Source organism: Rhinopithecus roxellana, chromosome 19 (genome assembly GCF_007565055.1).
Source record: "Rhinopithecus roxellana isolate Shanxi Qingling chromosome 19, ASM756505v1, whole genome shotgun sequence".
Lineage (NCBI taxonomy): Eukaryota > Metazoa > Chordata > Mammalia > Primates > Cercopithecidae > Rhinopithecus > Rhinopithecus roxellana.
Genome location: NC_044567.1, coordinates 28,369,476 through 28,441,564, shown reverse-complemented (window position 1 = coordinate 28,441,564; position 72,089 = coordinate 28,369,476).

Here is a 72,089-nt window from a genome sequence, read left to right as displayed (position 1 = left end):
GAGTTATTTGAAAGCAGTGTGAAAATATGTATGTGTATGTGTTGGTGGCAGCAAGGTGGAGGTGGAAATGGATCCTTCCATTAAGAAGAATATGATATGAACTACCTTGACAGCTGGTAAAGGAAGTGGATATAGAACAATGGTCCAAAGAATTATCCTGAAACCTTATCCAAGGTCACTAATTTCACCAGGGACTATCATAAAACACACTCATGTTGCAATCCTTTCCTCAAGCTCTTTGACAGAGCAAAGTATGTGTGGGGTCATACGATGACTCTTGATAATTAGTCAAAGAGACAGAGCCATGTTTCAACACAACTCAGCAGGCTCTAAATTCAGCACAGAGCAAATGGCTTTTTCCAACTGACCCATATAGAAAGAAAGTCTAATGGAAAAAGGCTGAGGAAACAGAGTGATAATGTGGTAGAAAAAGACAAGTGTTGAAGTCAAAATGATCTGGGCTCTAATACCAATTCAACCGCTTATTAGTTACATGGCCTTGGGACAGTTAGCAAATTTGATGTCTCAATTTCATCATCAGTAAAATGACAGCGGGAATATTTACCTTTCAGAGTTGTTACAAGTACTCACAACAGTCAATATAAATCACAATATCTAGCACACAGTCAGTACTCAATGAAAATGGACATTATATTAACAGTTACAGTCAGCGCTCTACTAAAAAATGCAAAAAAACTAGCCGGGCGAGGTGGTGGGCGCCTGTAGTCCCAGCTACTCGGGAGGCTGACGCAGGAGAATGGCGTAAACCCAGGAGGCGGAGCTTGCAGTGAGCTGAGATCCGGCCACTGCACTCCAGCCTGGGCGACAGAGCGAAACTCCGTCTCAAAAAAAAAAAAAAAGAAAAGAAAAAAAAAAGAAAAGTGCTAATCTCCCAACAGCAGTTCTGTAAAAGAGATTACACAGAGTTTTCCAAAGTCCTCAAAAGGATAAGGATATCTAATATTATTATCCTTTTCTTTGTCTTAAAATGCACAGAGTGGAAAGCAGCCTTCACTGTTATGGAGGAAAATCTCTTTCATAGTCTTGATCACCCGTGGTCTGTGTGATCTCCATCACAACAGCAATAACAAAAGTGCCTCTTATCTGTTTAGTGCTTCACAAAAAAAAACTGTCTCATTTTCTCTGACCCCCTAATTTTCCTGGCTCTCCAAAGCATGGTACTGAATGGCTCATATTGCTGCGGCTGGTGATTCAGCTCATCCCTGGGTCTTCATGCCTGTCTTGCTATGGGATATGTAATGCATTTTTCTGGGGAAACAAAGATAGAAACTGGCAGTCCTAATGAGTTTACTACTCTAGGGCTGCTATTCCTCAGCTTAAGACTATATGAGACCTGGCCTGGGAAGCAAACCACTATCTTGTTTTTATAGGGGTGGAGTGGCTCCTAATTTCGAATGAAATGACTTGCAGGAAGATGACTTTGGAACACACTCTGCAGGTCAGAGTCTCTGTCATTGGTGGGCCAATTGCTTCAACTCTGACAAAGCCTGCACATGTCTATAGAAATCCCTAATCTGTTCTATCATGTTTGGAGAGGTTGTCAGTGGGCTCAGAGGCAAGGGAGTTGGGTCTGCAGCCACTTCCTTATTTCTAGAATTGGGAAACCAAGTTTGGGCCTCCCCACTGACTCTCCTGCTTGCAATAAATGCTATATGCCTAGTCTTTATGGCTGTCTATGTTTCTGTTAATGGAAGTAGATCACTCAGTAGGATCCAGGGGAGTTATTTTCACAGTGTCTGCAGAAGTATTCATATGACCACAGCTGTGGATGTATCTGAACAAGAAGAAAGGAGTAATCTAGCAGGAGGCAAGGACATGACCTCTGCCAAAAGTCTCTCTCTCTAAGTTATTAATTTTTTTTATTGCAGTTGTACTCCCAGAGTTCTTAATCTCATGTTTTAAAACCTCTGAGTTCTTCCATTTCTCTAATCAATATAAAATGAGTAAGGAATTATATACTTTGAGTATCTTGGTGGCAAGATCTAGCAGGATCTCATTTTATACTTACAACAACTTTCTGGGAATGATAGTACTATTACAGCCACTCTACAGATAAGAGCATGTAAAACTAGAGAGATTTGGGAACTCACCCAAGGTTACCTAGCTGGCAAGTGACAGATTCAGAAGCTGAATTGAGATTTATCAGACTCCAAAGCTTATATCTCTAATCAATAAGCTGCAATTACTCAATACTTCTCATTTTTAAAGTACATGATTTTGAAAGTGTAGGATTATTATTTAAGCCTTCTACCTGTCCTGGAAGGTAGGCAAGACAGACACTGTTATCTTAATTTTACAGCAGAGGGCAGGAGGTTTAGGTGGGTCAATGACACAGCCTAGGCCACCAGGTAGCAACTGGCAGTGAATAGAATATGGACTCTCAGTTAAACAGACCTGGATCTGGGGCTGCCTCTGATGTTGTATTCAGCCAGAGATGTCACCTATATTCTCAGCGTTCTCATCTGCAAAGTGGAGCTAATAACACCTCCCTTATAGAAAGGTTTGTGTGTCTGTGTGTGTGAGAAACAGATAGTTTAGGGGCAAATGAACATAGTGGTTAAAAGTGAGCACTGTGGAGTCATACTGTCTATTTTAAATGATTCTGTGAATTTGAGAAAGTCATTTAATCTAAGTTTTTATAAAAAAGGGTATAATAATAGTACTTAATCTGTGGCATCCTTGGGAGGTATAAATGAAATAACTTATGCAAAAAATTAGTAAGGAGCAAGTGCCCCAAAAATATTAGCTGTTATTATTATTATTACTTGTAAAGCCACTTACAACATGTCTCATAGGTGATAGGCAATCAACAAATGCTAACACTCTCCACCATTTCCTGCTTCCCTGATTTAGAATGTGCACGTCAGGAGAATATCCTCCTTGGCTCAGGAGAGACCTCCCTGCCCTTCTGACTTTCACCTGTTTGAACATGGGAGTTTGGGAACCAAGTAAATGAAGGTGAGAGATGCCATTTTCAAATTTAATAAACCCACAGCCACTCACAGTGCATCTCTTCTTCCCACTGGCAGGTTATAGGCAGTCTTTTCTCAATTACTTGTGGCTAATTTTAATCCAAGGCCAATTTTGTTTTATTTTTTTTTCTTTTCACTTTGCTCTGCACATTCACTTGTGGCCTTCTCCTGAGTCCTGAATGGGATCTGTTCAGAGAATGTAAGCCCATATTAATATCCTGAGCAAAACATAATTAGAAAGCTAAATCTGCGGCCACAAGACTAGTGTAATGCTTTCCAATGCTATATAGTGAGTGTGGGGAATGCTGGGCTTTAGGCTTTTTGAAAGATATTTTCATTTGCTTTGAATTATTCATATCACCTTTATCAGTTTAGAAAATCAAGAAGATGGGACATCTGTCTTGACTCCAGTGCAGAGGTTGGCAATGTAGGGCTGGCAGCCCAGCCCAGCCCAGCCCAGCCCATGGCCTGTTTTTGTATGTCAAGTGTTATTAAAATAAACCCATGCTCATTTATTTAGATATTATGTATGGTTGCTCTTGAGCTACAATGGCAGAGCTGAGTAGTTGTGACAGAGACCAGATGGCCCATGGAGCTGAAAATATTTACTCTCTTCCCTGTTACAGAAAAAGTTCGATAATCCCTGTTCTGGTTAGCCTTTAGAGCAGACCAAGAGGGGTTCTTTTCTCACTTAACCCTGGTAGCTACCACCTACTCCTAAGACCAGCAGGTGGCCAGGGCTTCACAGAAATGGATGCTTGACTTGTGGAATAACCTAGCAGATGAAGATAACACCTATGATATCAGGGCTCCACAGGGCCTTCCTGTATCACCCTGTGCTCGTTGCTTCCATGGGATAGGAGCCCAGGGAAGACCTACTGAATCCTGAAGGGTCTGGAGGTTGCCTTAGAGCCGATCTGATTCTTGTGACAGGAAAGCTGCTATGTGGTTGGGATAATCTCCCTGCTGAATGTAGCTTGAGTTTCATAACTCACAGCCTGTGTGGCCTGAGTTTTACAAATGTACTTGGGGGTTCACTTTACATCAACTGTAAACAACAAAGATGGAGGTTGTTTGACAATTATTAGTGTGCCTAAGAATTCCCTGGAGTACCTGGGAATAATGCAGATTCCTAAATATACCAAAAGACTACCAGTTGAATAAGTAGGGTACGGCCCAGGAAACTCTGTTTTGTTTTTATGGTTTTTTTTTTTTTTTTTTTCATTTAAAAAGTATGCTGGTTTCTGTTGTTGCTGTTGTTGTTGTTGTTGTTGTTGTTGTTGTTGTTGTTTGCTGAGGATGGTGATCCTGCAAGCTGCCAGCTGCCTCTTTCCCTTCTGGTAGGCTTACATGACAAGCATCCTTCCTGTGTGATGTGGACGTGTAATGCTGGCCCCATTGAAATCACTGGGTGGGGAGGGTCACACAAAGCCACATGTATGCAAGCAAGTTACAAACTCTAAAGTTCTATGCACACACAAGGGGTTGCGATGATGGTATGTCAATCGCAAGGGGCTGCATTCCAGATTCACATCATCTTTGGTGGTGTGATCATGTCCTTCAAATCAAGTCTTGACAAAATAGGCTACCTGTTCAGCTTTCCTTCATGCTCCAGCAATTCAAAGCATTGTCTCTGCGGGAGATACCTGGTAAAATAACTGACCTCTGGGCGTTTCCACTTTGGAGTTCTCCTTGCACCCCTACACTCAATGTGCCCCAAACCCATCATGAAATTGGCTCCTTTCCCTCCTTATTTTCTTGTTTCTCTTATGATTGGATGTTAGTTTGTGATAAGAATGTATCTCCCTTCCCTTCTCTGTATTTTTCTTTTTTTCCCCCTCCGTCATATTTTGTTCTTGCTACAGGGAAGAAAAGCAGAAATTTGGGTCTTTAGCTGTGGGAAAGGGAAGACTATTTTATATAGGGTGTCCAAGGAAGGGTCTCCTAAATGGGGAACTTTGAAGGATAAATCTGGAGAGCAGGAGAATGAGTCATGAATATACGAAGAACAAGGTGCTCCAAGCCAAGGAGAAGGGAGGTGCCCAGACCCTGAGGTGGAGCCTGCGTCTCGTATTTTTGGGAAGAGAAAGGAGGTCAATGTGGCTGAGTAAAATGAGGATGGAGAAATGTGGTGGGTGATGGGGTCTCAGAGACCAAATCCCATATAGCTTCAAAGCCATGGTCAGGACTGTGGCTTTTATTTAGAGTGATTCAGAAACTGAAACTTACATTTTGAAAAGGTCATTCTGGCTTTGTGTTTAGAATCAGAACCACCTTTGTAAAGATCTCCCCCTTGCTGTGTAGAGACAAAGGCAGAAGTCAACAGTCCAATTACGAGACTCGTTCACAGCCCGGCAAGAGAGGACTTGCTTGGACCTGGGGCAAATGTGCAGGAGGTGAGGATGGTGGGATTATGGCAAAGTACTGGATATATTTTGAAGGGAGAGTCAACTTTGAATGATGGGTTAATCGGGTTAGATGTATGAAAGAAAGAGAACAAGATTCAGAACATGACAATTTCAAGATGGTGTCATCTTAGGAGGGAATAAGCTTGAAGGTGGGCTTTGTTTAAGCCGTGTGGATGTGTGTTAACATTCACATGGAGATAGTGAGGAGGCAATTCAACAAATTAGTTTGGAGTTCAGAGGAAAGATCCACACTAAAGTCAAGAGCATACTCCACAGTGTTCAGATCATATTTGGCAGCCTAAGATTGGATGAATGTGCTAAGGGAGTGGACGTGGACAGAGAAGAGTGAACTGGACAACTCCTGTGTAAGAAGTTGGACAGAAATAAGAAATTAGCATAGGAAACTGGGTAGGGGATGGCTTGTTAGAGGAGAGTCCTATAAGCAAAGAAAATGATTCAAGAAAAATAATTTAACAATGTAAAATGCTATTGATAGGTCAAATGAAGGTTAAGAAGGGGACATTGGCTGTCATGTTTGACCTTCACAATAATTGTTTCAGTGTAAGTGTGGAAACAAAAGCAGGATTGGAAAGAGCTCAAGAGAGGATGAGAGGAGAGGATTGAGAGGCACCAAGGACAGACAACTCAAGAGTAGTTTGCTGGAAAGGGTACAGAAAAATGGGACAGTAGCTAGAGAGAAACACGGTATCAAAAAGATTTTCTCTGGGAAAACATTACTATATGTTGATGAAAATTATCTGGTTGGGAGGAAAATAATTGCAATGCTAGAGATGGAGTAGAAATCGCTGAAGCAAATACCTTGAAGAGGTGGGAGGGGTGAGTTCTAGAGCACACTGAAAGGAACAGAGGGAAGCCATTCCTTCAGAACCAAGAAATTGAACCTTCTGGATGTGGGCAGGAGCTGCCCATTTCTCTGTAGTCCCACAATTTTTTATTTTTATTTTTTTTCCAGACAGAATCTTGCTCTATCGCCCAGGCTGCAGTGCAATGGCCCAATTTCAGCTCACTGCAACCTCTGCCTCTCAGGTTCAAGTGATTCTCCTGCCTCAGCCTCCCAAGTAGCTGGAATTACAGGCACCTGCCACCATGCCCGGCTAATTTTGTATTTTTAGTAGAGACGGGTTTTCACCGTGTTGATTGGGCTGGTCTCAAACTCCTAACCTCAACTGATATCCACCCACCTCAGCCTTCCAAAGTGCTGGGATTACAGGCATGAGCCACCACGCCCAGTCCCCTTGAACATTTGAGAGCTGACAAAGTAGACCCCTGCAAGGAAGGCCAAGATACATTCCCCCACAGAACCACTCGATGCATGTGTAAGTCGACCATTTATGATCTGTAAATGCATGCATCTCTCTGAGAAAATTTAGAGCTATGCCTGTTCAGGTTGGTTCTTCCTCTGTTTGCTTGTCTATGGCCACTGGCCCATCTTGGCTGTCCCACAGTCTCCACAGCCAGACACCAAGACACTTCCAGATGGGCTGAATCCTGCGAAGAGGACAGGACCAGGAAATCAGCAAAGGACATTTTAAAACTATCACTGGAATTCTTTGATCAGAGTTATGTAAGTTTGCAGCTTAGTTGACAATATGTGAATTGAAGAAAATACCTTTATTTCTTGCCTTTTCCTGACTCTGTAGAAAGGCTCTAGCAAGGTGTTCAGAACCACTTTTTCTATCAGAATGGGAAGTTCTTGCGTGTATAGCAGTGAAAGAGGGATCCTAACGTAGATGTTAGATATGCTCCCATGTGAGCGTTGGAGATGTAAACAGAAGAACCCAAGTTCACAAAAAGGAAGGAACCGTGAATGAGGCAAGGAAAGGTGCTATCCAGAGGGTCTGAGGGATGCTATTAAATGGTGTTGTACCTGGGGACCCAAGGATATCCCTCCCTCCAAACCTACACATTATCTATCTATATCTATAAGTTGTTAAATAATCATTAGGAAGGGTTTGGTCCAAGCCTCAATGTAATAATCTGATAAGCTGGTTTGGGAAGCATGGACTAGGAATGGGAGTTCTTATTTCCCTAAGAATCAAATAATCTCAGCCTAAAGTAGACTATGAGGCCTGCTCTGTACAATCCCCCTTCTCCCAATTCCCCACAATACTGCCCCAATACAACCACATACTCTAGAGCTAACTTTAAATATCAGTGCCAGAGAATCCCAGAAGGTTTGGTTCAAAAACCATTTATTCAGGCCTTACTATATACTAAGCACTCTTCTAAATGCTTAAAGCACTAGAGAGTTGGGTAAGATCCTTGTTTTCAAGGAGTTTACAGATTGGGATAGGGTGGGGACATATAGTAGACATATAAACAGATAAAGTGAGTGTCACATGGCAAGAGAGAGACTTATAGTCTCAAGGGGTTCAGGGAGCACAAAGAAGAGGTCCTAAGGCCAGGGTGTTGGGAGACTGAGGGACAGACATGTGGGGTACTTAGGAGGTTTCTAGAGTGAGATATGAATCTCCCAGACTGAGCAGACAAAGGAGAGTGTTGCTGGCAGGTAATCATGGGGATGTCATAGTCAGTTTGGTGTTCTTGGAGCAGAAGCAGCAGCTAGGAAGAACCAGGATTAGGGCTGAAGAAATCACCCTGGGCCATATTCCAGGGCAGTCCATGGGAAGAGCTTTATCTCTTAGTATTTGTTTTCTATCTCTGCTGTAACAAATTTACTACGAGCATAGGATTTAAACCACACAAATTTATTATCTTATTGATCTGTAAGTCATATGCTCAGCACAGGTCTCATGGGGCTAAACTCAAGCTCTAGGTAAGGATTTGTTTCCTTGCTCACTGGGGCTGTTGGCAGGATCCACTGCCTTGCAGTTCTAGGACAGAGGTCCCCGTTTTCTTGCTGGCTGTAAACTGACATCCCCTGCTTCTAGAGGCTGCCACGTTTCTTGACTTGTGGTTCCCTTTGTCCATCTTCAAAACAACTAATCACAGGTTGAATGCCCGTGAAGTCACGTTTCCGTGAGCCATCTTCTGCTACTCTCTTCTACTCTTGTGATTAGACTGGGCTCACATAGATAATCCAGGATAATCTACCTATTTTAAGGTCGGCTGATGAGAAATCTCAATTCCATCTACAAACTTAATTTTCCTTTTCCATGTAACCTAATATGTTCTCATGTTCTGGGGATTAGGACATCTATAAAGAGCCATTACACTGCCAAGCACACTACACATAGTAGAGAACAATGGAAATATTTTAAGCAGGGTTATAGGGAGGATACATATAGGTATTGGTCAGGGAAGATTCCTCTGCTGGCAATGTAGACCATCTTGTTGGGAGAGATTACATTTTGAATGCCTGTTATAATCATCAGATGAGATATAAGATAGGTCTATATTAATGCAGTGACAGCTGAATGCAATAGTGTGTTTAGGAAGACCCACTGACTGGATAGATGTAGGGAAGGGAGGGCTATAGGAGAAAGAAGTTAGAGCATGATAGCTCTAGGGAGGCTGGGAGCTGGCGATGAGAAGAGTTGTTCCATGCAGACAGAATTTGGGAGTGTTACCAACAGCAGCCTGAAGCAGGTCTGTCATGCCTATTACAGAGTTGATAGGAACAAGGCAGGGCCTGGGTTGAAGAACATAAGATACTTCTCAGTTTATCAAAATAGAGACTTGGATTTAAGGGAATAAAATAAAAGGTGGCAAAAGATTAAGCATAAGAATGAGGTAAGTCCCCAATAAAAGCACAAGGTTAGCCCTGGACGGGAAGCAAGATTGTCTTGACCCTTAGGAAGCTGACTACTAAGTCCTATCTCCTTAAAGAGCCTTCAGCAGCAGCAGCAGCAGTTTGACCTAGAAGGCTTGGATGGGGCTGAGTTTGTGGTCAAAGTCAAGTAGCTGCAGCTGTAGGAACTGGAGGGCCATGGGAGCAAAGTGCCAGTCTGTTAAACCTCCTGCTCTCAGTGAGGGTCACCCAGGGAAGATTTTGATGATTGCTTAGACCCCTTGCCTCCTGGCCTTCTGTGTGCTCCTGAAATCAAATCACCACTGTTTGGATTTGGGGAAGTTGTCTGACCTCCCTAATGGGTTGTAAGGAGATGCTTCATATGACTTCCGAAGACTTGATATTTGATGTTTAGTATTCAGTGAATTGGTCAGTTGTGCACCAGTGAATCCCGTCACTGGGTTGTCCAACCTTTCAAGGTATGCTAATGTGCCAGCATAGTTCAATTCGTTTATTCATACATTCATTTACTTAGCAGACATTTCTTGAGTACCTCCTATGTATGAGGTATTACACTTTTATCATTAAAGGGCCAGTCCTAATACAGTTCTTTTTGTTGTTCAGATTAACCATATTATTAATTCCATGCAGGATCTGGAAAATTTATAAGCTCCTTTCTTATCAGGCTATCTAATGAATCTGATTTTTGTTCATATAAGCTTTAAGAGGTTATTTTTAAAGTATTGGACTTGGAGCCAAGAAACTCTGAATTTGATTATGAATCGGTAACTTCTTGCCAACTGAGAGCCTCAGTAAAAAATTATTTTAGCCTCAGCCATAGGTAAATCTAGGATGGGAAAACCCCCTTGTCAAATGGTTGTGAGGCACAAATGAAATGTTATTATTGCTATTATTTTCAAATCAAAGCAGCACACGGAATCCGATTTGAAGCTAAACCACACTAGGCTGATAGCCCAAGGCACTTTCCATTGCTCCTTACTTTTTGGCTTCTTTGGCTTCAGCCAGTCTGCTATCATGTATAATATGTTCCCATCAGGACACCGATACCAAATGGTCAATTCCAAGGAGAAGTGTGTGTGTAGGAGTGAGTATGAGCATTCCTCATCTTGCACAATGCCAGAAGGAGGTGTCATGGAAAGAGCATTAGCAAAAGAGTCCAGAGCTTGAGACCTAGGGCTGACTTCACCTTGGGGAACTGAGCGTCAATTTTCTAATCTGCACAATGAAAGACAATGCCTAATTCATGAGGTTGCCATGAAAAGGAAGTAAAATGATGTATGTCAAAATAATGAAATATACAATGTTTAGTAGCTATTGGACAAGGTAGGATTTGCTGGAGCTGCCAGTCCCTACCACTTCTCAGCTTCAAGTTTCAACACGGTATCACAGCATAGGGATTCATGAGAGTAGGTGCAATACACTACCTTCAACACACTGCAGCCATGTCTGTTTGCTCACTGGAGAAAGGGTGGAGTTTGTCTCCCAAAAATATGTCCCCCAAGGATGTCTATAATATATTAACTTTGATATGTTCTTTACTTCTCTGAAAGTGGATGGTCCACTGATTTAAAACGCTGTGATATGCCTGTAATCCCAGCATTTTGGGAGGCTGAGGCAGGAGGATCACTTGAGGCCAGGAGTTCAACACTAGCCCAAGCAGCATAGTGAGACTCGTCTCTACAAATTTTTAAAAATTATTTACTCTGAAGAGTCCTTCCTTTGTTCCCTGTGTCCCTTTTCTGTGAGTGTCAACACTTTATTTTGGTGTAAACACAGGGATCTGGAAAATATATTGTATTTGATATTTTCTTGGTTCCTGAGCTGATCTGTTTAAATTCAAATACTTAAAGGGTAGAGGGGGAAAGGAGAAATAGGGAGAGATTTGTTTAAGTTTATAAAAGTAAGCTATATAGGAGGAATAAGCTCTAGAGTTCTATACAACTATAGGATAAATATAGATAATAATAGCATATTACATAGTTTCAAATAGCTAGAAGAATGAATGTTGTTGAATGTTCTCAAAAAACAAGTGATAAACATTTGAGATGGTAGATATGCTAATTCCCCTGATCTAATCACTATATATGTACGCAACATCACTGTGTACCCTATAAATATGTACAATGTTTGTCAATTAAAATTAAAAAAATTAAGCACTGATAAATGTATAGGTAATAAGACAGGATTTTGGTGGAGGTGGCCATGTTAAACCTTGCGAAACTTGCAATATTCCCTGGGATAAAAAAGAAATTATTTGCCCTAAGAAGTCAAAGGGATGTTTTTGGATTGAGACTAACAATTATTCAAAAAAGTGAGGTTAACTTGACAGATTCCCATCTGCTGAACAGGGAGCCTACCCTTTTCTCACCTCCAGAAAAGTGATTTTTCATCAGAGGAGACACCTGTCACACCTTTGGGCTGCCAAGCCATAAATCTTCTTTCTACCAACTTACTAATAGTTTTTCTTGCCACCTTTCCTGATAATCCAGAGTAATTGTTATGAAATATGGGCTTGTTCTGTCTTTCCCAGCTGCGGCCTCTCTGTCCTCTGCAGGTCCTGGGCAGAGGCAGAGGCTCTGTGTTTGTCACTGGCTGTTCGTTAGAAGCACAGCAGATGCTGTTACTGAAAACGTGACATCCCGACGAAACCGGAGGCGCCACAGAGCAGCCCTGAAATATGAGAGCCAATGGCCCCTCCTGCCCAAAACCTATCAGCAAGTGACCTCTGGTTTATTTAGAGCATTCTGTTTCTTGGGGAGACAGAAAGAAAATGACCCCTATTTAATCACAGGGATGAAAACATTCTTTCATGCATGCTTTTACTTATTCCACAGAAATGTATCGAGCATCTGAAACTGTTCGGCAGAGTACTGGGTTAAGCTTGATGAAAATGAGCAATTTGACATATACTTGCACATCTTATAGAAGTTGTAATTAACTGAAAGGATATTTTCTCTGGGAAGAGTATCAGGAGACGTTGGACTGGGGGAATTCAGAAAGTGTGGCATTAAGTCTCCCCTGTTCCTTAAGAAGAATATGCTCAGATCAGTGGCTAGGGGATTTTGCCTGCCCGATACGAGCTCCTGCCAGATCTTGGAAAACCCTGAGAAAGACTTGCCAAGCTTCTTAGACTCCCTACATGGATCCTGAAATCTCAACATGGTTACCTTAATGGTTGCAAAAACTGCCTTTTGAGTCTCATGTCCATGATACATATCTGGGATGAGGATCTAAGTTCTTGGTATGCACCTACATGCCATCTTGCTACATTGCCCACAAGTTCTGTAATAGTGACTGGACACCATAGGTGCACAATTACCATGTAACTCTGCAATGATAGATGTCAGTGGACATGTGCAGTTAATTATCTACAAGGCCTAAGCGGTACCAATTATGGCAAATGAATGCAAAGCCTCGAAAAGCACCTACAATTGCCACACACTGTGCTAATCACTGAAGATATAAAGTTGAAGACAATCCATGCCCCAGAAACTCAAATAAAAAAAGGTTTGTAAACTGTAATTGACCTTAAAAAGAGCAATATCCTTGGCAGATCTAGCCTGGTCTTAGTTCATGGATCCCCTGGCTAAACATGTACCTCAGTCTTGGCCGCTGGCTGCCCAGTTACTGAACATTGGCAAGTTAGGGTCTGATAGGATTACTTTCACAGTTGCTTGAACAATGATATCTGCATTCTAGCTAAAACCTAATAATTAAATTCCCAGTTTTATAGTTTAATATAGGGAGTGCATTGAGTCAAGTGACATAACACTAAATAAGTTTTGAGTTTCAGATGCCTGTTTCTAAGAAAATGCCAATATTAGAATTAATCAACTAAAATTCATCACACTCCTCCCCTGTGCCAGCCATTGGGCCAATAGCTTTATATGAATTATCTCTTTTAATTCACAAACCTTTGAAGTAAATACTGTCATTTCCTCCCATTTTATAGATCAAAAACATGAGTTCCAAGGCAGAACTCAAGCCCAGGATGTGTGTGCCTTGGGCCTCCCACCCTAATTCGCAGGATAAAACATTTCCTCATGCAAGATTTATCTGGCTGTGTTATATCTTTACTTGATGAATGCTGACACATTCTGGCAGGTTGTGGTACACGTACATAATTTATTCAGCAGAATAGTGAGGGCCAGGGTGGGAGACACAGATGGCAGGACACAAAGACAACATTAGCAAAGAAATATAAAAATAATGATCAGATATCACTTTGGGTCAATTTCTTCACCATCTTTCTTATACAATGCTATTGAATAGAATTTGAAATGCAAATCTCATTTCTTATCCTTGGGATGAACAAAGATAAGAGTTTTTAAATTTACAGAAAATAGTAGGAGAAATAAGATATAAAGTCAGAACTCTACTCAAAAATCTCAGTTGGTTAAACATGAGCCCATTCTTGCAGCTTTCTTACCTTTACAGATGATATTTTTCTTTGTCTGGATCACCCATTTTACCCCTTCCTGCCTTTCTCCTCCAGGACAACTCCTTCTCATTCTTCAAGATTCAGCCTAAGGGTCACATCCTCCAAAAAGCCATCCCTAAGTCCTAGACTTAATCAAATGGCCCTCCTTTGTTTTCCCTCATCCTCATAGGATTATAATTATTTATGTGCTTTGCTGCATTGCACATTGGGCTATGAACTCCTTTAATATACAAACTGTTTTACTCCTGTTTATATACTTAACATGTAACAGAGTGGCAAATATCTAATAGGTGCTGAATGAATGAATACATTCTGACACTGACCAGGTAGGTTTGGTCTGCTTATAACCAGAGTAGTCTACAGGCTTAAACTCAGTCACCAGTCAGTTCGCTGTAGCACAACACACATTCACCCTCACAACTGGGAATGGAACTCATCATCTAACAGAAACTTAAACCTAGAAGGGGCAACAAAGATAAGCTAGTTCAGTCAGTCTTTGCTTTATATAGATAAAGAAGCAGAAGCGGCCGGGCGCGGTGGCTCAAGCCTGAAATCCCAGCACTTTGGGAGGCCGAGACGGGCGGATCACGAGGTCAGGAGATCGAGACCATCCTGGTGAACACGGTGAAACCCCATCTCTACTAAAAAAATACAAAAAAACTAGCCGGGCGAGGTGGCGGGCGTCTGTAGTCCCAGCTACTCGGGAGGCTGAGGCAGGAGAATGGCGTAAACCCGGGAGGCGGAGCTTGCAGTGAGCTGAGATCCGGCCACTGCACTCCAGCCTGGGCGACGGAGCGAGACTCCGTCTCAAAAAAAAAAAAAAAGAAGCAGAAGCCAAGTGGATTGAAGAGCTTTCCCCAAGGCCTTCCAGATGGTCAGGGATAGAACTGGGAATGAAACCTAGGATTTTTGTCTGCTAAGCCAGAGGTCTTTGCACTTCACCAGAGTTCTCTCCCAGTGGAGGGTCCTTCCTAGACTGCCCTGTAAGGACAGCATGTCCTTCCCGATGGACACTAAAGATATTCAAAAGGTAATCAGTGGGCCGGGCGCGGTGGCTCGAGCCTGTAATCCCAGCACTTTGGGAGGCTGAGACGGGCGGATCACGAGGTCAGGAGATCAAGACCATCCTGGCTAACACGGTGAAACCCCGTCTCTACTAAAAAATACAAAAAACTAGCCGGGCGAGGTGGCGGGCGCCTGTAGTCCCAGCTACTCGGGAGGCTGAGGCAGGAGAATGGCATGAACCCGGGAGGCGGAGCTTGCAGTGAGCTGAGATCTGGCCAGTGCACTCCAGCTTGGGTGACAGAGTGAGACTCCGTCTCAAAAAAAAAAAAAAAAAAAAAAAAAAAAAAAAAAAAAAAAAGAAAAGGTAATCAGTGAAAAGCAAACTTATTTTCTCACGTATTATTGAAAACAACTCACAAAGTCTCTGATCCCTCATAGTGCTCAACCACTGGTCCCGAAACATGCTTCAAAAACTCAGTTATTCCAGGGTATTGTTTATTTTTTGTCAAATAATTTTGTGCACAAAAGACATTTACAAAGCCTTGCAGACAGCATGTTGTCTTTGAATGGACAGCCAAGGACATCTGCCATAAGGAAAATTCTCATTTCAGTCAGAATGCTGACTTCCAATAAATCTATTCAAAGGAATAAAGTGGCTGTTCTGCCTTTTGGTAAAATACACTCACAGCTCACGCAGTATTTTGTTGATAGAAATGTTAGCAAGCAGTGACAGAGAGCCAGGCAGCCTGAAGCCAGTGAAATGTAGCATAAGACCCACCAGTCACTAAAAATTTAAAACATTGTTTAGGTGGGCACTAGTAAGTCTAGTATGGTCTTCCCAACACTTTGGTAGAGACAGTACTGGTGCATTGGAAAGAACAAGGGCTGTGAAGCGGAAAGATCTGTTTAAGTCCAGCTCCATCATGTATTAACTCTGTAGCCTCTGGCAAGAGGTTTCATCCTCTTAGTCCCATCCATCCATTCAAGAAATATTTAATGAGTGTCTATTTGGTGCAAGCTCTTTTCTAGGCAATGGATGGACAGCAGTTAAAAAAAAAAGAGAGAGAGAGAGAGAGAAAACTACTCTCATCAAGCTTACATATTTATAAAGGGAGACTTTTGAAGAAAAACAACACACACACAAGTAGAAAATGCATGTTATTCAGTGACTAGTGTTATGTAGAAAAATACAGTTGGAGAAGAGACAGTGCTAAGAAAAAAACAATTTATTTTATTTTATTTTATTTTATTTTATTTTATTTTATTTTATTTTATTTATTTTGAGATGAAGTTTTGCTCTTGTCGCCCAGGCTGGAGTGCAATGGCATGATCTCGGCTCACTGCAACCTCTGCCTCCCGGGTTCATGCAATTCTCCTGCCTCGGCCTTCCGAGTAGCTGAGATTACAGTGCTTGCCACCACACCCAGCTAATTTTTGTATTTTTAGTAGAGATGGGTTTTCACCATGTTGACCAGGCTGGTCTCGAATCCCTGACCTCAGGTGATCCACCCGCCTCGGCCTCCCAAAGTGCTGGGATTACAGGCGTGAGCCACCGCACCTGGCTGAAGAAAGCAATTTTAAATAGGATGATTAGGGAAGGTATCACTGAGAAAGTAACATTGGAAAGAAGGTTGAAGGGGTAAAGAAATGAATCAGGTGGGTATATGGGAGTAGAGTGCTCCAGGCAGATAGAAAGCAAGCTTACAAGCCCTGGAGGGGCAGAGGTCAGAGTGGAGCATGGTGTGTTCAAAGACCAGCAAGAAGTCTGTGTGTCTAGGGCACTTGAAGTGATGGAAGAGTAATAGGGAATGAGCCTCAAGAGATTTAAGAGGGGAAGCAGAGAGCTGGACCTTTTAGGGGCCTAGAAACGATTATGAAGACATTGGCATTTGTTTCCTGAGTGAAATGGGAAGCTCCTGGAGAGTTTTGAGCAGAGGAGCGGAATGATCTGGCCCCAGGTTTTGTTTTGTTTTTTGGTTTTTTTTTTGGTTTGTTTTCATTTTTTGTTTTTTGTTTTTGAGACGAGTCTCACTCTGCTGCCCAGGCTGGAGTGTGGTGGCGCGATCTCGGCTTCTGCTCACTGCAAGCTCCGCCTCCCAGGTTGAAAGCAGTTCTCCTGCCTCAGCCTCCCATGTAGCTGGGACTACAGGCGCATGCTGCTACGCCCGGCTAATTTTTTTTGTGTTTTACTAGAGACAGGTTTTCACCTTGTTACCCAGGCTGGTCGCGAACTCCCGAGCTCAGGCAATCCGCCCACCTCGGCCTCCCAAGGTGCTGGGAGTACAGGCGTGAACCACCCCGCCAGGTTTTAAAAGATCCCACTGTGTTGAGAATAGTCTGCAGGAGGGAAGTGATGGAAGCACGTAGAACTGGCAAGAGGCTATTGAAATGATCCATGCAAGAGATCATGGTGGCTTGAACCAGGTAGGTAGCCATGTATAAAGTGAGAGGTGGCAAATTCTAAATATATTTAGAGACAGTGCCACCAGGATTTGTTGATAGACTGCATGTTGGGTGTGAGGGAAAGATAAGTTGAGGGAAAGGTAAGCTTTTGACCTGAGTGATTGGAAAGATGGATTTGTCATTAACTGAGATGAAGAAACCTGAGGGAGGAACAAGTTTGTTGAGAAAAACAGGTGTCTGGTTTTTGATATCTCAATTTTGAGGTACCCAGTAAACATCTAAGAGTAAACACTAATTAGGCCATTGGGACCACCTTGTTGAAGAGAGGGCTAGACTGTAGATTTAAATCTGCCTGTAAATGATTTTTAAAGCCATGAGAGATGAGGTTGCTCAGAGAAGAGCAGTCATGCAAGGACTAAGACCTCAGGTGCTCAGTGTTAAGAGGTGGATAATCAAAATAGCTGCCGTTCATGCAGTGTTTACTAGGTGCCAGGCTCTGTTCTAAGTGCTTCCATACATTAATTCATTTACTATCTTCACGGCAACCCCATAAGGTAAGAACTCTTTATTATTCTTATTTGATAGATGAGACAACCAGGAGAAAGAGATTAAGTAACTTTCCTAAGATCATACACCTACTGACTTGCGCAGCCAGGATTTCAATGTAGGCTTTCTGCCTTTAGAGTTTGGGCTTTTGACTGCTTTCTGACACTCTTCTGTAACTAGAAGAGAGATGCTAGCAACAGAGGAGACTGAGAAAGGACAGCTGGTGAGGGAGAAGGAAAAACAGAGCAATGTGGGGTCCTGAGAGTCAGCTGAAGAAAGCATTTCAAGGAGGAGCAGAGGGATCACCTGTGTCAAATGATGCTGTTAGGTCAGAAAAGATGAGGAGTGACAGTAGAATTCTGGAGGTCATCAATGACTTTCACAAACGCAGCTCAGTTGATGGGTGGCAGTAAAAGTCAGAGTAAGTTCAAGAGAGAAAGGAAATGTAAACAATGATCTTGACTATTCTTGAGAGAATTTTTGGTGTAGAGGGGAATATCTGAATGGGCAGAAGCTGGAGGTGAATGTGGCATCAGCTGAAGTTTTTATTTATTTTTTTTAAGAGGAGAACAAATAGCATAAACCTGTTGAGAATTATCCAGTAGAGAAGGAAATATTGATAGGGAAATAAAGATTTAAGAATATTGCTGCAGTGATGTCCTTGAGTAGTCAAGAGGTGTCCTTAGATGAGGAAAGCAACAATTCATCGACAGTAAGTGGAGGAGGCGGAGTCTGCAGGCACAGATGCTAGCAGTTGGGCAAGTGTTGTCATGGAACTTTGTGAACATTCTCTTCTAATTACTTCAGTTCCTATGCCTCGATTTCCTCATCCAAAAAATGGGAATTATAATATCTCCTATGGTGGTTGTGAGCATTGAATAAGACAACATATGTAAAATGCTGGTGTGATGCCTGATACAACTTATGAGCTCAAATTATAGGAATTCTTTCATCTTCCTCCTTATTGGTTATTATTATTAATTACCAGCATTTATTGAGCACTTACAATGTAGCAGACACTGGTACAAGTATTTGGTATACATTCCTCACAAAATGGCATTTCCATGTTCATGGGGTTTTATTAAGGCTCTCTAAGCTCTTAGAAGGAACCAGTGTGTAACTTGGTTAACTGATTACCTTTTCAGTTTTCCCTTGGTATCTTAAGTTCATTTACAAATTCACAAATTGATTTTTAAAGCCATGAGCGATGATATATCCCTTCATATCATCCCCATGAGAGAAGACTTGACCAGCAACTTATCTGGTTGAGGTTGCTAACATTTGCTCATTCACCCTGATCCATTGAGATAGTAGTGTCCGGGACATAGAAGCATACTTTCCATCTGACTTGCTTTGTGGGATTAGATAGGGCATAGTAGACTGGGCTAAGCTATTTGCCAACCCTGGAACCCTGGGTCTACTTTATGTTGGCTTCACTAGTAGAAAGCCCTTGAAACAGGGCAATAGGCGTTTTTCAAGGGTTGGGGTACAGGACAAGCTTTCTTCTTCTGTTTTGGGGGTAGTGGGAGGCAAGAGAGAAGTCAGTAAAGACCAGACCCTGAACATCCGTGTTCTCAATTGGGAAAAGAGAAGTTAGGATGAGAATGCCCTAGAGATCTACTCACACATTAACACTCTGTATTTTTTTTTTCATCACTTGAACACACTCTCTTTTAAGTTTTGAAGTGAACACAGATTTCTCTAACTGAGGGTCCCCTTGTCAAAACCGGTCAGTCCTGAGAAACCCCCAGCCTTTCTAAACAAAGAGCTTCTGTGAAAGTAGTTCCCCATTCTCTACTTATGAGGCTGTTTCTAAGGGAAAGCAGCAGAAGTCAGTGTCTTCTTCATACTGAGCATACTTGACCAATCCGTGGTTCTGTTTCCCACAACTGAGAATTGGACATCCCAGAATTCTTACATGCTTGAGACCTGGAATTTAGGGCTCCCCCAAATATGTATAAGTGTCATAACCTGTTTCCTCTGAGGAAGCAGTTAAGGTTCAAATAGACCATTGGAATGATCCTGGTATTTTATAATACAACTACAAAGACTTTCATTAAGAGACGAGGAGTCCCCAAAGTGAACTGCTGCAGAGTGGTGTATCTTGATATTTCTTATGGGGTGCCTACTATGTGATATGCACTGAAAGCAATTATTTATATATACTATCTCACTTACTTCTTGCAACCATCCTATGGGGTATTATTATCTCTAATGTGCAGATGAAGAAAGAGATTCAGAGAGGGCAAGGACTTTGCCCAAATTCACATAGCTAAGAAGTGATAGAATTCACATTTAAACCTAAGTCTACTTAAATTTCTGTAAGCCCTGGTCTATTTGAAAGCCTTTAACTAAATGATATTACCTCCTTATTGATTTCCACAATGTTGAACATGTCTGAGGGTTGCAGAATCCTTCTATGACACTATGCCTATATGGCTTTACCTGGAGCCATTCTGGATGCTGTAAGTTCATAAATAATGTCTCTTCAACTTGGTTAGGCTCACAGTGCCAATGTAGACAGATGATCTATGGCTTTGTATGGTATCGTTGTTAGCTAATGTGTTACTTCATAGTCTTGGGTTGCCATCCCCTGGAGTGTTTTGATGCGATCAGTTGTCAGTTTCAGGTCTGTTGTTTCTCTCACCAGAAGCCCAGCCAGTGGAAGCTAACAGCCCCAAAGCCCTGCCTGTGTTAGGGGAGCTATCGAACACGGATAATGACATAAACGAGTCGGTGTTCATCTGGGGAATCTCAGACAAAGCAGCCCAGAGGAAAACCATCTCTGTCGATGAAGGTTTGTTTCATTTGCAACAGGAAAAGCAGCAGCAACAGCAGCAGCAGCAGCGACTGGAGCCCGTGCACAGGCTGGGAAGAGGTAAAAGGAGGCTGAGGCTGCCGCATGTGAGTAGCATTTTATGATTTCTTTGCAGCTGGGAAAGGAATGCTGGGGAGGGGGCTCAGCTGTGAGGTGGGCATATGTGTGTGGGTTGAGACTGGGAGCAATTAACAAGTGCATTTGAAATCTGTCCTCCTCTTCCAAAGGAGGGACAGGAGTGTGCCCACACGCACTTGCATTTTCTCTGTAGATCATAAAAAAAATAAATCAGCAGGTGGGAAATATTTTCTCCTTTTTTTCTTCTTCAGTCTTTAAAGTGGGCTGCATGGCAGAAAGACATCACTGTCCAGAAGAGCTTTCCCGGGTGAAAGAACTCCCTAGAGGGTTTCTTTCCTAAGTTTATTTTGCAGATGTGTGGATCTCTATTTCTTTGCCATCAAGCTCCTTAATCTGGAGGGGCATTTACATCCGTCTAGCTGCAAAAAGATGAGGGTGACTTTTGTATCTCTTTTTCTCAGCTGGAGTTGCCTATAGTAAACAGCACCAAATCCAATATGGTTTAACCTCTCAATTGTCAATGTTGAACGTGTTCAAAGAACACAGTCTGGGCACGGAAAAGCATGAGTTGCATTTTACCCATCTTCTCAGCCTAGGGAAAATAATGAGGTATTTCAGCATTGACACCTGTTTTAAACTATGGGAAAGTTTTTCCTTTTCCCTTTTTTTTTTTTTTAATTAAGCCCTGACATTTGCTATCTGTGAACGCTGGGTAGATTGAAGCTGAAAGGAGACAGGTAAGAATGATTTTGCTGTAAAACACTTTTGCGGTGAGCATCAGGTTGTCTTAGCATGGGAAAGTGCTGTATACCTTTGGGTAATGGTCGTTACGGATGCTAAATATTGTGCTGAGCAAAAGTGTATCTGGTCGTAAAGTTGCCTATATTCTAGTTGTCTGAGGACACAAGATCCCCCTCCCTGCCCTGCTTCTTTCTTTGGAGGCTTTGATGTTTCCCAGCATGTCGTGCTGAAGGTCTAGATATTTGGGAATCTGCAGTAAATGCACACTAGTTCATCTCCAAGAGAGGCGGAAAGGGGGAAGAAGGAAGGAGCACGGAGGGGCACTCTGCTTATCCTTAGAGCTGGCTTTGAGCAGCAGCTCTGTGTAATGAGGGTTGAAGAGTCGGAGGCACTCTGCGCTGGAACTTGGCCAGGAGTGGCGTGGTCAGCCGGATGCTTGGATGCACAACTGAATACCATTATGCAGGACGGTCAGGGCCCCAGCTTCCAAGTTGCTAGGGGACATGCAATGAAATATGAACCAGGGGATGGGAACCGGGGAGAGAAAGGAAACATCTGTCTTCTACAAGAAATTCTTTCACTGAGGCAGTTCTCGCCATGCTTTCTCCTACCATGACACATGGGGGTAAACGGAGAAAGCTGTTCCAATCAGGTGATGAGTAGCAAGAGGGCTCAAGTGGTCCTCCAAGTGGACAGGGCTCAATGCTAGAGGCCAACACCATATCTGGACCCTTCCATGACACAGTGGTGTGCCTTGGCAGACAGGTTGAGAAGACCTCATTTAAGCAACCCAGGAAAAGCCAACAAAATGGGGCAATGTGAATAATCTGATGCCTGCGACTCTTCATTTTTTCCTGTTACTATTAAATGCATCGCAGAAATGTTACAGTGTTTTTCAAGGATCTTCTCCTAATCTCACCCCTTTGGCACCTCTGATTTTTCCCTGCCATCTCCCAATCTTTGTCCATCTCCCAATCTTTGTCCATGTATACGTTTTTGACATAGTCATAACCATGGTTTAGATATAGGTATTTGTTTTGCTTTATTCCCTAGTATTATTTCATAATACTTTCCCTTATTTCAGTACAGCTTTCATACAGATTATCAACTGTGGTTAGATTGAATGAATTAATCCCTATATGGATATGCTGTAATCTGTTTAGCCATTGTTGGGTATAATTAAATTGCTTATAGTTTTTTTCATAATTGGAATGCCACTTATGAATATTTCTGTGCCCAAAGAGTTTTTACTTCCTGAGGGGATGAATTCTCAACATTGACATTACTGAGATAAGAAAATATGAATTTTTTATGGCTTTTCATGCCTGTTACCAGACTCTTCTCTGAAACATGTTTCTCTATTTTCCAAAATCATCAATAATATGGTCCAGATAAACACCAATTATCTAAAGCCTGGTGCACATTAGAGTCTTTATTTTTTTTCTCTCCCTAAATTAGGAGCTGTAAAACGGTACTGGCCCTCATTTTTAAAGCTTGCTTTGACTCCTAGTGAGCCAAGCATTCTTGTTCTCCCCAGGACAGGCCTGCAGCTTCCCAGGTGCCTTCACTCTGTCCATGACAGGCATGAGGAACTCAAGCTCAGCAGCCTCCCATTTCCATCCTGTAAAGGATGAAGAAAGGAAAAGTAGAAGATCTCCACCCTGTACCAGGGCACCTGAAAATCGTGAGCCAGGGTTTACAGGAGGGGAAGCCAGCCTAGAATATTTCCGAGCCCTAGAGCTCAATCCTGGCAGATGCCTTGGGGCCTCTGTCTTCCTTCCCTCCCCTAACAGAGCCAGCATAGAGCTAAGCCCATTTCTTGGGCAGGATTTGAAGCTCATATCTGGCAGAGTGGGTTTGGCGTTTGGGGGAAGGTGAAGACTAGCAAAGGTAATCAGGGGGAAAAAAAAGGAACATGTCTTGTGGTTTCCACTGCCCTGTAATGATCTCACAAGTGCATGCGCTTTAGTGATGGAAGCCAGACAGGGCATAAGGGTTTCCGAATGCCAACCCCTATCAAATCAGATTTCTACAATACTTCTTTTTCAGTTTCTACCTGCTGTGAGGACAATTTTTTCGGGTTATCTTTTCTTTTATTTTCTCCTGCTTTGTGTCTTATCCATTTGGAGATTAATCTGTGCTTTCCTGACCTCCTAGGTAACTCACTTATAAATTGCTTCAGTGATAATCTCTTTTATTCATTCAATAATGATTTGTGCAAAGGCCAAGGGTGCCCAGTGGCAACCACACAGCAGCTCAGCATGCATTTGCCCACTCTGACCTGCACAAGTGGGAAATAGCAGTGTCTTGGGAGCAAGACTTTTCTACCATATAGAAGCAGGTTTGATCAATGTGATTTTTTTAGAAGCTTTACTGATTTTTTCAGTCTGCAAGGGCTTATTAGAAGAAGGACTGCTTTATAAAACTGGGGAACTACTGGAAGCTGGACTCTGATCTGAGTGTGATTTCAAGTGGAAGTGGTGGTGCAGTAGTTCAGGAAGGAAAGGACATCTAGAATGGACAGGATAAATGGTGTGTCCATGGCCTGTGAGAAAGAATAAAGCTTTTGTCCACTAAGGAGAGGGTAAGAGGCTTTTAAACAATAGTATTTAAGAAAGACATTAGGAGGACTTTCTAAATGATAACACTTCTCAATCTTTCGTGTATTATTGGTTTAAGGTCTAGCTTTTCTGCAAAATTATACTTCAGGAGGGCAAATGTGGTTTCAGCTTCATTCCCTGCATGCATTCCCATCTCTCACCTAATAATGACAGCTTCCACTTACCTAGAGCTTGCTGTGTGTGTTGGCCATGCTTTAAGTGTTCTATCTACATTGTTTCATGTCATCCTCACAACAACCCTCACAACAACAACCTCACAACAACCCTAGTGGTGTGCACTATTATTATTTCCCTTTTAAAAATGAGAAACAAGGAAGTTATACCAGAGAGTAGATGGGGTCTCACATATGCCAGCCAGCAGATAAGAAGGCATGACAGAAGAGAAAAGGGTCTCATGCCACTTGAAAGTTGTAGGACCACAGTTTGAGCCCAGTCTAGCTCCAGAGTCTGCATTCTTAATCACTGGACCATCAACTCATTTAACATGGGATGAGGGAATGATCAAAAGTCTAAAGGAGGCCGGGTGCGGTAGCTCACGCCTGTAATCCCACCACTTTGGGAGGCCAAGGCGGGCGGATCACAAGGTCAGGAGATCGAGACCATCCTGGTTAACATGGTGAAACCCCGTCTCTACTGAAAATACAGTAGTCCCAGCTACTTAGGAGGCTGAGGCAGGAGAATGGCGAGAACCTGGGAGGTGGAGCTTGCAGTGAGCCGATATCACACCACTGCACTGGGCGACAGAGCGAGACTCCATCTCAAAAAAAAAAAAAAAAAAGAAGTTCTAAAAGAGCATTGAAACGCTACTGTGTAGCTAAAATGTACTAGTAATAATGATAATAACAGTAAAGATGACAACATCACAATAGTGACTAATGCTGTTTACTATGTACTGGATACTTTTTATAGGGGCTTTGAGCATAAATGTTTTTACTACTAATATTTGTGGGTACATAGTAGGTGTATATATATCTGTGGGGTACATGAGATATTTTGATATAGGCATAAAATTTGTAATAATCACATCAGGATAAATGGGGCATCCATCACCTCATGCCTTTATCCTTTGTGTTACAAACAACCCAATAATGCTCTTTTAGTTATTTTTAAGTGTACAATTAAATCATTATTGACTATAGTCATACTGTTGTGCTATCAAATACTTGGCCTTATTTAACCTTTCAAACTACTTTTTGTACTCATAACCAGCCCCACTTGCCACTCTCTCATACCACCTCACTACCCTTCCCAGCCTCTGGTAACTAGCCTTCCACTGTCTATCTCCATGAGTTCAACTGTTTTAATTTTTAGCACCCCCAAGTGTAAGTGAGAACATACAAAGTTTGTCTTTCTGTGCCTGGCTCATTTCACTTAACATAACCACAACTTCAGTTCTCTCCATGACATTGCAAATGACAGGATCTCATTCCCTTTCAGGGCTAAATAGTCCTCCATTGTGTGTATGTTCGACATTTTCTCTACCATTCATCTGTTGATGGACACTTAAGTTGCTTCTAAGTCTTGGCTATTGTGAACAGAGCTGCAAAACACATGGGAGTGCAGCTATCTCAGATGTACTGATTTCTTTTCTTTGGGGTATATACCCAGCAGTGGTATTGCTGGATTTTATGGTAGCTCTATTTTGAGTTTTTTGAGGAAACTCCAAACTGTTCTTCACAGTGATCATACTCATTTATGTTCCCATCAACAGTGCATGTAGGTTCCCTTTTCTCCACATCTTCACCAGCATTTGATGTTGGTTTTTAATCAATTTCCTTAATTAATGAGGAAAAAAATATTATTTTAAAATTTTTATTTCAATCGCTTTTGGAGTACAAGTGGTTGAGTTCTATAGTGGTGAATTCTGAGATTTTAGTGCACCTGCCATCCAAGTAATGTCCCTTGTACCTAAAGGGTAGTTTTTTTCTCCCTAGTCGCCCTTCTCCCTCCCCCTTCTGAGTCTCTAAAGTCCGTTATATCACTCTGTATTAAAAAGTAAAAAAAAAAAAAGATGTTGGCGTGGATGTGGGGAAAAGGGAATGCTTACCCGCTGCTGTGGGAATGTGAATTAGTACAGCCACTATGGAAAACAGTATGGAGATTCCTTAAAGAGCTGAAAGTAGATCTACCATTGATCCAGCAACCCCACCACTGGGTATGTACCTGAAGGAAAAGAATTCATGATAAGAAAACGACACTTAAACATGTGCATGAATTTTTATTTAATCCTCACAACATCCATGAAAAATAGCCACCATCCATATCTCTTATTTCACCAAGAAACTAACTCAGGTTTTGAGATGTTTTGCAACTTGTCCCAGGTCATAGAGCTAGTGAGTCTGATCCTGATGCCTATTACAGGCATGTCTCAGAGACATTGCAGGTTTGGTTTCAGACCACCAAAATAAAGTGGATATTGCAATAAAACAAAATTTACATGAATTTTTTTGTTTTCCAGTGCATATGAAAGTTATATTTAAACTATTCTGTAGTCTATTAAATGTACAATAGCATTATATCTAAAAAATCAATGCATATACCTGAATTTTAAAATACTTAATTGCAGACTAGGCATGGTGGCTCACACCTGTAATCCTAGCACTTTGGGAGTCTGAGGCGGGTGGATCACTTGAGTCTAGGAGTTCAAGACCAGTCTGGGCAAAAAAAAAATACAAAAATTAGTCAGACTAATACAAGAATTAGTCCCAGTTACTCAGTAGGCTGAGGTGGGAGGATCACTTGAGCCTGGGAGGTCAAGACTGTAGTGAGGTATGATCACATCACTGCACTCCAGCTTGGGTAACAGAGAAAGACCCTGTCTCAAAAACAATAAAAATAAGTAAAAACAAATAAAAGACTTAAATTGCTAGAGCATACAAATGCTCATCTGAGCTTTCAGTGAGTCATAACATTTTTGTTCAACGTTGATGGCTGCTGACTGATCAGGGTGGTGGTTGCTGAAGGTTGAGGTGACTGTGGCAATTTCTTTTTTTTTCCTCTCTCTTATTTTCTTTGATTCAGGGAGCACATGTGGTTGTTTGTTACATGGATATATTGCATACTGGTGGGGACTGGGCTTCTAGTGTACCCATTACCCAAATAGTAAACATTGTATCTAATAGGTAGTTTTTCAACCCTTGCCCACCTCCAATTCTCCTCCCTTTTGGAGTCCCTAGTGGTGTTCATTATCTCCATCTTTATGTCCATGTGTACCCATTGTTTAGCTCCCACTTATAAGTGTGAACGTATGGTATTTGGTTTTCTGTTTCTGAGTTAGTTAACTTAAGATAATGGCCTCCAGTTTCATTCATGTTATTGGCAAAGGACATGATTTCATTCTGTTTTATGGTTATGTATTATTCCATTATGTCTGTGTGTATGTGTGTCTGTGTGTGTATGCCTAATGTGGTATATGTGTGTGTGTGGTATATACATATATATGTGTGTGTGGTGTATATATATGTATACATATACACACACGCATACGTATATATATACACACATATATATACACATATGTACACATATATATACATATATACACACACACACATATACACACACACACACACACCATGTTTTCTTTATCCAGTCCATCACTGATGGACATGTACTCAGGTTTCATGACTTTGCTGTTGTGAATAATGCTGCAGTGAACATATGAATACAAGTGTCTTTTTATATAATGATTTCTCTTTCTTTGGGTAGATACTCAATAGTAAGATTGCTGGGTTGAATGGTAGTTCTATTTTTAGTTATTTGAGAAATCTCCATACTGTTTTCCACAGAGGTTGAAATAATTCACATTCCCACCAACAATGTATAAGCATTCCCTTTTCTCCATGTCTATATCAACATCTGTAGTTTTTTGACTTTTTAATAATAACCTTTCTGACTAGCATAAGATATCTCACTGCAGTTTTAATTTGTGTTTCTCTGACAATTATTGATGTTGAGAATTTTTTCATGTTCTTTCTTTTTTTTTTTTTTTTTTGCTGCTTATATTTTCTCTTTTGCAAAACATCTATTCATGTTCTTTGCCCAGTTTTTAATGTTTTTCTCTTTTCTCGTTGAGTTGTTTGAATTCCTTGTAGATTCTGGATATTAGTCCTTCGTCAGAAGCATAATTTGCAAATATTTTCTTCCGTTCTGTTGGTTGGTTGTTTACTCTGTTGATTCTTTTCTTTTGCTGTGTAGAATCTTTTTATTTTATTTAAGTACCGTACTGCTAAAAGTAATCTACAGATTAACACAATCTTTATCAAATTACTAATGTCATTTTTTACAGAATTAGAAAAAACAATTTTAAAGTTCATATGGAACCAAAAAAAGACCCTGAATAGCCAAAACAATTCTAAGTGCGAAATAAGAAAAGCAAAAGGCAAAGGGATCACATTGTCTGACTTCAAATTATACTGCAAGGCTGCAGTGACTAAAACAATATGATTCTCACATAAAATGGACTCATAGATCAATGGGGCAGAATAGGGAACCCAAATATAAAGCCAAGTACCTACAACCAACTGATCTTTGACAAAGTTGACAAAAATAAGCAATGGAGATAGGACAGTCTATTCAATAAATGGTGCTGGGAAAACTGGCTAGACATATGCAGAAGAATGAAACTGGACTCTTATCCCTTACCATATATAAATAATTAACTCAAGATGAATTAAGACTTAAATGTAAGACCTGAAACTATAAAAATCCTAGAAGAAAACCTAGGAAAAACTTCTGGGCATTCGCCTAGGCAAAGAATTTATAATGAAGACTCCAAAAGCAAAGGCAACAAAAACGAAAAAAGATAAATGGGCAATTTAAAAAAATAAGATAATGAAGATTGCTGCATTGATTGACTCTTTCTTTCACAAAATATTTCTCTGTAGCATATTTTGTTTAATAGCATTTTTCCCACAGCAGAACTTCTGTCACAACTTGAATCAATTATCTCAAACCCTGGTACTGCTTTATCAACCCAAGTTTATGTAATATTCAAAATCCTTTGTTGTCATTTCAACAATGTTCACAGCATCTTCACTAGGAGTAAATTCCATCTAAAGTAAACACTTTCTTTGCTCATGTTTAAGAAACAACTCCTCATCCACTCAAGATTTATCATGAGATTGCAGCAATTCAGTCACACCTTTAGGTTCCACTTCTAACTCTAGTTCTCTTGTTCTTTCCACTACATCTGCAGTTACTTCCTCCACTGAAGACTTGGGTCCCTCAAACTCAACTATGAGGGATGCAATCAGCTTCTTCAAAACTCCTGTTAATTATACCTTTACCTTTCCCCATGAATCACAAATGTTCTTAATGGCATCTAGAATGGGGAATCCTTTCCAGAAGGCTTTTGATTTACTTTGTCAGGCTCCATCATAGGAATTATTATATACAGCACCTATAGACTTAAGTGTATTTCTTAAATAGCAAGACTTGAAGACTGGGCACAGTGGCTCATGCCTGTAATCCCAGCACTTTGAGAGGCAGAGGTGGGCAGATCACTTGAGGTCAGAAGTTCGAGACCAGCCTGGCCAACATGGTCAAAACCAGTCTCTACTAAAAATACAAAAATTAGACAGGCTTCATGCCTCACACCTGCAGTCCCAGCTACTTGGGAGGCTGAGGCAGAAGAACCACTTGAACCCAGGAGGTGGAGGTTGCAGTGAGCCGAGATTGTGCCACTGCACTCAGCCTGAGCAACAGAGTGAGACTCTGTCTCAAAAAAAAAAAAAAAAAAAAAAAAAAAAAAAAAAAAAAAAGAAAATGTGTTGAAATAACTCCTTGATCCATGGGCTACAGAATCGGTGCTATGTTAGTAGGCATGCAAACGATGTTAATTTCCTTGTAGATCTCCATCAGAAATCATCTTCATCCCCATCAGAGCTCTTCAGTAACTAGATGCATTGTCAATGAGCAGTAATATTTTGAAATAAATCTGTTTTTCTGAGCAGTACTTTTCAAGAGTGGATTTACAATATTTAGTACACCATGCCGTACACAGGTGTGCTGTCTGCCATTCAGGCATTATTTTACATTATTTGTGTAGCACAAAAAGAGTAGATTTAGCATAATTTTTAAAGGCCCTAGGGTTTTTGGAATGATAAATGAGCAATGGCTTCAACTTAAAGTCACCAGCTGCCTTGGTCTCTAACAAGAAAGTCAGTCTGTCCTTTGAAACTTTGAAGCCAGGCATTGACTTCTCTCTAGATTTGAAAGTCCTAGATATTACCTTCTTCCAACAGAAGGCTGTTTCATCTGCATGGAAGATCTATTGTTTAGTGTCGCCACCTTTATCAACGATCTTAGCTAGATCTTCTGGAAAAATTTCTGCAGCTTCTACATCAGCACTTGCTGCTTCACCTTGCACTTTTATGTTACAAAGGCAGCTTCTTTCCTTAAACCTCATGAACCAACCTCTGCTAGCTTCCAGCTTTTCTTTTTTACTTTAAGTTCCAGGATACATGTGCAGAATGCAGATTTGTTACATAAATATGTTTGTGCCATGGTGGTTCGCTGCACCTATTGACCCATCCTTTAAGTTCTCTCCCTTTTCCTCCTCTCCCCCAACAAGCCCTGCCATGTGTTGTTCCACTCCTTGTGTCCATGTGTTCTTATTGTTCAACTCACACTTATAAGTGAAACAATGCAGTATTTGGTTCTCTATTCCTGTGTTGTTTGCTGCAGATGATGGCTTCCAGCTTCATCCACATCCCTGCAAAAATGATCTCATTCATTTTTATGGCTGTGCAGTATTCCATGGTGTATATGTATCACATTTTCTTTATCTAGTCTATCGTTAATGGGCATTTGGGTTGGTTCCATGACTTTGCTATTGTAAATAGTGCTGCAATAAACATATGTGTGCATGTGTCTTTATAGTAGAATGATTTATAATCCTTTGGGTATATACCCAGTAATGGGATTGCTGGGTCAAATGGTACTTCTGGTTCTAGATCCTTGAGGAATCATCATACTATCTTCCACAATGGTTGAACTAATTTACATTCCCACCAACAGTGTAACAGAGTTCCTATTTCTCCACAGCCTCACCAGCATCTATTGTTTCTTCACTTTTTAATAATCTCCATTCTGACTGGCGTGAGCTAGTATCCCATTATGTTTTTGATTTGCATTTTTCTAATGATTGGTGATGTTGAGCTTTTTTTCATATGTTTGTTGGCCATGTAAATGTCTTCTTTGAGAAGTGTCTGTTCATATACTTTGTCCACTTTTTTGGGGGGGTTGTTTTTTTCTTGTAAATTTGTTTAAGTTCCTTGTAAATTCTGGATATTAGACCTTTGTCAGATGGGCAGCTTGCAAAAATGTTCTCCCATTCTGTAGGTTGCTTATTTACTCTGATGCTTGTTTCTTTTGCTGTGCAGAAGCTGTTTAGTTTAATTAGATCCCATTTGTCAATTTTGGCTTTTGGTGCAATTGCTTTTGGTGTTTTTGTCATGAATTTTTGCCTATGCGTATGTCCTGAATGGTATTGCCTAGGTTTTCTTCTAGGGCGTTTATGGCTTTGGGTTTTACATTTAAGTCTTTATTCCATCTTGAGTTAATTTTTGTATAAGGTGTAAGGAAGGGGTCCAGTTTCAGTTTTTGGCATATGGCTAGCCAGTTTTCCCAGCACCATTTATTGAATAGGAGATCCTTTCCCTATTGCTTGTTTTTGTCAGGTTTGTTAAAGATCACATGGTTGTAGATGTGTGGTTTTCTGAGGTCTCTATTTTGTTCCATTGTTCTGTTTGTCTGTTTTGGTACCAGTACCATGCTGGTTTGGTTACTGTAGCCTTGTAGTATAGTTTGATGTCAGGTAGCATGATGCCTCCAGCTTTGTTCTTTTTGCTTAGAATTGTCTTGGATGTACAGGTTCTTCTTTGATTTCATATGAAATTTAAAGTGTTTTTTCTAATTCTGTGAAGAATGTCAATGGTAGTTTAATGGGAATAGCATTGAAGCTATAAATTACTTTGGGCAGTATGGCCATTTTCACGATATTGATTTTTCCTATCCATGAGGATGGAATGTTTTTCCATTTGTTTGTGTCCTCTCTTATTTCCTTGAGAAGTGGTTTGTAGTTCTCCTTGAAGAGGTCCTTCACATTCCTTGTTAGCTGTATTCCTAGGTATTTTATTCTTTTTGTAGCAATTGTGAATGGCAGTTTATTCATGATTTGACTCTCTGCTTGTCTATTGTTGGTGTAAAGGAACACTTATGATTTTTGCACGTTGATTTTGTATCCAGAGACTTTGCTGAAGTTGATTCTCACTTTAAGGAGTTTTTGGGCTGAGATGATAAGATTTTCTAAATATAAAATCATGTCATCTGCAAACAGAGACAACTTGACTTCCTCTCTTCCTTTTTCAATATCCTTTATTTCTTTTTTTTTTTTTCTTTTTTTTTTTTATTATACTTTAAGTTCTAGGGTACATGTGCATAACATGCAGGTTTGTTACATATGTACACTTGTGCCATGTTGGTGTGCTGCACCCATCAACTCGTCAGCACCCATCAATTCATTATTTATATCATTTATAACTCCCAATGCAATCCCTCCCCCCTCCCCCCTCCCCATGATAGGCCCCAGTGTGTGATGTTCCCCTTCCTGAGTCCAAGTGATCTCATTGTTCAATGCCCACCTATGAGTGAGAACATGCGGTGCTTGGTTTTCAGTTCTTGTGACAGTTTGCTAAGAATGATGGTTTCCAGCTGCATCCATGTCCCTACAAAGGACGCAAACTCATCCTTTTTTATGGCTGCATAATATTCCATGGTGTATATGTGCCACATTTTCTTAATCCAGTCTGTCACAGATGGACATTTGGGTTGATTCCAAGTCTTTGCTATTGTGAATAGTGCCGCAATAAACATACATGTGCATGTGTCTTTGTAGTAGAATAATTTATAATCCTTTGGGTATATACCCAGTAGTGGGATGGCTGGGTCATATGGTACATCTAGTTCTAGATCCTTGAGGAATTGCCATACTGTTTTCCATAATGGTTGAACTAGTTTACAATCCCACCAACAGTGTAAAAGTGTTCCTATTTCTCCACATCCTCTCCAACACCTGTTGTTTCCTGACTTTTTAATGATTGCCGTTCTAACTGGTGTGAGATGGTATCTCATTGTGGTTTGATTTGCATTTCTCTGATGGCCAGTGATGATGAGCATTTTTTCATGTGTCTGTTGGCTGTATGAATGTCTTCTTTTGAGAAATGTCTGTTCATATCCTTTGCCCACTTTTTGATGGGGTTGTTTGTTTTTTTCTTGTATATTTGTTTGAATTCGTTGTAGATTCTGGATATTAGCCCTTTGTCAGATGAGTAGATTGCAAAAATTTTCTCCATTCTGTAGGTTGCCTGTTCACTCTGATGGTAGTTTCTTTTGCTGTGCAGATGCTCTTTAGTTTAATTAGATCCCATTTGTCAATTTTGGGTTTTGCTGCCGTTGCTTTTGGTGTTTTAGACATGAAGTCCTTGCCCATGCCTATGTCCTGAATGGTACTACCTAGATTTTCTTCAAGGGTTTTTATGGTATTAGGTCTAACATTTAAGTCTCTAATCCATCTTGAATTAATCTTCGTATAAAGAGCAAGGAAAGGATCCAGTTTCAGCTTTCTACTTATGGCTAGCCAATTTTCCCAGCACCATTTATTAAATAGGGAATCCTTTCCCCATTTCTTGTTTCTCTCAGGTTTGTCAAAGATCAGATGGCTGTAGATGTGTGGTATTTGTTCTGAGGACTCTGTTCTGTTCCATTGGTCTATAGCTCTGTTTTGGTACCAGTACCATGCTGTTTTGGTTACTGTAGCCTTGTAGAATGGTTTGAAGTCAGGTAGCGTGACGCCCCCAGCTTTGTCCTTTTGACTTAGGATTGTCTTGGCAATGCGGGCTCTTTTTTGGTTCCATATGAACTTTAAAGCAGTTTTTTCCAATTCTGTGAAGAAACTCATTGGTAGCTTGATGGGGATGGCATTGAATCTATAAATAACCTTGGGGAGTATGGCCATTTTCACGATATTGATTCTTCCTATCCATGAGCATGGTATGTTCTTCCATTTGTTTGTGTCCTCTTTTATTTCACTGAGCAGTGGTTTGTAGTTCTCCTTGAAGAGGTCCTTGACATCGCTTGTAAGTTGGATTCCTAGGTATTTTATTCTCTTTGAAGCAATTGTGAATGGAAGTTCATTCATGATTTGACTCTCTGTTTGTCTGTTACTGGTGTGTAAGAATGCTTGTGATTTTTGTACATTAATTTTGTATCCTGAGACTTTGCTGAAGTTGCTTATCAGCTTAAGGAGATTTGGGGCTGAGACAATGGGGTTTTCTAAATATACAATCATGTCATCTGCAAACAGGGACAATTTGACTTCTTCTTTTCCTAACTGAATACCCTTGATTTCTTTCTCTTGCCTGATTGCCCTAGCCAGAACTTCCAAGACTATGTTGAATAGGAGTGGTGAGAGAGGGCATCCCTGTCTTGTGCCAGTTTTCAAAGGGAATTTTTCCACTTTTTGCCCATTCAGTATGATATTAGCTGTAGGGTTGTCATAAATAGCTCTTATTATTTTGAGGTACGTTCCATCAATACCGAATTTATTGAGCATTTTTAGCATGAAGGGCTGTTGAATTTTGTCAAAAGCCTTTTCTGCATCTATTGAGATAATCATGTGGTTCTTGTCTTTGGTTCTGTTTATATGCTGGATTACATTTATTGATTTGCGAATGTTGAACCAGCCTTGCATCCCAGGGATGAAGCCCACTTGATCATGGTGGATAAGCTTTTTGATGTGCTGCTGAATCTGGTTTGCCAGTATTTTATTGAGGATTTTTGCATCGATGTTCATCAGGGATATTGGTCTAAAATTTTCTTTTTTTGTAGTGTCTCTGCCAGGCTTTGGTATCAGGATGATGTTGGCCTCATAAAAAGAGTTAGGGAGGATTCCCTCTTTTTCTATTGATTGGAATAGTTTCAGAAGGAATGGTACCAGCTCCTCCTTGTACCTCTGGTAGAATTCAGCTGTGAATCCATCTGGTCCTGGCCTTTTTTTGGTTGGTAGGCTATTAATTATTGCCTCAATTTCAGAGCCTGCTATTGGTCTATTCAGGGATTCAACTTCTTCCTGGTTTAGCCTTGGGAGAGTGTAAGTGTCCAGGAAATGATCCATTTCTTCTAGATTTTAGAGTTGATTTGCGTAGAGGTGTTTATAGTATTCTCTGATGGTGGTTTGTACTTCTGTGGGGTCCGTGGTGATATCCCCTTTATCATTTTTTATTGCATCTATTTGATTCCTCTTTCTTTTCTTCTTTATTAGTCTTCCTAGCAGTCTGTCAATTTTGTTGATCTTTTCAAAAAACCAACTCCTGGATTCATTGAATTTTTGGAGGGTTTTTTGTGTCTCTATCTTCTTCAGTTCTGCTCTGATCTTAGTTATTTCTTGCCTTCTGCTAGGTTTTGAATGTGTTTGCTCTTGCCTCTCTAGTTCTTTTAATTGTGATGTTAGTGTCAATTTTAGATCTTTCCTGCTTTCTCTAGTGGGCATTTAGTGCTATAAATTTCCCTCTACACACTGCTTTAAATGTGTCCCAGAGATTCTGGTATGTTGTGTCTTTGTTCTCATTGGTTTCAAAGAACATCTTTATTTCTGCCTTCATTTCGTTATGTACCCAGTATCATTCAGGAGCAGGTTGTTCAGTTGCCATGTAGTTGAGCGGTTTTGATTGAGTTTCTTAGTCCTGAGTTCTAGTTTGATTGCACTGTGGTCTGAGAAACAGTTTGTTATAATTTCTGTTCTTTTACATTTGCTGAGGAGTGCTTTACTTCCAATTATGTGGTCAATTTTAGAATAAGTGTGATGTGGTGCTGAGAAGAATGTATATTCTGTTGATTTGGGTTGGAGAGTTCTATAGATGTCTATTAGGTCCGCTTGGTGCAGAGATGAGTTCAACTCCTGGATATCCTTGTTAACTTTCTGTCTCGTTGATCTGTCTAATGTTGACAGTGGAGTGTTGAAGTCTCCCATTATTATTGTATGGGAGTCTAAGTCTCTTTGTAAGTCTCTAAGGACTTCCTTTATGAATCTGGGTGCTCCTGTATTGGGTGCATATATATTTAGGAGAGTTAGCTCTTCCTGTTGAATTGATCCCTTTACCATTATGTAATGGCCTTCTTTGTCTCTTTTGATCTTTGATGGTTTAAAGTCTATTTTATCAGAGACTAGGATTGCAACCCCTGCTTTTTTTTGTTCTCCATTTGCTTGGTAGATCTTCCTCCATCCCTTTATTTTGAGCCTATGTATGTCTCTGCATGTGAGATGGGTCTCCTGAATATAGCAGACTGATGGGTCTTGACTCTTTATCCAGTTTGCCAGTCTGTGTCTTTTAATGGGAGCATTTAGTCCATTAACATTTAAGGTTAATATTGTTATGTGTGAACTTGATCCTGCCATTATAATATCAACTGGTTATTTTGCTCGTTAGTTGATGTAGTTTCTCCCTAGCCTTGATGGTCTTTACATTTTGGCATGTTTTTGCAATGGCTGGTACCGGTTGTTCCTTTCCATGTTTAGGGCTTCCTTCAGGGTCTCTTGTAAGGCAGGCCTGGTGGTGACAAAATCTCTAAGCATTTGCTTATCTGTAAAGGATTTTATTTCTCCTTCACTGATGAAACTTAGTTTGGCTGGATATGAAATTCTGGGTTTAAAATTCTTTTCTTTAAGAACGTTGAATATTGGCCCCCACTCTCTTCTGGCTTGTAGAGTTTCTGCCGAGAGATCTGCTGTTAGTCTGATGGGCTTCCCTTTGTGGGTCACCCGACCTTTCTCTCTGGCTGCCCTTAAGATTTTTTCCTTCATTACAACTTTGGTGAATCTGGCAATTATGTGTCTTGGAGTTGCTCTTCTGGAGGAGTATCTTTGTGGCATTCTCTGTATTTCCTGAATTTGAATGTTAGCCTGCCCTACTAGGTTGGGGAAGTTCTCCTGGATGATATCCTGAAGAGTGTTTTCCAACTTGGTTCCATTTTCCCCCTCACTTTCAGGCACCCCAATCAGACGTAGATTTGGTCTTTTTACATAATCCCATACTTCTTGCAGGCTTTGTTCATTTCTTTTTCTTCTTTTTTCTTTTGGTTTCTCTTCCTGCTTCATTTCATTCATTTGATCCTCAATCGCTGATACTCTTTCTTCCAATTGATCGAGTCAGTTACTGAAGCTTGTGCATTTGTCACGTATTTCTCTTGTCATGGTTTTCATCTCTGTCATTTCATTTATGACCTTCTCTGCATTAATTATTCCAGCTATCAATTCTTCCACTCTTTTTTCAAGATTTTTAGTTTCTTTGCACTGGGTACGTAATTCCTCCTTTAGCTCTGAGAAGTTTGATGGACTGAAGCCTTCTTCTCTCATCTCGTCAAAGTCATTCTCTGCCCAGCTTCGATCCTTTGCTGGCGATGGGCTGCACTCCTTTGCAGGGGGAGATGCGCTCTTATTTTTTGAATTTCCAGCTTTTCTGCCCTGCTTTTTCCCCATCTTTGTGGTTTTATCTGTCTCTGGTCTTTGATGATGGTGACGTACTGATGGGGTTTTGGTATAGGTGTCCTTCCTGTTTGATAGTTTTCCTTCTGACAGTCAGGACCCTCAGCTGTAGGTCTGTTGGAGGTTGCTTGGTCCACTCCAGACCCTGTTTGCCTGGATATCAGCAGCAGAGGTTGCAGAAGATAGAATATTGCTGAACGGCAAGTGTACCTGTCTGATTCTTACTTTGGAAGCTTCCTCTCAGGGATGTACTCCACCCTGTGAGGTGTGGGGTGTCAGACTGCCCCTGGTGGGGGATGTCTCCCAGTTAGGCTACTCAGGGGCAGGGACCCGCTTGAGCAGGCAGTCTGTCCCTTCTCAGATCTCAACCTCCATGTTGGGAGATCCACTGCTCTCTTCAAAGCTGTCAGACAGAGTCGTTTGCGTCTGCAGAGGTTCTGTGCTTTTTTGTTGTTGTTTTTTTATCTGTGTCCTGTCCCCAGAGGTGGAGTCTACAGAGACAGGCAGGTTTCCTTGAGCTGCTGTGAGCTCCACCCAGTTCGAGCTTCCCAGCGGCTTTGTTTACCTACTTAAGCCTCAGCAATGGCGGGCGCCCCTCCCCCAGCCTCACTGCTGCCGTTTCGGTTAGATCGTAGACTGCTGTGTTAGCAATGAGGGAGGCTCTGTGGGCGTGCGACCCTCCCGGCCAGGTGTGGGATATATTCTCCTGGTGTGCCCGTTTGCTTAAAGTGCCATATTGGGGTGGGAGTTACCCGATTTTCCAGGTGTTGTGTGTCTCAGTTCCCCTGGCTAGGAAAAGGTATTCCCTTACCCGTTGTGCTTCCCAGGTGAGGCGATCCCTCGCCCTGCTTCAGCTCTTGCTGGTCGGGCTGCAGCAGCTGACCAGCACCGATTGTCCAGCACTCCCTAGTGAGATGACCCCAGTACCTCAGTTGAAAATTCAGAAATCACTGGTCTTCTGTGTCACTCGTGCTGGGAGTTGGAGACTGGAGCTGTTCCTTTTCGGCCATCTTGCTCCACCCCCCCTACATGAACATCCTTTATTTCTTTCCCTTGCCTGATTGTTTAATAGGAGTGGTGAGACAGGGGATCCTTTCCTTGTGCTGGTTTTCAAAAGGAATGCTTCCAGCTTTTGCCCATTTGATATGGTAGTGGCTGTGGGTTTGTCATAAATAGCTCTTATTATTTTGAGATATTTTCCATCAGTACCTAGTTTATTGAGTGTTTTTAACATGAAGGGATGTTGAATTTTGTCAAAAGCCTTTTCTACATCTGTTGAGATAATCATGTGGGTTTTGTCATTGGTTCTGTTTATGTGATAGATTACGTTTTTTGATTTATGTATGTTGAACCAGCTTTTCATCACAGGGATGAAGCCAACTTGTTCATGGTGTATATTTCTTTGATGTGCTACTGGATTCAGTTTGTTCAGTATTTTACTGAGGATTTTCACGTCAATGTTCATCAGGGATATTGGCCTGAAGTTTTCTTTTTCAGTTGTGTCTTCTCCACATTTTGGTTCAGAATGATTCTGGCTTCATCATAAAATGAGTTAGGGAGGAATCCCTCTTTTTCGACTGTTTGGAATAGTTTCAGAAGGAATGGTACCAGTTCCTCTTTGTACCTCTAGAAGGATTCAGCTGTGAAGTTTTCTGGTCCTGGGCTTTTTTTTTGTTGGTAGGCTATTAATTACTGCATTAGTTCCATAACTTGTTATTGGTCTATTCAGGGATTCAACTTCTTCCTGGTTTAGTCTTGGTAGGGTGTATGTGTCTTGGAATTTATGCATGTCTTTAGATTTTCTAGTTTATTTGCATAGAGGTGTGTGTAGTATTCTCTGATGGTAGTTTGTCTTTTTTTTTTTTTTTTTTTTTTGAGATGGAGTTTTGCTCTTGTCACTCAGGCTGGAGTGCAGTGGCACAATATTGACTCACTGCAACCTCTGCCTCCCAGGTTCAAATGATTCTCCTGCCTCAGCCTCCTGAGTAGCTGGGATTACATATGCCTGCCACCACCCCAGCTAATTTTTTGTATTTTTGGTAGAGACAGTGTTTCTCCATGCTGGGCAGAACTCCTGACCTCAGGTGATCTGCCCACCTTGGCCTCCCAAAGTGCTGGGATTACAGGCATGAGCCACGGCACCCAGCTGGTAGTTTGTATTTCTGTGGGGTCAGTGGTAATATCCCCTTTATCATTTTTTTTTATTGTGTGTATTTGATTCTTCTCTATTTTCTTCTTTATTAGTCTAGCTAGTGATCTATCTATTTTGTTAGATTTTTCAAAAAAAAAAAACAGCTCCCAGATTTATGATTTTTGGAGGGGTTTTCATATCTCTGTCTCCTTCAGTTCTGCTCTGATCTTAGTTATTTCTTGTCTTCTGCTAGCTTTTGGATTAGTTTGCTCTTACCTCTCTAGCTCTTAGAGATGTTAGGGTGTTGATTTGAGATCTTTCTAGCTTTCTGATGAGAGCATTTAGTGCCGTAAATTTCCCTCTTAACACTGCTTTACCTATGTCCCAGAGGTTCTGGTACATTGTCTCTTTGTTCTCATTGGTTTCAAAGAGTTTCTTGATTTCTGCCTTAATTTCCTTATTTACCCAGGAGTCATTTAGGAGCATGTTGTTCAACTTCCATGTAGTTGTGTGGTTTTGAGTGAGATTCTTAATCTGGAGTTCTAATTTGATTGCAATGTGGCCTGAGAGACTGTTTGTTATGATTTCAGTTCCTTTGCATTTGCTGAGGAGTGTTTTACTTCCAATTATGTGGTCCATTTTAGAAAAAGTGCCATGTAACACTAAGAAGAATGTATATTCTGTTGATTTGAGTGGAGAATTCCGTAGATGTCCGTTAGTTCCACTTGATCCAAAGCTGAGTTCAAGTCCTAAATATCCTTGCTAATTTTCTGTCTCATCAATCTGTCTAATATTGACAGTGGCATGTTAAAGTTTCCCACTATTATTGTGTAGGAGTCTAAGTCTCTTTGTAGGTCTCTAAAAACTTGTTTTATGACTCTGGGTGCTCCTGTATTAGGTGCATATATATTTAGAATAGTTAGCCCTTCTTGTTGAATTGTTCCCTTTACCATTATGTAATGTCCTTCTTTGTCTTTTCTGATCTTGATTGGTTCAAAGTCTTTTTTGTCAGAGACTAGGATTGTAATCTCTGCTTTTTTTTTTTTTTTTTTTTTTTTCCTTCTATTTGCTTGGGAAATTTTCCTCCATCCCTTTATTTTGAGCCTATGTGTGTTTTTGCACACATAGATGGGTCTCTTGAATACAGCCCACCAATGCATCTTGACTCTATCCAATTTGCCAGTGTGTGTCTTTTAGTTGGGGCATTTAGCCCATTTACATTTAAGGTTAGTATTGTTATGTGTGAATTTGGTCCTGTCATCATGATGCTATCTGGTTATTTTGCACACTAGTTGATGCAGTTTCTTCATAGTGTCATTGGTATTTATATTTTGGTGTATTTTTGCAGTGGATGGTACTGGTTTTTCCTTTCTATATTTAGTGCTTCTTTCAGGAGCTCTTGCAAGGCAGACCTGATGGTAAAGAAATCCCTCAGCATTTGTTTGTTTGTAAAGGATTTTATTTCTCCTTCACTTATGAAGCTTAGATTGGCTGGATATAAAATTCTGGCTTGAAAATTCTCTTCTTTAAGAATGTTGACTATTGGCCCCCGTTCTCTTCTGGCTTGTAGAGTTTCTGCTGAGAGATCTGCTGTTAGTCTGATGGGCTTCCCTTTGTGGGTAACCCAACTTTTCTCTTTGGCTGCCCTTAACATTTGTTCCTTCATTTCAACTTTGGTGAATCTGACAATTATGTGTCTTGGAGTTGCTCTTCTCAAGGAGTATCTTTGTGGCATTCTCTGTATTTCCTGAATTGAATGCTGGCCTGCCTTGCTAGGTTGGGGAAGCTCTCCTGGATAATATCCTGCAGAGTGTTTTCCAACTTGGTTCCATTCTCCCTGTCACTTTCAGGCACACCAATCAAACATAGATTTGGTCTTTTCACATAATTCCATCTTTCTTGGAGGCTCTGTTCATTTCTTTTTACTCTTTTTTCTCTACACTTCTCTTTTCACTTCATTTAATTCATTTGATCTTCAATCACTGATATACTTTCTTCCAGTTGATCAAGTCAGTTACCGAAGCTTGTGCATTTGTCACGTAGTTCTCGTGTCATGGTTTTCATCTCTATCAGTTCATTTATGGACTTCTCTGCCTTGGTTATTCTAGTTATCCATTCTTCCATTCTTTTTTCAAGGTTTTTAGTTTCTTTGTGCTGGGTACGTAGTTCCTCTTTTAGCTCTGAGAAATTTGATCAACTGAAGCCTTCTCTCAACTCGTCAAAAGTCATTCTCCATCCAGCTTTGTTCCGTTGCTGGCAATGAGCTGCGTTCCTTTGGAGGGGGAGATGCGCTCTGATTTTTTGAATTTCCAGCTTTTATGCACTGCTTTTTCCCCATCTTTGTTGTTTTATCTGCCTTTGGTCTTTGATGATGGTGACGTACTGATGGGGTTTTGGTGTGGGTGTCCCTTCTGTTTGTTAGTTTTCCTTCTAACAGTCAGGACCCTCAGCTGCAGGTCTGTTGGAGTTTGCTTGAGGTCCACTCCAGACCCTGTTTGCCTGGGTATCAGCAGCGGAAGCTGCAGAAGATAGAATATTGCTGAACAGCAAGTGTTGCTGTCTGATTCTTGCTCTGGAAGCTTCATCTCAGAGGTGTACCTAGCCATGTGAGGTGTGAGGTGTCAGTCTGTACCTACTGGGGGATGTCTCCCAGTTAGGCTACTTAGGGCTCAGGGACCCACTTGAGCAGGCAGTCTGTCCATTCTCAGATCTCAACTTCCATGCTGGGAGAACCACTGCTCTCTTCAAAGCTGTCAGACAGGGACATTTACATCTCCAGAGGTTTCTGCTGCTTTTCGTTTAGCTATACCTTGTCCCCAGAGGTGGAGTCTACAGAGGCAGGCAGGCCTCCTTGAGCTGCGGTGGGCTCCACCCAGTTCGAGCTTCCCAGCGGCTTTGTTTACCTACTTAAGCCTCAGCAATGGCGGGCGCCCCTCCCCCAGCCTCTCTCCTGCTGTTTCAGTTAGATCGCAGACTGCTGTGCTAGCAATGAGGGAGGCTCCGTGGGCGTGGGACCCTCCCGGCCAGGTGTGGGTATAATCTCCTGGTGTGCCCGTTTGCTTAAAGCACAGTATTGGGGTGGGAATTACCCGATTTTCCAGGTGTTGTGTGTCTCAGTTTCCCTTGGCTAGGAAACGGAATTCCCTTCCCCCTTGCGCTTCCCAAGTGAGGTGATGCCTCACCTTGCTTCAGCTCTCGCTGGTCAGGCTGAACCCTCGGACCAGCATCAACTGTCTGACATGCCCCAATGAGATAAACCCGGTACCTCAGTTGAAAATGCAGAAATCACCCATCTTCTGTGTCGCTCATGCTGGGAGCTGGAGGCTGGAGCTGTTCCTATTCGGTCATCTTGGGCACCCCCCACATTATATCTCTATTGAACAGTGCTGCTCTGAACATTTCTGTCTTCCTTGATGCCTCCTTTGTCTCATGGCCTCTCTTTCTCACTCCGATACATGAAGCCTCAACTACCCTTCGCCAGGTGTTAGTTTGGCCTCTCTCCTTCCCCTTCCCTAACACCTAAGCCAAGAATCTCAGTTCTGATCAACCACTAAGATTATAAGGATCTATGAAAGGCTGTCACATTTAGCTAAGTGTTTTTGCAATTAGACTAAACTGACATTTCTCGAGATTAATTTTACCTTTTTTTCCTTAACACACAAGTAGAAGACCCAATAAATTGGGACTGAGAAAGAAAAGAGTAGTTTGATTTTTTTAAAAAGTCAACAGCTTTACTCAGCTTACCAGCTGCAAGTAAATTTTATTAACTACCATGCAGGGAAGAGTGCAAAAACCAACAAAGCATAAATTCAGAGCCGAGATTGACACCAGCTTCTCATTTCTGGAATACAGTTCTCCTGGAAAGACCTGGGCATCTAGAGATGCAAGGCATGGGAATGTCATCAGTGTCTTTGGAATTTCTTGTCATTTCCAGAATAAAAGCCCAAAGCCTTAGCCTAACATCTAAGGCCTTTCTGCTTTTCAGTTTCCTTTTCCACCACTCCCTGCAGACCTCTCTGTGTGAAGACAAGTATTCTTTATTACTGCCTAAATGTGCAGTGGACTCCTGGGCTTCCCAGCCTTCATGCTTCTTTTACCTTGGCTTGGGAGACCCCATCTCACTTGTATGCATCTGGTGAAACCTTACCCATTCATCAGGACATAGTTCAAAGGTCACCCCTCTATGAAGCATCCCTTGACGCCAGTATCCATCAGGGTCCCAGTGGGAAATAGATGTCACACTCCAGTGAGTGGTTAAAGGGACTTGAATGATGGAACTATTTACAGAAGTGTGGGCAGTGTTAAGAGAAATTGAGATGAAACAGTGAAGCAGCCTAAGGCTGCTGCTGGAAGCCGGAAGAAGGAAGAAGTTGCTAGGACATGGCCAGACTCATAAGAGTGCTCTAGGTAGACCAGTGACTTCAACTAGTGTGGCAGAAAAACAGATGTCCCTCTTTCACCTTCTCATGTCTTGCTATTTTCTCCCACTCACTGAGCCATCTGAAAGGCAAATGGCATGAGTGCCCATAGAGCTCAGCAGCCCCAGGGCACAGAGCAGGTGGAAGAAGGTAGTGGTAGATTCAGAGGGCAAGCAGAAACTGTCCAGCGCAATCCCACAAACTCTTTCTCCAGAAACATTCCCTTCTCAAGACTCCTTAGCAGCATCGTTTACACTGCAGGATAATCTTTTTCATATTGTATTCATATTTTTCAATGAAATGCTTTTCCCCAGCTACACATGAGACAAAGACAATGAGTTCTTTGATGGTCACACTCCTTCCTCTCATTCATACACATATTTCTAGCACCTGGCAAAATACCAGAGTAGGTAGGCAAAAGAGTAGGTATTAAATACATACAGAGTAAATGAGGTATTCCTTTATCACATATGTATTTCTAAAGCCCTCTTTGGAACCTACGTGATGTATGTTGATTCTAGAATAGGAATTTCTCAATGAATTAGATATATAGAATTAATGTCCCCCTCCTATGAATCTCAGCAAGAGAGTTAAAATGATTCAAATGAATGATTATTAGTGCCTCATTATTCTGTAATTGGTGGCACATTAAGTCTTGAGGAATTGAGGAAATTGAACTTAAGTGGAAGGAATTAGCAGTAATTTAGGCCAACCATGAAAAGAAGTGTTTGTGTGGGTATTCACGAAGAACAATATAGTTGTTTGAATAAAAATTGGGGAGCAGAAGTTTCATATATAATAAAACTTTTTCCTGGCCTGTTTAATTGGATTTTTCATATAAACCTATGTGGCAAGGAGAGAGGGACCAGAGGGTTTAATGCTTTGTATCTAAAGTGATGGAATGGAGTGTCTGGGGTACAGTGCGAAATGCCAGTTAGAGCAGTGAAAAGCAAAGGCTGACCTGAGACTGTACCTTGACCATGAAGAGTACATTTAAGGGAGAGGTTGACACAGGCATGAGTATTCCAGGAACGAGGTTTTACTGGACATTCCTCCTAACCAAACCATTGAGTGAGGACACATCTCTGAAGTATGTTGGTGCATCTTGGTTTGCTCCCTCTACTAGGTCAATCTTTGACCTGGAGTTTGGAGGGTATGTTTGTTTCCTGGGGCTGCCATAAGAAATTACCACAAATTGGGTGGTTTAGAAAATAGAAATTCATTCTCCCATGATCTAAAGGCCAGAATCCTGAAATGAAGGTGTTATTGGAAAGGGGTCTGGATCCAGACCCCAAGAGAGGGTATTTGGATCTCCCGCAAGAAAGAATTCAGGGCGAGTCCATACAGTAAAGTGAAATCAAGTTTACTAGGAAAGTAAAGGAACAAAAGAATGGCTACTCCATAGATAGAGCAGCCCCTAGGGTTGCTGGTTGGTCATTTTTATGGTTATTTCTTGATTATATGCTGCATTAGGGGTAAAATATTCATGCCTCCCCTTTTGAGACCATATAGGGTAATTTCCTGACCTTGCCATGGCATTTGTAAACTGTCATGGTGCTGATACGAGTGTAGTAGTGAGGACAACCAGAGGTCACTCTCTTGCCCATCTTGGTTTTGGTGGGATTTTGTCAGCTTCTTCACTACAACCTGTTTTATCAGCAAGGTCTTTATGACCTGTATCTTGTGCCCACCTCCTATCTCATCCTGTGACTTAGAATGCCTTAACTATCTGGGAATGCAGACCACTAGGTCTCTGCCTCATTTTACCTCACCCCTACTCAAGATGGAGTTGCTCTGGTTCAAATGCCTCTGACAAAGGTGTCTGGGCAGGACTGCCCTTCCTCTAGGGGAGAAGACTCTAGAGGAGAATTGTTCTTTGCCTCTTCCAGCTTCTGGTGGCTCCAGGAGTTCCTTAGCATAGGGCTGTGTGACTCCAGACTCTGTCACCTTCTTTATATGGCCCTTTGCCCTATGTGTCTCCTCTATGCCTGTGTCAAATGTTCCACTCTTTTTTGTTATAAGGACACCGGTTATTGGATTTAAGGCCCATCCTAAATTCAGAATAATCTAATCTGGAGATCCTTAATTATGTCTTTAAAGACTGTTCCCAAATAAGGTCACATTCACGAGTACTAGGGGCTAAGAAATGAATATACCTTTTTGGGGTGACTGTGTACCCCCACTATAGAGGTTTATGATTGTTCTCTTAACCTGCCACCTCTCCAAAGCCAAACCTTCCTTTTGAGTCCATGTTGTCTCATCTTCCTGAATCTAGGATCTTGTTCTGTTGATAATTTCCATTTTCTCTTTTGTATTTTTCTTTTTTGAGACATACTCTCGCTCTCACCAGGCCAGAGTGCAGTCTCAAAATCTCGGCTCGCTGCAACCTCCACCTCTGGTGTTCAAGCGATTCTCCTGCCTCAGCCTACCACGTAGCTGGGACTACAGGTGTGCACTACCATGCCCAGCTGCTTTTTTTTTTTTTTTTTGTATTTTAAGTAGAGACGGAGTTTCACCACGTTGGCCAGGATGGTCCCAATGTCCTGACCTCGTGATCTACCCGCCTCAGCCTCCCAAAGTGCTGGGATTACAGGTGTGAGCCACTGTGTCCCGCCTCTTTTGTACTTTTAACATTTTTGACTTGATCCTTCCCTTCATCCTACAAGTATGCTCTGACCTTAAACAAACAAGCTTCTCTCTAACTGATTCTACTTTTGACATAGAAACTCCTTTCTGGCCGGGCGCGGTGGCTCACGCGCTTTGGGAGGCCGAGGCGGGCAGATCACGAGGTCAGGAGATCGAGACCATCCTGGCGAACATGGTGAAACCCCGTCTCTACTAAAAATACAAAAAAAATTAGCCAGGCATGGTGGCAGGCACCTGTAGTCCCAGCTACTGGGGAGGCTGAGGCAGGAGAATGGCGTGAACCTGGGAGGTGGAGCTTGCAGTGAGCCGAGATTGCGCCACTGCACTCCAGCCTGGGCGACAGAGCGAGACTCAAAAAAAACTCCAGCCTGGGCGACAGAGCGAGATCTCAAAAAAAGAAAGAAAAAAAGAAACTCCTTTCTAACACCACCAACACCTCACAAAAGCCTCCCCCTCCACAACCATTCCAAGGAAGGATCCCTTTTCTCTTTCATTTTGCACCCATTTCTGGGCTGAGTTTTGCTCTCATTGCAAAAACTGCCTTTTTGAATTTACTAGGAAAGTTCAGGTTGCTCAACCCCTACTTAACCCCATAAACTTTGGTTCTCTTTGGTCCTTGTGATTCCCTCTGCAATGACTCTTCCTGTTTGAAGTTTCTTTCTGACCTTGGAGTATAAAGTTAGGGTTTACAGGGGCTCTCCAGCTAAAGAAAAACTCCCTTAATAATATTCTGCCTAGATACTGATGGATTGTTTTCCAAACTTAACATTTGTTGTATTCCTTCCTTTCCACATCAACTGGGGTTGACTTTTCTTTAAGAATCAACCTAATGCAAAAATAACTTCCAACTGCCTGTAAAGTGGACAAAAGGTGGCTTCTTGTTATATATAGATAGATAGATAGATAGATAGATAGATAGATAGATAGATAGATAGATAGAGATAGAGATATATAGATATAGATATCTATTACAACAAAAACACTATATCCATCTCCCAAGGTAACTTTGTACCTGTTCAATAGGTTTGAGCCATCCTAGTGTAATCTACTCACCACCTGGCCTCGGAGAGGCAACCAAGACAAGGACATGTCCCAGTGCTTTGCAATTTCATAAGAAATGGATTTAGACTCTAACCACAGTGACTTTCACCACCGTTCATAGGCAGGGTTTTGGAGTTTCTGCAAAACAAGGCACTTACCATTCACAGTGGCCCCTAGCCATTTGCTAATTGGTCATTTTGAGTGCATGTTGCTGGGCCCTCCAGGCACAGCAAGAGACCAGGGATTTGTGAATTCTACTATTGTTCAGACTCCAGACAGCAGCAGCGGCATCTGTGATTGGTTGCCACTCCCTTGTAATCTCAGTTTTAGTCATTTTCTTAGAAAAGCATCCATATCATTAAGATTTTTGAGGCGATTGGGATAAATCTGTATACAGTATTCTGCTGTAAAATTTTAGCTCTCTCTGTATTGGTAGTTATATCTCTTCTTATTCCTAATATTAATCAATTGTGTTTTCACTTTCTTTTTATCTTTTTAATTAATCTGTTCAGTAAATTGGCTTCTGGCTTACTGATAAATTTTACTTAACTGTCTTTCATTCATTTCCTTTTTTAACTTTTATTGATATGTAGTGTACATATAAAAAGGTACACATAGTATAGCTCAATGGATTTCCACAAAGTAAATACACTTGATTACACAAGTATAATCAACACTAGATCAAGAAACAAAATAGTACTGCCACAGCTCAGTTAATGGTTCCTGTTTCATGTTCAATAAGTCTCCATACCAGGAAACTTCCCAGAACCCCCGTTCATGAGCTCTTCTAATGCTGCCTCCCAAAGGTAGCGTTATCTTCCCTTTTAACAGCATAAATTCAATTTGTCTGTCTCTTTTCCTACTTTATATACAATGTACTTATATGAAACGTATGTACTCTTGTGTCTGATGTTGCTCATCCTTGTAGCAGATTTCTCTTCAGTAACTCACTTTGAGTGTTTTCAGAATTGGAGACAGTGAATGTAAGTCACCTAGCACAGGCACTGGGCTGTAACCGAGGTGTGTAAGTCTCGCAGAATATCCTGAGAAATTCCCAAATGTATCCTGGCCAGAACCAAGACCAGAAGACCCATATTAGAAAGCAGGATTTTGGTACCTCCTTTCTAACTGCCTGCTGAGATAAGTAAGGTTTTATTATTCTCTTAGCATCCTAACATTTTATTATGAAAATTTTCAAACACATGGAAACATTGAGTTTTACAGTGAATACTCATGTGTCTACCACCTGGGTTCTACAATTAGCATGTTACTTTTAGTGCTTTATTCCGTATTTATGTCTGTTCATTTGTCAGTTCATCTTTATTTTTTGTGCATTTCAAAGGAAGCAGCAGACTTTTAGTAGTGTTTTTCTTTAAAAAAATATAACTCATAGAACACAAAATTAGCCACTTTAACGTTAATAATTCAGTGGTATTTAGTACATTCATAATGTTGTACAACCACCACCTATGTATAGTTCCGAAACATTTTCTTTACTCCAAAATAAAGCTTCTTACCAATTAAGCAGTTACTCCTCATTCTCTCTTCCCTTCAGTCCCCGGTGACTACCAATTTGATTTCTGTTTCTATTGATTTAGCTATTTTGGATATTTTATGTGAACAGAATCATACAATATATAGCCTTTGTGTCTGACCTCTTTCACTTAGCATAATGTTTGAAAGTTTTATCCACTTCTAGCATCTATCAGTACTCCATTCCTTTTATGGCTGAATGAGATCATTGTATACAAATATCATGAATTGTATATCTATCCATTGATGAGTATCTGGGTTGTTTCTACCTTTTGGAGATTGTGTTATTTGAGAGTTTGTGTATAAGGATTTGTTTCAGAGGTCGTTTTCAATTCATCTGGGTAGATCACTAGGAGTAGAATTTCTGGGTCATATGGTAATTCTGTGTTTCACTTTTTGAGGAACTGTCAAACTATTTCCCTGGTAGGAGGTTTTTTGAATCCTAGGAAATCACTTGCTCAATCTGGATCATTCTCTTGTTCAGTTTTTCTCTTGAGTAGCTTCCTCTCTGGATAAAATATGCAGGGGGGGGGGCATGTGAGAAGAGGGATTGATTAGACAGGCTACAGTTTCCTCTCATCTCCTGTAGGCATGTCAACTCACCTGGCATTAGAGGGACCCAGTGGATATAACCTGCAGGGACACCCACAGCTCAGTTAGTGGTTCCTGTTGAATGATCAGTGAGCCTCCATTCCAGGAAACTGCCACATAGAGCGAGACCCCTCTGACACTGCATGAGCCCTTGGTGGCTGAAGCAGCACCAGGCCCCTTCATGGTTTCCTGGGTTCTGCTAGGAGCTCAGTACAACACGTTTGAGTTGGAGAGAGGAATTTGCCAAAGAAATGCTTGGGAGTGGTAGCTTCTGAAACAGGCGCTGACAGCTGGTGAGGGATTTCATAGGGCTGCCCCTGCTCCACGAGCCTGAGAAAACAGGAGAAATTCCAACTATTGCATGATATCATCTGTGCCTTAGTAGCATTTGTTTTTAAACTATGGATTTAATTCCTGTCCCATTAGCTCCTATTTCTTCTTTCCCTCAGAAAAATGGAATATTTGAAATTCCCATGAAAGCACATTCAATTGCCATTTCTGTTCCAACTTCAAGACAGAATCATCCTTAATAATGAAAATAAATCTGTTATTGGCAAAGCATACCCAAGTGTTGCTTTAGGAGAGTCAGGAAAGGGAAGCAGCAAAGGGAGAGTCAGAGCGGAGCAGAGCCAGCCACAAAGGCTGTTTGTAAGCATGCCAATAACCCACCACATTTCGTACAGCACGTTATCATGTGCAAATCAGGTTCATAACAACCTTGTCAGGTAAAGCAAGAAGGTGCTGGTGGATCTTGATTTTGCAGATGAAGAGGTCCAGATTAAAAATTATATGGAACTTACTCAAGGTCATAAAGCTAGCAGGAAACAGACCCAAACCTCAAGCCCAGTACTATTGCTGCTGTATGAGGAAGAGATAATGAGAGTCCAAGGTATTAGGAAAATAAAACTGCGGAGGCATGTAGCACCTGGAATTGGGCTATTTGAATTGTGATTTAGCCACTGACAAGCCACATAACCATGAGTAGGTCATTTAGCCCCTAGCTTCATTTTCCTTCTCTGTACAATGGAACTAATGATGCTTAACTCATAAGATGAGTTAAAATGAAACAATATATGTGAAGTACCTTGCATACCAGTAATTGCAGGTATTCAAAAAGTTGTAGTTTTCTTACCCAAACTAGATCATGATAACAAATTCTAGAAAATCTGTTCTCAGCACCTCCTCAAGTTCTGCTCTTTTTCTCCAAAGTGTCCTAAATTGCACATGCTCCAGCCCCAAGTAGAGTTCTTCCAAATGAAAAATATTATTCATGGCATAAGAACAATGGAGGTACTTTGAGATGAGAGGCCCCTTTGCAGTCAGAAGGTAGAAAGAATCAATGTTCATTATTTAATTGGGATAAACATTCATTTATATGTGCAGCTGTCAGGAAGCTAAACCTGATCAAAGGCCTATTAGTCACAAGGCAGGCTTTGCAAAGGGCCACTTAGTTAAGGCAGTGAATTTAACATGAAAGGGAAGAGGGGCTGGAACACTGCAGCCTGGTACATTGTGCATTAGTAATTATTGTGTTCCTAGTTCTGAAAGCTTTCTCAAACAGAAGTTAACTGGGATCTTCAGGATCACATCAAGACTGATCACATCAAGCACTGATGGCAGGCATAGGCAAGTGATAGTTTTTCATCCCCTTGTACAATTTCTGAATTGGTCAAACCTGACAACAAGACTGAGAGGCTTGACACATTTTTCAGAAAATGCTGTTCCTCAAAGACAGACTAACCCTCTTGAACCATTATAGGACAGAACAGAACTCATTGCTCTGGCATCTCTACCTATCTCTGATACACAATTTGGAATTTGCTACATTTTGGAAAGGTCATTCAGTCTGAACCCCTGTAAGATCCATTCTGTACACTAATATTTCAATAGCACTTTTCTGTAATATGGAGTTCTCATCCATAACAATTGTAATATTACTAGTAATATTTATATCATTTTGTTCTATAACCAGTGTGAGCCATAAATTAATATGCATTTGTTCAACACCCACAGGGCACCAGGTGCTGCTACTATACCAGAGATGGGTATTGCAGAAGTACATGGAGAGAGAAATGATTTTATTTATTTTTCACATTTTGGAAGCATATTTTCATTATACAAGCTCTCAGTACATTTGCATAATCTGCTAGTTGAATTAATACATTGACAATGCATGATGGAATTGCCTTCACTATGTTATGAAGATATAATTCTCATTATTGTTATAATTGCCCTCACTTAGTGAGTCTCTACTATGGGGGCACCACATGGGGATAGCAGAGAACAATGATTAAGATCACTAACTCTGAATCCACATTGCTGTGTTTGGATCCTGACTCTGCCACTTACTGTGTACCCTTCAAATGCAGCTTGCTTTCTTTAAGCTTCCATTTCTCCATCTGTGGAATGAGATTAATAACAATAGCATCTACCTTATACTATTGTTATAGGGACTAAATGAAGTAACATTTGTAATGCAACCAGCACACTGTTTGATACAATTTAATAATTATTATATGCAGGTAATTTGGTGGATAAAGCAGAAAGACAAGAAAAAATTAAAATATTTTTGAGTAAACATCAGCAGGTAGCATTTCTCTTCTGTTTGTCACCAATCTACCTTTCCAAAAATAAGAATTGCATTAGTCTTATGATAGATTTGATTTCTGGGATATCTCTAGGGTTGTGATATTATAGTTAGTAGAAATAAAATCTTTGCTAAGATTTTACATTCTTATAGTATCTCTTTATTTTTCAACATGGAAGTAAAACTTTGATCTAACACTGAGTAGGAGTAATAGATAGACAAGGAAACCACCCAAATCAAATGTTATCAATGGCTTTGTTGTGTGAGGCAGGTAGATAATATTGGAGAGAAATTAAACTTGGCCTTATGCTGGCCTTGGTCCTGAATTGGGAAGGTGATACTTCTTCATCTAGGATAGACAGGCTTCCCTACTGTGTTGGTCAACCATTGTATTCTTCCATTTTACCCATGGAGGGTAATGGTAACCCTTGATTCATCCTCTGAAATGCTTTCCTCTTGAGGCAATAAAGGGATAAAGAACCTTGGGTTACAGTGCTAGCATGCCCTTCATGGATAGCCAAAATGTGCCCACCATCACAAGGAAAATTCAGCTGCAACTTGTGGACCTGATCTAAACCTGCTTTCCCAAATTCTCAAATCCTTGACCCTCACCAACTTTTTCATAAGTGGTCCTGCTCTTGTCTTTATTCCAGCCCTGACATGTACATACCTATGTGTGATTTTTTCACCCTCCTGGTACTTTTTGGACTGGCCTCCTGGCTCCTACTGTTTTCACATTTGGCTTATTTTGTGTACTTTCTGAACAACTCTTTACTCCCCTTGCCTGGCCAATTCATTGGCAACTTTGACAAGTAACTCAAGTGCTGATCTTCCTTTCAATGTATGCCTTTCCCCTACTTCTAGGGTTCTGGATCCTAAATCTGCTGGTAATGACAGATGTGCTTTCTCTCCCACTTGGGAATGTTTACTGCATTTGGCAGCCTCTTTGTGAGAGTGTCCTGTGATATCACCTCCAGAACCAAGGAGACATAGGTTGTGACTCATCCATTAGCTGCATGCCAGGTACTTTGCAAACACTATGCTACATATGTTATCTCATTTAAGTCTCATGACCACTCTTAAAAAGAAGTTTTTGTTATCTCTATTTCATAGAGAAATTTTAGATTGTATTCTAGTCATTGTGTTGGTATGCTGTGGAGATTCTAGATTCTGTTATATTCCTCTAAAGAGTGTTACTGTTTTTGTTGTAGCAGGCAGTAAATTTGTTTAAATTCAAATTGCATACTCTGTCTAGTAAGACACCTGTGGTAGGCAGCAGCTCAAATCTCAGTTCAACTATTTTAGGTGGGCTAGTTTTAGTCTTCTTTGTGCATGTGTGGTTTGGGAGTAAGGTAGAGACTTAGCCAGAGTTGACACATAGAACCTGGGGCTCCCCTACTCTGTAATTTTCCTTTCTGGGCTTCCTTCTTCCCATTCTTGAAGCTGTGGCCACCTTGGGTTATATCTTCAATTCCTTAGGCCACAAAGATGGTATATCTTCTCTTACGCTTTCAGACAGGCTGTGTCATACCATGACTATGGACCATCCCTAGGACAAAATTGCAGGAAAAAAATGGGGGAGCTCCTGCTCTGTTGATCTCTCCTTCCACGTTGTAGCTCCAATCTAAAATCCATATACCTTTGTTAGCTGTCCATAGTCTTTGAGTATATTGTCTCTTTTAATATTTTGCCCAGAGTTTGTAACTGCTGTTTGTGCATGTCAGATTGCTGGGGGATTATTCCACTACACTGAATGCAGAACTCCAGAAATGCTCAATGAGTGAATACTCTTATTATTATTCTCATAATAAGTCCTCTCTTTCTGAGAGTCACAGAATCACAGATACCCTGGGCAGGCATCGTGTAGCTGACAGACAAAAGGAGCCAAAATGTATCTGTGGAACATTTGCATCACTCAGCAGTGGTTCTCTCCAGAAGCTGTGTGGGAATGTCACCCTTTCTGAGTCTCCATATATGTGGAGAAAAGGAGGAAGACTTATTTTCTTGAGTAAAGCACAGTTGGTAAGGTGTCAATTCTCTCCTAGCCACCTCTCCCACAGAGGACACATAGCAAACAGCTCTCACTTTAGAGACAGGAGGATTTTCAAAGTGCACTACACCAGCGGGATGGGATGGGCCAGCATTTTAGAGCAATCAAGAGGGCAGAAGACTCCATCCAAGTGCCTTGTAGCTCTTAAAGGAGTAGGGCTCACGAATAGAGTCAGCTCATTCTTCTAACCCCTGCTGCCAGAGCTTGAAGTCTATCTGTGGAAAAGGAGCCAAAAGTTGTTTCTGATAAGGAGTGTGGCAAGGGCCAAAAGGAAAGGTAACTGCCCCCGAGGAGGCCCTTCATGCCACAAGGTAGCAGAAACAGATGCTGCTTGAGAATGATGCACTTCTTAGATGCCTCCATAGCATCAGAAAGCGCTCCCAATGCACTAAAACAGTTGGAAAACATAGACACTTCCATTCTGCCTCCCCACTGTACTGGCTCCGATCACACACCTAGCAACCAGTCAGAGCCAGAACCAGCACCATTAGTGCCAGGACAAAACGGAGGATGATACCAGCATTAGGGCCTAGCAGAGAAGTGACCACAGGCAGATGATGACACACGCTCCTGGAAGCTGACCTGCACGATTCATCCTCACAAGCCAGGTAAAGTCAAAATAAGTGAAAAGAAAAAATAGAGTCAGAAAGAGGAGGAGAGGAAAGACCCATGTGAAAGATACTATGAGAATGAGATTGTAGATTAGACATTGTCTAAGACTCTAACTATCAAGACTGGGCTGGAAAAAGAAAAAGAGAAATGATGGAAAAAGAAGCTTCCTGCTCCAGGCAGATAAAGAGTTTGGGAACAATAAAAAATCTTGCAGTTCTGAGGATAAAAGGGAGCTTTGCATCAGACCGTGACAAGGTGGTGACTCCCTTTTTGCACTGCCTACATGCACAGAACTCTGAATCTAGATCCTGTAAAAAAAACATTGGCACATTGGAGCACATGGAAATTTAGCCTCTGTAAGTTGAGAGGCACCCTCAGCAGACTAAAAGACACATACAAGGGCAAGGTAATCTATTTATAATAAATAAATTAAAAGACATATCAACAAAGTAACTCAGAGGAAAGGAACAGTTGGGCAGGAGCAGAGAGATGAATGTCTAAGAAACAAGAAACAAAAAAGGATTAGTTCCTCAGGAATTAATGGAAATGCAAATAAAACAAGAAAATGCATTTTTCACCTATCAGACTGGCAAAAGTATAAAAGATTTTTAATATTTAATGTTGATATGGAAATGGGAGAGACAGACACTCTCATCTCATGATGTTGAAGTCCACATTAGAACCATACAGTCTTTTCAGAGAACAATTAACAGTACCTGTCAAAATATTCAATGTGCTTATCCTTTAATAACCAGTCAGGTATCCATCTTATAGACATTCTCCCAAGTATGTAAGAATATATGTACAAGGATTGTTCACTATTACATGACTTGTAATTGGGAGAAACCAGAGACAACTTCAATGCCCAAGAGTAAGGGAATTATTAAAGAAATTATAGCTAATCCACAAGATTCTGGATTCAGGAATATTATTCAGCTACTAATAAGAATGAGGTACATCTGTATAAATAAAAGAGAAGCTTGTCCAAGATAATGGTTGAGTGGCACAAGGATGTTGCTAAGCTTTTCTATGTGTCAGTCTCCATTCTCAGAACGTTGTATTAATTCACTCATTTAATCCTCCCTATACCCCTATGACTAATGCTATTATTACCACACCACCCCCGTCCACTGCCATGTTAACCATGTGGTAACTGAGGCCCAGAGAGCTTAAGTAAATTTTCAAGGTTGGCTCCAGAGTGTGTGTCTTTAACTCTTATGCTCTGTTTTCCCTTATTTGTATATGTATACATGTTTTATGTTTTCATAGAGACATAGAAAGTGTGTGTGTTTTGGAACATGCATATAATGCAGTATATGTCTGTAGTGTGCCACCTAGTTGCCCTTTAAAGACAAAGGCACACATTCACCCACATGCTTGAGCCATTAGCTGCTGATGGCTCATCACTGAATCCCTCCCCAGAAACTGCCCTCTGTCAAAGGGGGCTGCCTCCTCCATGTTTAAAGCCCGTTCTGCAGGGTTGAGGGGCAGCTCACATCTAGTGATGCTGGAAGGGTGTGGAATACAAAGACCTGGTCCCTTGCCTCCTTTTAAAATGATTCTGAAGGTCCATCTTGTTACCAGTGGTGAATCCGTGCAGGTCGGCAGCAACCTCAATTCTTGCCTCCTCAGAAGAAAGAATCCAACTGAGAGGCATATGGCAGAAGAAGAGACCAAGGCAAGTTTTAGAACAGGAGTGAAAGTTTATTAAACAGTGTTAGAGCAGGAAGGAAAGGAATGAAAGTACACTTGGAAGTGGACCAAGCTGGCGACTTGAAGGACAAGTGTGGCGTTTGACCTTTTGACTTAAGGTTTTATTTATCTATCTATTTATTTATTTATTTATTTATTTATTTATTTATTTATTTATTATTTTTATTTTTTTGAGACAGAGTCTGACTTTGTTGCCCAGGCTGGAGTGCAGTGGCGTGATCTAGCTCACTGCAACCTCCACCTCCAGGGTTCAAGCGATTCTCCTGCCTCAGCCTCCAGAGTAGCTGGGACTACAGGCACCCGCCACCACGCCCAGGTAATTTTTATATTTTTAGTAGAGATAGGGCTTCACCATGTTGGTAAGGCTGATCTTGAACTCCTGACCTCAGGTTATCCGCCTGCCTCAGCCTCCCAAAGTGCTGAGATTACAGGCATGAGCCACTGCACCTGGCCTGACTTAGGGTTTTATATGCTGACTTACTTCTGGCATCTTGTGTTCCATTTCCCTTGACTCTTCGCTTAGGGTGAGCTCCCTGCATGTTTGGTTGCCTGCTAGCACTTAGAAGGTAAGCAAGCACAGTGTGTTTTTACTGGAGTTGTACACATGCTTACCTGAGACTTTCTTCCCTTTTCTGGTGGAATGCCCCTGGAAGATCATATACTAGTTAAATTCTGCCATTTGCCTCTGAGTGGGCATGTGTGAGCCCATGCACCCAACTCCTGAGATCTTATCAGGAAGCTGCTGATCACCAGTTTTAGCTTTTTTCTATCTACAGGGAAACTGCCTTTCCCTGGTGCTGGCTGTGACCAATTATTATTTTACAGAGGCAGTGTGACAACGGCCTGACCATCACTTGATGGACACCTGACTTTCCTGGTGGGGTTTGGGGTCCCTCTCCTGCCCTGTTCATATCTGACTAGCTACCAGTTAGTATCACATCCCAGTTTCCAAGCTCCCATACAAATCAGCTGAAGCCTTAATGGAAACTAGACCTCAGTTCAACTTCTCCTCTGCCCAAGCTGCTTCAAGATAAAACCAAGTTTTTTGTTGTTGTTGTTGTTTTGTTTTTGTTTTTGTTTTTGTCCTCTCGGTTTCTCCAAGTTTTGTCTGGAAGATTTGATATTTTTGAATCTCCATGGGCTCTGTTGTCAGATGGTAAAGGAAACCTGCTGCATTTTTTTTCTCAAATCCCTACCACAAAAAAAAACAACAAAAAACAAACAAACAAACAAAAACATGAGGCACTGAGCCCTGTCAGAGTTCTGAATTTATTATATAAAATGAAAAGATGAAAAGAGATGTGCATTCAGCCCATTGAGAGTAAGATTTGCTGATGGAGAGGACAGTGATTGATTTAGTGGTTAGAACAGCAGAAGCCCAGGGATTTCTAGGTCTCCGTTTTACTTGAAAAACTGGTGCCTTGTTTGTTCATTCATTCTCTGTGCATTCATTCATTCATGGATCAAAAGTATGTTGAGCGCCTAGTCCTTGTCAAGTATTATGCTTTGGGGAGGTGGACGGGCTTGATCACAATCTGATGAAACAACACAATGACTTCCTTGTTGGTGAGTTACTCTCTAGATGTTAGCAAGGTACCATTCAGTGAACTTGGTCCAGTGGACCAGTTGCCATTGCACCTGTCCCAGTGAGCTCTCCAGGGTTTAGGTAAATCTGAGATGATGTGAGTCACTCCAGCCTACAGACAAAGCTACTGGAGAATTTTCTTCCTGAGTGATTGCAGAGATTCTTTTGTATACCATGTGGAACAAATATAGGAGATTTCCCGTTAAATTTAGATAGCAAATGTATTGTGATAACTGCTGATGATAAGAGTAGCCTTTTGCTCTTAAAGAATATTTTGGTGAGTGATAAGACTCTGAGCTGACAGTCGAGAAGTGAAATCATATATGCAAATGGAACAGTAGGGAAGCCAAGTGGACACTCAGGGAATGGAAAAATTAATAAGTGAATCAATGAAATTCAACTGTGCCTAGAAGAATGCTTTACACATTGTAGGTGCTCAATAAAGGTCACTAAAACAAGATGGAGAAACAAGCCTATCTCCATCTTCCCTCCAATGTATTTTGAGCATCTTTCGTGTGTCAGACATATGCTTGGGACTAATGCCTTTGCACATGCTAAGTCAGAGCATGCTCTACAATTCCAGGCAGAATTGTTCTCCACACTCCCTCCTACTATTTTGCCATATCCAGATCTTTTAAAAAGAGCTTCTACATCCCGAAAGAAAGAAAGAGAGAGAGAGAAAATGAAAGCTCAAAGTCATTTCACATGTAGCTATTGAACTTAAACCAAACTGGCTCTTGAAATGATTCTTTTGACAGAGTATCTGCTCTTAGAACAACAGAAGTATTATGTCAGTGCAGTGATGACTGAGATATTTTTAGATGCCCATGTTCTGACTTTAAGCAGAATATGAAAGTGGAGCTGTCCAGTACTCAGAAGAAACCAGCATCCAAAGAGCAGAAACCTCTGGTATTGTGGGGACGCAGAGCTAAGGTGGCTGAGGGAAAATCCAATCAGATGTTCAAGCTCAAATTTTTATGAGAGATTAGATAGGACCTTCGTCTGTGGAAGTCACTTTTGAAAGTTTAAGTGAAGCTAGGTATGAATAGCACTTGCCTATTCTTGAGTAGTCATCTTACAACAGTGTAAATGACATGCTTAGCTGAAACCTGCTGAATGGATACCAGTTGACAAAAAGAAAGGATTCAAAGTGAGATGTCCTCAGGCAGGTACCATGAAGGAAAGAAGCAGCCAGGTGGGAACAATGGGGTGACCTAGAGAGGCTGTACTCAGAGGGAGGGATCATCAAACTCCAAATTCAAGCCCCTTATATAGCCCTGTGGGAATTCAGACTGTTATGAGCCTAGGATGTTTCCAAAGAAGCAGGAAATCTTGATTTCTATTGAACTTTCTCACTATTTAAGAAAGAAATAGGCACATGTTTTGGTTAGGTTTAACATGTCTAGAGACATGTTTTGGTTAGGTTTAACCAATGGGAGGCACCAGAAGGCAAATGGCCAGTTCAGAGAGTGGGGACAAGGGAAACCAAGAGGATGAACAGGATGTGCAGTAGTTGGATGTTGTCACGGCAACCAACAATGGGGTACTGGGAAAGGATAACTTCCTTCTTCCCTTTTTTCTTTTGTAGCTTTTGCATTTAGATAAAAACCATGAAGGATGTTGTATGAATAAAGACCTGATTTTCCCTGTAAGACACATTTGGTTTTTCTCTCACACTGCTCTCCTGGCTTTGCAGCACCTCAGAGAAGTCAGGAGAGGCCCTCTTAGTTCTGAGGTGACTGAGCCTCTATCGTGTGGGCTGGCTGTGTATCGAAAATATCGAGCTGTGCTCCAAAAGCTTTTCCACTGGGCAAGGGCCTGGTCCTTCCTGCGTGTTGACAGTGTATCTTTGAGGAATTTGTAAGAAAAGGTGGGAAAATAGAATGTGATTCTGTCACCAACCTTCTTTAGTACTGATAAAATATACCTCATGCTATTCTTTGTTTTCTCCTTGGATTTTCTGGAACTTCATTTTACTATCTGAAACTTCCTTTCCAGGCTTGATGAAGAAAGCCTTCAGGTTGTGGTATGAGATGAAAGTGGCTCTGGGATGAGGGTCTGGGGACATAAGCCAGTTCGTAACAAGTTAATGAGTTTGGTCAAGTGTCTCTGAAACTCAGTTATTCTTACTTGTAATGCAATAGCAATAAGGTGATGGCCTACTGTGGAATCAGGAGCCTCAGACCCAGGGCAGACAATCTGGGCTCAGTTCAAGAGTTAATATAATCTAGATACGTGATCTTGGTAAATCACCTTTCCTGGTCTCTGTTTCCCAATTGGTAAAATTAAAGTACTAAGTTGTTCAATTTATCCAACAAATATTTGTTAATATGTGACAGGCTGTTCAGGAGTTGGACTAATGTTAAATATTTAATTTAAATATTTCATAGTTGTGTCTTAGCCTTCACTGTTTAAATGTTGCCCTCCCAAAATATATATATATATATATATAAATATAAAATATATGTGTGTGTGTGTATATATATATATAAAAATATAAAATATATGTGTATATGTCCACATCCTAATCCTGGGAACCTGTGAATGTGACCTTATTTGAAAAAAGGCTCTTTGCAGACATAACTAAGAGATGAGATGATCCTGGATTACCAGGTGAGTCCTAAACCCTTTGACAAGTGTCCTTGTCAGAGACGTGCAGAGGAGAGAACCACATAGAAGTAGGCCATGTGAAGATGGAGGCAGAACTTGTGATGTAGCCACCAGCCAAGGATATCTGGGAACACCAGAACTGGAAAAGGCAAGGAGAGTATGGCCCTACCAATACCTCGATTTCAGACTTCTGGCTTCCAGAACTGAGGGAGAATAAATTTTTATTGTTTTAAGCCACTGGGTTTGTGATAATTTCTTATGGCAGCTTTAGGAAATGAATACAATGAAGTTCAGGCCCACGACCCAGCAACTGACTTCTCCTCCTTTGTGGGATGACCATCTGTGTATGCACAAAGGACTTTCTTTTTTTTGTTTTTAATTTTCTTTATTATTATACTTTAAGTTCTAGGGTACATGTGCACAACATGCAGGTTTGTTACATAGGTATACATGTGCCATGTTGGTGTGCTGTACCCATTAACATAATCATTTACATTAGGTATATCTCCTAATGCTATCCCCCCCCATCCCCTCCCCACAATAGGCCCTGGTGCGTGATGTTCCCCTTCCTGTGTCCAAGTGATCTTATTGTTCAGTTCCCATCTATGAGTGAGAACATGCTGTGTTTAGTTTTCTGTTCTTGCAATAGTTTGCTGAGAATGATGGTTTCCAGCTGCAGCCACGTCCCTACAAAGGACACAAACTCATCCTTTTTTATGGCTGCATAGTATTCCATGGTGTATATGTGCCACATTTTCTTAATACAGTCTGTCACTGATGGACATTTGGGTTGATTTCAAGTCTTTGCTATTGTGAATAGTGCTGCAGTAAACATACGTGTGCATGTGTCTTTATAGCAGCATGATTTATAATCCTTTGGGCATATACTCAGTAACGAGCAAACTAACCAGCTATCATAATGACAGGATCAAGTTCACACATAACAATATTAACCTTAAATGTAAATGGACTAAATGGTCCAATTAAAAGACACAGACTGGCAAATTGGATAAAGAGTCAAGACCCATCAGTTTGCTGTATTCAGGAGACCCATCTCACATGCAGAGACATACATAGGCTCAAAATAAAGGGATGGAGGAAGATCTACCAAGCAAATGGAAAGCAAAGGACTTTCAAGAAGCAGCAACACCATTTGTTTCAACTCAAAGCTCCCTGCTGAGAGTACAATCCAAGGTGGTTCTTTCTGCTCAGGTTACCATGGTCCCCACCACATGACGATGTCATTCTTGGGGCAGCTGGTTTATCAGGAGAAAACATCTGACTCAAGCTTATAAGCAGGCTGTGATGAACAAATTGGACCAATTAGATTCTTCTCTTTGCAGAGTTTGAATTTAACACACAAAAAAAGATTAGTTGTTAGACGATGCAAAAGAAGGAAATGTGAAGAACCTACAAGGTGGTGGAAAACATATATAATTTAATAAATATAACATAGCATTAAATACATAATTAGAATAAATAATTTATTCTAAATAAAAATTTAGAAGTTAATAAATAAAATATAGAATTTATGGTAGAGAAAATATGCTTTTAAAAATCAATTTGTGCCGAGTGCAGTGCCTCACGCATGTAATCCCAGCACTTTGGGAGGCCAAGGCGGGCAGATCACTTGAGGTCAGGAGTTCAAGACCAGCCTGGCCAACATGGTGAAACCATCTCTACTAAAAATATAAAAGTTAGTCTGTTATAGTAGCAGGCACCTGTAATTCCAGCTACTTAGGAGATGGAGGCAGGAGAATCACTCAAACCCAGGAAGTGGAGGTTGCACTGAGCCAAGGTCACACCATTGCACTCCAGCCTAGGCAACAAGAGCAAAACTCCATCTCAAAAAAAAAAATAAAAATCAATTTGTTATGTTTGAAAGTGGATTGGCCTCCACTGGGGAAAGGGTTACAGTTTCAAAATTCACATTTCCAGTGTCTTCTCTTGCCACTCTCCCCATTTGTCAGTGAATTTTCAGATTTCCCCCATTTAAGGTTTTTATCAGGCTAGCCAGAGGCTTCACCTGGATTCTTTGCCTAGGGCTTCTTACCTGAACCATATGTTGGGGATAATCCCATCCTGGGCAGCAGACCTGGCTTTCAGAAACACGCCTAGCCCACAATGTCTTCTTTTATTGGTTATCTGAGAAATGTGCAATTGTCCTATGGAAACTTACTAAAGAGTCACAGAGACCTGCAGTAGATGACTGTTCTAGCTCCATGCCTAGTGCCAGGTTCACACTACTCCTGAAAAATGATTAATAAAAAGGATAATAATAAGTATCATTTCTTGAACTCCAATACTAGGTCAAGTGCCACAGTGGGAATTTAGCATGAATTACCTTGGATTCTCAATATAATTCTGCCAGGGGGATAGTATCATCTCCTTTTTAGGCATTTATTATTAACAGTATTTATCTGGCAGGAAAGTTTTGAAGACCATCGATGATGTGTCTAAAATGGTACATTGGAAACACTTATGTTGGTTGTTGCTGCTGCCACTACTACTACTGAGGAGAGTAGCTCAGGAGGTTAAGTAATTTATCCAAGAGTCACAGTGATGGCACTGATGGAGCCAGGATCTGTTCCCTGATCTGTTTGGTTCTGTGTCTGTACTACTTTTGACTACATTCTGGGCCTATCATGGGGAACAAGGCAATGGCTAAGCCTTAGCCATGGGTGAATCTGGCCACTGACATGACCTGGATTGCCCCAGAAGGGCACTGTGGACTACACAGGAACTCGTCACTCTCAGAAGGGAAGTGACCATGGACAACAGTGACCATGATGCCTCACCTGACCTTGGAAAGCACATGGAACCCACTACGTCCTTTCAGGGAGACTGTGGTTTCTTTATCCAGGTCGTGTCTCTCTGTACTCAGCACTCTATAAAAACCTTACCTTCTGCTCTAGATTCCTGCTATTACTTTTGCCCTTCAGTTTAGCTCAACACCAGTGGAATCACAGGCGGCTGGTTCCCCTGCACTTGATGGTGACATCCGTTTCCATTCTCAGCCTCCAAAAACATTTTCAAAAGGTTCCCGTTGACCCACTTCTTCATTGCAATTTTTGTTGAAGCACCCCTCCCAGTCCTTGAGGGAACATTGTGATGGATGTCCTGCTAGTTCTTCTAGAACAGAAGTTGGCAAAACACAGCCACTGATCAAGACTAGACAACTGCCTGTTTTTATAAATAAAGTTTTATCAGAACTTTATTAAATGAGCCATGCTCATTTGTGTGCATATTATCCATGGCTGCTTTGGCACTGCAATGTCAGGGTTAAGTAGTCACAACAGAGCCTGTATGGCTTGCAAAGCCCTTTACAGAAAAGTTTGCTGACCTCTGCCCTAGACTATAGAATATTTTCTGTGTACATACTTTTGTGTGTGTGTGTGTGTATGTGTGTGTGTACAGTTTACTGAGGCTCAATCCATTAGGTATAGGCATGAGAGGTTTCATTAATTCCAGTAACCATCTATACCTAAGTCATGTTGCTCTTACTTTCCCTTCAGGTAGAACCTTCTTTAATGATATCTAAGTCTACTTTTATAATTTTCAACCACCTTCAGTTATTAAAGGTCTCTGTCTGGTAAACTGATAAATACATCTCGTTTTTTTAGCACCAGCTAGAAGTATGGCCCTAGCTACTTGAGGATAACATACTCCCTGGCTTCAAGATACATCCCATCTCCCTTTTCTACTCACAAAACAGTTTTAGAGGGATGAGGAGGGTGGGGGGTGGAAAAGTTTAAAGCTCCTTACTTCACTGGTGATACTGCATTTCTCTCTTTGGTTAGACAAACTTACCAATCTTGCTGTCTGTCTGTCTGTCAGCCCCAGGAAGATGGTTGGTGGCTTCAGCGTGGGGAAATGAGTGGTTAGTTGCCAGGCATTGGAAGCCCCTCGAGGCATCCAGTCACTCCTTCTAGCTGGTTTCTAGCTGGTGGCAGTCACCACACATCTCTCTGATATGTCCCTCTCTGCCTCCCCATTCCCTAGTACTGCACAGGCCCTGTCTCCAGCCTCCACTCTCATCTCCTCCCCAGCTACCTTGGGGGCATGACTCCCTCCACCTATCTTCCTCCTGTTCTCCTTTCTCCTGGCTGACATCCATCCAGGGAAAATTACTGTGATTCCTCCTTACAGCACACACTTCCAACCTTAAGATGGGATTTTCTGTAAGCTTTGTCCTCCCTTGTGCTCCCCTCCCCCTTGAGAAGAGGAATGATAACCTCTCACTTCAACCCCTGTATACCTCACAAGGCTAATAGCTTCTTTAGCAACTCTTGTTTTTGGCCCAGAGGAGGGAAAAAGGAGGCACACATATAGTGGTAGTAGAATCCATTCTGGCTTGGTCTAACTTGGCTTAGAGGAGGGTGGCCATAGCCAGTTGCTAGTGGCTTTCCTTAGAATGTAGGTTGCTTAGCATTTATTCTTGTCTTTGGATTGTAGCCACTATACTGATAAACAATTCACTTGTCAATTTGAAAAGTTTGCATTTGTATGAACATATGTGGAGGAGAGGATTTTAAAAGGGTGAGGGATTTTTTTCATTTTGAGGAAAATAGGAAAGTGCTCTATCATGTCAAAACTTGCTTTTATCTAGTCACTGATATATTGTGAATACCTTTCTGTCTTTGTATGTACACATTTACATTAACCTTTTTAATGTCTGCGTAATACTCCATCATACTACATCCCCTGATGTATTTACTCATTTTCCTATTGATGAACTCTTAGATTGCATAAGGTTTTACTGCCGTAAATAATACAGCAATAAATACACCATATACATGTCCTTGCACTTGATTCTAATTATTTCTCTGGAAGAAAGTTCTAAAAGCAGAATTGCATGCCAGGACATGTACATAATTTTATTCTAATAGACAGTTCTAAAGTGCTGCTTTAATTAATACTCCCATTAACGATGAATTAAAGAGATTATTTTTCTTCTACCTGCTCTCCAATACTGAACAGTATCAATCATTTTAAGATTTGCCAGTAGGAGCTAGGAAAAGTGATATTATCTTTTTCTCCCCCTAATATAAATTCAATTCAATTCGATAGATGTATTTTGAGTGGCTGCCAGGCATAAGGCACAAAGACAGGAAAAAGAACCATTTCTGCCTATATCCCCATAAAAATAGTGAAGGAAGGCTCTAGGGTATAATGGAAGCAGCACTGTCTTTGAAAGAAAGCCTGGTATTTGAACTGTAGCTTTGCTATTTATCATCTGGGTCATCTCCAGCGGCAGCTCCCTGAGCCTCTGTTTCCTCATCCAAATATGTGCATGATAATAACCTTGTACTTGGCACATATTGGCTGGAAAATGGCATCTACTACCACCATGGCAAGAGAGACTTTGCTAAGTGTATACAATATGAACGAGAAAGATAGAAAAGAAAGATCCATGCTTACTGTTGAAAGGGGAAGGATATCAGAGAAAGATTTGTGGACTTGAGTTGGACTTGTTTCTTAGAAAGATGGGGCTGTGAGGGAAGAACTCTCATGGGAAAATGTGTGGAGAAAGATGCTGAGCATGTCTAGGTGGGAGTGGGGACAGAATGCGGTTCTGAGTGGCTAGGGCAGAGCGTGTCGTGGAGTGAAATGGGGCGCTGTATTGTGTATGAGCCAGAACGTGAGCACTGAGTAGCAGGTGCGGGTAAGTCGTTAAGTTTCCAACCTATCTGCAATAGAGAAGAGCTGGAAATTTTGGAGGAGAAAAGCACAGAAAGAGAGCTGTCACCTGAAAAGTAAACTTTGTAAGGACTTCTAACCCACCATATTCAATTTAATCCCATACTGACTTCTCCTAATAGAACAACGAACCCAAACCATGATCACCTAAAGTAGCAATGGCCCTTTCCCAATCTACAGAGAGAATTAGGTGTAGAATTGTCTCTGTGCTTAGGGTGTTCTCCTGCCTTTTTGCTTTTCTTTCTTTACTCTTTGGTAGTCACAAACACTGTCTATACTAGATTCTAATACAAAATTGTATCTGGCCCATCATAACATTGTAACGTGTTGCTTTTTTTTTCAGATGGGGTCTCACTCTGTTGCCCAGTCTGGAGTGCAGTGGTGCAGTCATGGCTCACTGCAGCCTCAAAGTCCCAAGCTCAGGGAGTCCTCTCACCTCAGCCTCCTGAGTAGCTGCCACTACAGGCACGCTGCCACCACATCTGGCTAATTTTTAAATTTTTTTGTACGGATTGGCTCTCCCTATGTTGCCTAGGCTGGTCTCAAACTCCTGGGCTCAAGTGATCTTCCCACATAGGCATCCCAAAGTGCTGGGATTACAGGTGTGAGCCACCATGCCTGGCTAGGTGTTTGCTTTAATTTGAATATATTATACCAATACCAACGTGGTGTTTGCAAAAAGTATGAGGAATTCTGTGTCTCCATCTCTGAGACACACTTGTGAACAATTGTTACAAACTATGAGCATCTTCAGGGAAGAGACTGGTGCCCTCTTTATTCTTGTTTTCCTCCCAGCAGCTGGTCCAAAGCACAGGACATAGTAGCACCTCAAAAAATTCTTGTTGAAATAAATAAAATATTCTGAATTCTGTAGAGAATGGTAGCACCTGAAAGAGAGATATAAAGTCCTATACCAACCAAGCAAAGAAGTTGGCAAATGGTTCAACAAAAATGACAGACACATGGTAAAAACGTTAATCAAAACTAAAACGACATGAAACTGTAGGCATGATACAACAAGGTCATTGAGTAAAACTGCACAACTGATATTGCAATATGTGTTTTAAATGAATAGGATTTATGTATCGACTAAAATTTATTTTTCAAATACTTCATTTTTCTTCCAAACAAATGACACATACACACACGTACACACACACACACACACACACACCCTTACACACACACAGAATTCATTTCTCAACCTTCTTTTCACTGCAACATTTCACACAGGAATAGAAATAGTTTGTTGAACCAGCTTTTTAACAAATGTGGAGCAGCAGGTTCTTTGTTGAGAAAATATTTCCACTTATCAAGAAATGTTTTCCTCTGAAAAGAAGTGAACATTGTGTTCAAAGCATTGACTTCCTTATAAAGCAAATTGGGAGCCAGCTCATTTTTCCGTGCTGATAACGTCCAGATTTGAATTATTTCAACCAAAGAGGGAGATGATCAGGACTGACCCAACCTAAAGCAGCCAGAGACTATGTGGTCAAGAACACCACTTTATTTGAGAGGATTGTGATTCCAGGTAGTGCTGCAGAGGTAAATATATTAACTAATTGAATTGATATGTAATCCCTTGTAACGTATATGTAAACTTCATGTGGGTACATGGAGAGGGACAGGGAGAGCATCATTTTCCCCACCTAAAATAATTTCTAGAACTAAGTTAAATATGTCACTTATGGAAACAAACTTAATTGAATGGCATTTCCAAATTGCTCTTACCTTGAAAGCTTGCAACAGGATATGTAAAAGAAGAAAAGAAAACAAAAGAAAGATTATCATAAAGCATATGTTTACAAAAGAAAAACAATGTAGCCTTTCTGCACAAGTACCCCCAGGGCAGCTGGAAAAAAGGGTTGGTACAAATTAGAAATGGTCTGCACTGTATAGAGACCCATCTGCCTAGAGGAACCAGTAAGGAATTTGCTCTTTCTTTTGTTTTACTTTGTCTGCATGGCAGTGTAGGCACAGGGAGTGAGGTAGTTTTTTTTTTTTTGAGATGGAGTCTAACTCTGTCACCCAGGCTGTAGTGCAGTGGCGCAATCTCGACTCACTGCAACCTCTGCCTCCCGGGTTCAGGTGATTCACCTGCCTCAGCCTCCCAACAAGCTGGGACTACAGGCACCCGCCACCACACCCAGCTAATATTTTGTATTTTTAGTAGAGATGAGTTTTCACCATGTTAGCCAGGATGGTCTTGATCTCCTGACCTCATGGTCCACTCACCTTGGCCTCCCAAAGTGCTGGGATTACAAGCGTGAGCCACCGTGCCCGGTTGGTAGTATGTTTTTTAAGCTGTGCAACAAATTGCTGTAAATTTAGCGGCTTAAAACAGCACCCATTTATTAGCTCACAGCTCTATGAGTCAGAAGTCGGGTGAGTTTGCTACACAGCATCTCACATGGCCAAAGTCAAGGTGTTGGTGGTCTAGAGTCTTGTCTGGGAGGGTCTGGGGAAGAATCTGCTTCCAAGCTCATTCAGTTTGTTGGCAGAATTCAGTTTCAAGTGGTCGTAGGACTGAAAACCCTTTTTCCTTGTTGGCTGTTGGTGTGGGGTTGTTCTCTACTCTTGGAGACCACTCTCCTTGGGGACCTCCACATTCAATGCCTGCCAAGTTGCTTGGAATTTTCTCATGCTTTGATTCTCTCTGCCTGTAGCCAGAGAAAACACTTTACTCTTCAAGGGCTCCTGTGATTAGATTAGGTTCACCTGGCTAGCATGTCTTTTGATTAATTCATAATCAACCAATGAATAATTTTAATTATATCTGCAAAATCCTTTATGCCAGGAAGCATAATGTGATCTCAGGCATGATATCTCATGATGTTCACAGTCCCCGGAATCAGGGTGGGCCACCTTGGCGGGGGGAGAGGGACATCCTGAGGTTCTGCTTTCCACAGGGAGCATGACCAAGCCTTGTCATGATGGCATGATATTAAATCATTTATTTTATTAATTTCCTTCTAGCACCAAGAGTTCAGCAGCTTAGTGACAGGATGTGGGCCATGGTGTCAGTCTACTTGGGCTTAAAACACAGCTTCTCAACTATGGCTGTGTGACCTTGGGCAAGTTAAAGTCCCTTCTGCTATAGTGCCTGTTTTGAACATGTCAATAGTTCCAAAGACACTGGCATATAGGGAAGATTTTGAGCATCAGGCAGGCTTCCCATTTGCTTACGCACAATTTCCTTCTCATGGAATACTAAGTGAATGCAAAAAACGGCACCCTAAATGTGCATTTAGGAATACACAAAATGCACACATTTCAAATGACTTCCTCAGTCCACTGCATGTGTTATGAGCCACACCCATCCAAGAAGTGCTACAACTTGCCTTCTGATTTCAGACGATCCTCCTTCTACCACTTCCCAAGTTTGCTTTCACAAGTAAGCATCAAGCCCCAAGGTGAAGTTCCATATTTATTGTAGTATTTGTGTATTTCTTAACTATGTAATATGCCCAAAACTATACTATTGTTTTCATGAGTTCCTTACTTTTATTTTAATGTGTCATTGATGAAGTTTGTTGAGTGTGGTACCTGTTATAAGTTGAATTGTGCTCCCCAACCATTAGGATGTTGAAGTCTTCCTAATCCCCAATAGCTCAGAATGTGACCTTATTTGGACATTAGGTCTTTTCAGAAGTAATGAATTTAGAGCGAAGTCATCAGGTAAGTCCTTGTCCACTGTAATTTCTGTCCTTATAAAGGGAGAAATTTGGACACTGACAGGTACAGAGGAAGAATCTGTGAACTCACACAGGGAGTACACCACGTGACCATAAAGGCAGAGAGCAGGGTGATGCATCTACATCCCAAGAAATGTCAAAGATTGCCAGCAAGCCACCAGAAGACAGGAGAGGTGCATGGAATGGAGTGAACCTTACAGCCCTCAGAAGGAACCAACTTTGCCCACATCTTGATTTCGGACTTCTGAGCTCCAGAACAGTGAGATACACTTTGTGGTATTTTTGATGGCAACCGTAGGACACTAATGCAGATGCAATCTAAATTTTCTCATAAGCCCTGTGGATTTTATTTCATGGTTTTGCAGAGTAAAATTATGATTTTCAGCATAATTTTCAGCATAATTTTAGCATAGGAGGATAATAATGCTTAGGAATGTGTATATTGCATTAGAGCAGAAATGACTGTACTTAAATACTGTCCCAGTTGTTTCTTCTTCTTTTTTTGTTGAGGCGGAGTCTCGCTTTGTCACCAGGCTGCCAGGCTGGAGTGTAGTGGTGCGATCTTGGCTCACTGCAAGCTCTGCCTCCCGCATTCAAGGGATTCTCCTGCCTCAGCCTCCTGAGTAGCTGGGACTACAGGCACACACCACCATGCCCAGCTAATTGTTTGTTTTTGTTTTTGTTTTTGTATTTTCAGTAGAGGCGGGGTTTCACTGTGTTGGCCAGGATGGTCTTGAACTCCTGACCTCATGATTCACCCACCTTGGCCTCCCAAAGTCTTGGGGTTACAGGCATAAGCTACAGCGCCCAGCCTGTTTCTTCTATTAAATGGATTCCTATATGATTATTGTCAGGACTAAATAAGACTGTGCATGTAAAGTATTCAGAATGAGATTAGCACTAGTGAATGCTGGCTATCATTGCTATCCTAATTAAACTGCCTGTTTCAAAACTGAATTTTGGGTTAATTCCAAATAGCAGTAAGGGTTAAATCGGTGCTCCAAGTCCCAAATAAACAGCCTAAAATCTTTATACAATGGCTCACTGTAGTATAAACTTGTGGAAACTGCTTATTTAGAGAGACCCGTGTACTGTGCAAGCAAGAGAATACAGATGCTAAATATAGGGCCCCCATCAACACTTGCCCAAACTGTGTATTGATAAGGAATATTGCTGATTTGGAAAAATAGGCCTTTTAAGAGCAATGTAACTATTTTCAGCCCTTTGACTGACTAACATCAGGACAAGGTCAGAGGAAACCCACCCAGCTGCTTGTTGAATGCCTTACTTTTTTTTTTTTTTTTTTTTTTTTCCTGATACATGGTCTTACTCAGGGTCTCAGGCTAAAGGGAAGTGTTACGATCATAGCTCAGTGCAACCTTGAATTTCTGGGTTCAATCAGTCCTCCTACCTCAACTTCCCGAGTATCTGGAACTATAGGTTCATGCCACCACACCCAGCTAATTTTTGTGGCGTTTTGTTGTTGTTGAGATGGGATCTTGCTATGTTACCCAGGCTGGTCTTGAACTCCTGGCCTCGAGCAATCGTCCCGTGTCAGCCTCCCAAAGTGCTGGGACACTATAGGCAGGAGCCATCACATCCGGTCTGAATGCTTTAATTTGGATGAGGTGTCCTAGAGAGCTAGCAAAGCTACAGAGAAGGAAGCCAGGTTTTATGTCTGGGGGAAGTGCTTATGCCCTGAATGCAAAGCATGCTGAGTTCCTTGTGAGAGCCAGGGGAGGTCACTGGGTTGGCAGGCATTGAAAGAGGTCTGTGACTCACAGGAGTGTCCACGATGGAAGCAGAAATCCAAAATGCAGGATCTGTGCAATGTCTGACTTAGTTAA